This window comes from Lycium ferocissimum, chromosome 5, assembly GCF_029784015.1.
Source record: "Lycium ferocissimum isolate CSIRO_LF1 chromosome 5, AGI_CSIRO_Lferr_CH_V1, whole genome shotgun sequence".
Classification (NCBI taxonomy): Eukaryota; Viridiplantae; Streptophyta; class Magnoliopsida; order Solanales; family Solanaceae; genus Lycium; species Lycium ferocissimum.
Window position 1 is genome coordinate 18,359,330 of NC_081346.1, and position 50,965 is coordinate 18,410,294.

Here is a 50,965-nt window from a genome sequence, read left to right on the forward strand (position 1 = left end):
CCCCCCGGTCCGAAAGGTTTTTCAGCCGTGCTTTTTTTCTTTCTTCCTCTATCTCCCGTCTAGCATAAATTCGATTTTTACCTTATACAAACTTAACATGCTTATGTAATTTAATAGTGTGAGAATCTATATTGATTAATCATGATTAAATCAAAGAAGTCATGCGCAACTACATCACATCTATTGAATTGGTATAAACACCTTAGTACGGTGAGTTTTTACTATTGCAGTATATGAGTGCAAGTTTCTAAGCATACTAGATGGCGTATACCCGTGCTGCGCACGGACCCAACATTTTGGATTATATAGTGTATCTATGTGCATGTAGTTATGTACAATTGTAAAGATTTATGTATTGGGTAGTATAGTCTATATATTTTATATTGTAATAAACATACCTAAATTTGCAACAATAACGCATATATATAGATGAACATTAATACATATACACAAATGTTATTTGTTTATTAAGTGGAATTATGTGAGGATGATAAAATGGTGAAAAGTAAAAGGAGTGTAAAAGTGACACATGGCCAAAAACATAATTAATACCTTGCACTTGAAATGACATCATCTGTTCGATGCAATTTTTACATAAAGGTAGGCAAAATAAAGGAAAGTACGAATATATTTAATACTAAGCTACAAGAAGATTCTATTTTTAATTAACAGATTATTCAATGGCAAGTGCTTTGACCAATTGTTCACATGATGACGATCCACTTCTTCAACTCATGCTTTTATATAGTTTAGTTTCAAAAAAAGGGAATTTGTTTATTACAAATTAAAAACTAAAAAAATGAAAGAAATTGCACGAATTGTCCTTTAAATGGGCTGGTATTTAATTTTTGCCTTTAGCAATTAATTTTAGGAATAATTTCAATAATATACAATCCAAAGATAAAATATTATATCACGTAGTTATATTTTTTACTTACATCCGTATAGCCAACTTTTTTTATAATAGTGTTTATGTAATAATAATATAAAACATTATACACTTATTATAAATAATGTAAAGTGTATAATAATTTATAAAAAGTTATTTTGGGTATATTAAAAATATGAGTCATTTTAATGTAAATATTTTTTCCAAATAGACATAGGCTGTTATTTTTCCTAAATTTTATGCCTAGTGGCCATAAGTTTTTAATGGTGCGGAACATAACTTGTGAGATATTATGATGCAGAAATATAAATTTATATCTCACAATTTTTTTTTTGAGGGACAAAAATTAAACAATAACACAAAATAAGGGCATAAGTGACAATGAGCCAAAAAAATGCGGAGAAAGGTTTTGTAGGACCCACAAAGACACATGTTGATCCCCACCTTTTTTTTTTTTTAATTCTTTACATGAGTAGGAGTTGGACCCACCTTTTTTTTTTTTACATGAGTTGGAGATGGACGATGAAATCACCTCGATCAATTTTTATTTGGGGAAGAAAAGAGTTTTGTATTAAGCTGACATCAGAAGATGTAACACATGTTATCCATAAATTTCTAAAAATAAAAGATAGAATATCTAATAAAACCGTTAGAAAAACAACGCAATAAGAGAAAGTGAATACTTTGATCTACCAACAAAGGGGGCCACTTTTTTTTTTTGGACAGTCATTCATCAAAAATGTCGAAATGCACAAGGTATGTAAATCCAACCGAATGAATCCATCATTATTAACTTAAATGGGGGATACTTTAATTACATGATATCGCTTGATTTTTTAATATGGGTCCATATTTTATTTTTTTGATATTGCTTTTTTTTTTTACATGAGTTAAGGTAAAAAATAGTGCCACATTTTTTTTTAAACTGTTTAAAAAAAGAATGATATATTTTTATGTTTAGAAATCATTTAACTTGATTTAAATGAAATGATTTAAATTCACACAAATATCTATAATTTGTTTTAGACCACAAGTTTCATAGGTCTTTCCTTTCTTTTTTAAATTTGGTGTCTAGTCAAATTATGTCACATAAATTAGGACAGAGAGAGTACCTTTTAATAATATAATTATGAAATTTTTATTACAGAAAGTATTATAATTCAATTAATTGAAATTATCAATAAATTATTTTACTTAGTTCGCTTCTCCCATATATGACTTTCCGAGTTTGGTTCTCTAATTAAAAGATTTGAAATACACCTTCTCCTACCGAGTTTCATGCCATTATCTTTTTCTACAACAACACTGAAAAACACTTTTATGTGTCAGCATCGGTTGCAGTCTTAAATTTTTAAGTATAAACCAACTTCATCATTTTAAGAAAATACGTATATACGTTTCTTGACCGTTTATATTTCGTCTTCCCGATGTTATTCTTCATTATTTGTGTGAGACGTATGTGTCTAAACTTATACCCAAAGGTATAAGTTTTAAATTTTTTTGGTTTTATGACTTCTTTAGCGATTTTTGTGTTCAATTTAAATCGTTATTTTTTTTTTTTTGAATTTCTTTCCTTTAAATTTTCTCTAAGCGTACCTTTACCGTTTTCTGAACTTATTATCATTATTTAAATGTCCGATTTTCTTCTTCTTCACGTGGACCCCACCTTAATTTTTTTTTTTGCAATTATCTCCTAATTGTTCACGTGGATCCCCCCTTAATTTTTTTTATCTCTACTATTATGGAAGAGTGGGCCACACCTTAAATTTGATTTTTTTATTGTACTATTAAAAAAAAGTGGGCTCAACTTAATTTTTTTCAAAATTTTCTACAATTACAGAAGAGTGGACCCCAATTTTTTTTTTTTTTTTTTTTTTTTTTTTTTTTACTATTATAAGGAGCACCATTTATATTTCGTTTTCTTGACCTTATTCCTCATTATTGGTGTGAGATTTATGTGTCTAAACTTATACCCTTTGTGGTCGTTTGGTAGTTAGCCAAAATTATCCCGGGATTATAATTTCGAGACTAATTTATCCCACTTCTTGGGATTATTTTATCCCATCTGGCAGGATAAGTGGGATATCCCACCCTTAGGATAAGGCTTCGTTTTATACCGTGTTTGGTAGGAAATATAAATTTATCCCAGGATAAATTTATACCTCCTATCAAACACTAAGATAAAAAATTAGTGCTGGGATATCCCACCCTATACCATGCACCAACTGACCCCTTTGGGTATAAGTTTTAAATCTTTTGGTTTTATGATTTCTTTAGCAGTTTTTGTGTTCAATTTAAATCGTTATTTCTTTTTTCCCGAACTTCTCTTCTTTATATTTTCTCTAAGCGTATCTTCACCATTTTCTGAACTTATTATCATTATTTAAATATCCTATTTTTTTCTGTTGCAATTGTCTCCTACTTCTTCACGTGGACCCCACTTTTTTTTTTTTTTTTTGTAATTATCTCCTAATTCTCCACGCGAACCCCATCTTAACTGTTTAATATCTACTATTATAGAAAAGTGGGCCCTAACTTAATTTTTTTTTAATTTCTACTATTATATAAGATTGGGTCCCATCTTATTATTTTTTTTTTTTTATAATTTTTCTACTATTAAAGAAGATTGGGGCCCACCTTTTTTTTTTTTTTATAGGGACTGACGATGATCCATATATAGAAGCCTATGTTTCTATATAGTACTAGATGATGAAAGCCCGTGCTAGCACGAGCCCAACACAAAAAATAGTATCACATTTTTTTTAGTTTATCTAAAAAAGAATGATATATTTTTATGTTTAGAAATCATTTAACTTGAAACTTCCCTTTTTACCTTTAATGAAATTATTTAAATCCACACAAATATCTATAACTTATTTTAGACCACAAATTTCAAAGATCTTTTTTTTCTTTTTTAAACTCCGTGTCTACCAAACTATGCCATATAAATTAGGACAGAGAGAGTACCTTTTAGTAATATAATTATGAAATTTTTATTATAAAAAGTATTATAATTCAATTAACTGAAAATATCAATAAATTATTTTATTTAGTCCGCTTCTCCCATATATGACTTTTCTGGTTTGGTTCTCCAATTGAAAGATTTGAAATACACCTTCTCCTACCGAGTTTCATGCCATCATCTCTTACTACTCAATAAACCGAAAAGTGCTCTCATGTTTCAAAGATCTCATAGCCTTAAATTTTTAAGTATAGACTAACTTCATCATTTTAAGAAAATATGTGTATATGTTTCTTAGTTTATATTTCGCCTTCTTGATGTTATTCCTCATTATTTGTGTGAGACGTATGTCTCTAAACTTATACCTTTGGGTATAAGTTATAAATCTTTTGATTTTATGACTTCTTTAGCGATTTATGTGGTCAATTTAAATCGTTATTTTTTTTTTCTTGAATTTCTCTTATTTAAATTTTCTCTAAGTGTACCTTTATCATTTTTTGAACTTTTATTATTATTTAAATGCCCTTTTTTTTGTTGCAATTTTCTCCTAATTCTTCACGTGGGCCCCACTTTTTTTTTTTTTTTTTTGTCTTCTAATTCTTCACGTTGACCCCACTTTAATTTTCTCCTAATTCTTCACGTGGATCCCACCTTAATTTTCTCCTACTTCTTCATGGGGACCCACCTTAATTTCTTTTTTTGGAAATTGTTTTCTACATCTTCGCGTGGGCTCCACTTTTTTTTTTTTTTTTTTTTTTTTGCAATTGTTTCCTAATACTTCACGTGGACCCCACCTTAATTTTTTTTTATCTCTACTACTATAGAAGAGTGGGCTCCACCTTAAGTTTTTTTTTTTTTTTAATTTCTACTATCATGAAGAGTTTTGGCCTCATCTTAATTTTTTTTTAAAATTTTCTACTATTATAGTATAGAAGAGTAGGCTCCCCATCTTAATTTTTTTTATTTATAATTTACTATTATAGAAGACCGTTTATATTTCGTCTTCGTGATGTTATTCCTCATTATTTGTGTGAGGCGTATGTGTCTAAACTTATACCCAAACTTCACGTGGACCACATCTTAATTTTTTTATCTCTACTACTATCGAAGAGTGGGCCCAACCTTAATTTTTTTTTTAATTTCTACTATAATAGTAGAATGGGCCCCACCTTAATTTTTTTTAATTTTCTATTATTTTAGAAGAGTGGGCGCAAAATTTTTTTAGAATTTTCTCTTTATAGAAGAGTATTTAATTTAATTTAATTTTATAATTTACTATTACAGAAGACCGCTTATATTTCGTCTTCTTAGCTTGATGTTATTCCTCATTATTTGTGTGAGACGCATGCGTCTAAACTTATACCCAAAGGTATAAGTTTTAAATGTTTTTGTTTTATGACTTCTTTAGCGATTTTTGTGTTCAATTTAAATCGTTATTTATTTTTTCCTGAATTTCTCTTCTTTAAATTTTCTCTAAGCGTACCTTTTACCATTTTCTGAACTTATTATCATTATTTAAATGTCCTATTTTTTTTTTTTGTTGCAATTGTCTCGGACTTCTTCACATGGAGCCCACCGTATTTTTTTTTTGTTGTAATTGTCCCCTAATTCTTCACGTGGGCTTCACCTTAATTTTTTTTTTATTTCTATTATTATAGAAGAGTGGACCCTTAATTTTATTTTTTTCAAATTATAGAAGGGTGAGCCCTTAATTTTTTTTTAAAAAAATTCTACTATATAATAACATGAGTTTCTATATAGGTGGGTCCCTGGGGTGGACGACGATCCTATATAGAAACTCATGTTTCTATATAGTAGAAAAAAAATAAATTCCATCAGTTCGTGAGACCCTATTATACTTTAAAATTAATCCTAACTCAAAAGTGATCCCACCAAACTTTAAAATTATGCTACTGCAAATAAGCTATCAAAACAGGAATGTTACTACAAATGTCGCAACAAGGATGTTCTATCTCTCTAAAACTAAGGCCGTTTGGACATGATTTGAAATCATGAGATGAAATTATGATGATTTGAAGTTGAAGTTTTATTTGGACGTGCAATTTAAATTTCTTAAGTTGTATCTTTTCCTATATACATAAAAATCCCACAAGTTGTGAAAACCTTCAAAACTTTCCAATCCCCATATAATTTTACCAAATGAGCAAGTCATCACAAAATTATATGCTATTAGAAGACCTTTCTAAAAAATACAACATTAATTGATCAAACATTATTTTAATAAAATGAAAAATTGAACATGGGTTATAATGTAACTACTCTTTAATATAATCATTTCACATGATTGGTAAGAGTAAATTAGTTATAAATATACTATCAACTTGTAGATCTTTTAATATTTGATATAAATGGTTGGTAAGCATGATTGATAAATATATCTACCAACTTATGAATCTATTTTTACAAAATATAAACTTATATGTCAACTTTTACATTTAAAAAATTCGAAATCCCAAATCATGCCTTTTTGGATGATTTGAGATTTCATCTCATGAGATGAAATTATAAGATGAAATCGCATGTCCCAAGTCCAAATGCCTACTAATAATCATGCATCTGCTCCCCACGTTACTATTTCTATTGCAAACTAAGGCCCCGTTTGTCCATAGATACCAATTTTTTTTTTTTTTTTTTTTTTTTTTACTTTTTTTGGAATTTTGGAGTTGGAGTTGGAGTTGTGTTTGGCCATAGTTTTTAAAATTGTAGTTTTTGGTGAAATGTAATTGTGAAAAAGTGAAAAAAATGAAAAATTTTGAAAAATAAGTTTTTGATATTTCGGAATACAACTTCAAGTTGTATTCGGAATTCTTATGGCCAAACGCTGAAAAGTGAAAAAAAAATTCGAAATAAAGTAAATAATTCTTATGGCCAAACGCCTACTAAGGTTAGCTTCACGCTTCACTATTTTTATTTTGCCACATCAATCAACACAAGAAGAATTTCATACACCACTTTGTATTGAAAACAGAGACAGTTGTTCCCTCCAAATTAGAAAAGCAAATAACCAGATGAACTAGAAAAGGTAAAGGCGCTTGGACAGCCTTTTGTTGAAGAGATCTTGAATAAATTTTTTTATTAGAAAGTTGCATGAAGAGATATTTTTTTCAAAAAAGTTGTGACTTTTAGTTTGTAACGAGTTTTTTTAATCATTCTCAAAAAAGTATCTCCTCGAAAACACTTTAAAAAAGAACTGTTTCTGAAAAGGTTTTCGAAAAAGTTTATCCCAATAGATCAACCATACATACCCCATCATGTGACTTTTCCTGCAAATGTTTTCAGCTTTCTTTTGTAAACTTTGCATAACAAGAAACTAAAATAGTGCCTCTTATGCCTCCTTATTTATGCCTCTTACTTTTCATCTTGTACTTCCACGGAAGTTTGGTTTATATCCCCTTCTATAGCTTTTTTGTGATCTATAAACAGGTTGGGGTCTATGCCTAACTTCCCCACCAAGCTATGGTGGACTATTTTAAAGAAAATCAGGAAAGGTCTCTCATTTTGAGCAAATGAAACCATTGCCTTTCGTCGACTTGATCTAGCCAAAGATGTGAATTATAATTGTACCTTCCATTACATAGTCTACTGAATCAGCGGAGACCATTGAGAAATGTAAAAGACAGTAAGAAAAACTCATACTTACCAGCTACAGAACCTACAAAAGAACAAGAGCAGGCAGCCTCAGACAGAGTATCAACCAAGAGACTATTTATGGCTAATACAGCGGTAACCGGCTTTTAGTCACCAATCATCCACCTTTTGGTCCTCAAGTAAATTCAAATGCAATAGACGCACAAAGACCTTCCATGTATGAAAACACAATATATTGCATACTCTTTATTTAGCTAACCATGTGAACTACAGTCCCGTTCAGAATTATACAAACCAAAAGAAGTATCCCTAGTAGTGTAATAAAGCAAAAGAAAACTAATACCAAGATTATTGACTTGATAACCAACATCCCAATTCAATGCAGAATAGAATACTGCAACAATGTAGATAAAAACACAACAGATATCTCTTACAAGTAAATTGATATACACACTAATGAACAAACAACTAGGCAATGATTTCAAAAATGTTAGAACCTTCTCCGAGATTGAGTATTATCAACTTTGCCTCTTCAAATGTATCTGCATAGTGCTGAAGATGATACTCATAATTCAAATTCGTCTTCAAGTTTGAGTGCCTCGGAAGCAGCCTCTTCCTCCTCGTCATCAATCGCAAAATATGGATTGTGCGTCTTAGGCCTGAAGTTATAACCCGTAAAGACATAGAAGGCAAGTGTTGCTGCTTCAGCAGCCACCACACTAGTCCACTGATACCGATATGAGGTAATAGTCTCCAACGCATAAACCACAACTCTTGTAAAGTATATGTAACATATCACAATAACGTAGTACTGCCTGAATAATGTCAACTTCATCAAATTCACTGCAGCCTTGCCATCAGTCTTAGCTGCCTCACGCAAGTTCTTAATCGACCACACAATAGGAAACAATACAGCACAACAACACACAATATCAACAAGCAAGAAAACCTGCTTCCATGTGTATGAATTTTCACCAAAAGGGCCAGTTTCATCAATCACAACCTGAGCAAGATTGGCCACAACTTGCAAAGGTATAACAATCATCAAAACCTTCTTCTCTTTATCTTGCAAGTAAGGCTTCAAAAATGACCAACCAGTTCCAATCAAAACTATCAAAGTGAACAAAGTAATACCCTTCAAGAAGCTAAATATATAAAACAAAACATCCCAACCATGAGCAGTACCAGTCTTCTTAATATACGATTTATCCTCAGCCTCACACAGCAAATTCAATGCTTTCAAGATCACAACAGCAAGCATAAAGAAATGAATCCCATAAACAGATAACCTTTTCTTGTAAAGTGCAAAAACCCATAAACCCCCCATTAACACATACACAACAAAAAACAAATAATAAATCACTGGAAGAGCAGTCTTGCCTGCAGACAGAAAATCAAGATTCCCACTTTTCGGGTTATAATTATACATAACCGAATGAACATTCATTGAAACTTCCAAATTAGGCATGCAATTAGCAAAAACAAGAGTGAATTGATTCGCTTCACCGACATTAAAAGAAGTATTGAATTGTTTCACAGATGGTTGCAACTGATCAAAAGTTAAAACCCTTTTAACAAGATCAGAGTGAAGAGTACATCTGATATCACCATCTTGGAGTTGTTCAAGAACATGTTGCCAAGCTTCACGTGTTACAAGAAAGAAACCCAATTCAGATGGAACGGGTTCGGGTCCGGATTTCGGGTGGGATAAGGTGATGTCGGTTACAGTGAGGTTAAGACGGCCAAAATGGGTGTACCCGAATTCATCAAAGGGGATTGTAGAACGTGAATCGGATCGGATCTGTGTGGATCGGATCTCTGCTAATGCGGTGGTAATTAAGACAGCCAAGACTATAGAGAAAAGGGAACAATTGTACAGAACAGCCATGTTTATGTTTTGGAGTTTGAGTTTGGGGTTTTGGGGTTTCAAAGGATTGATGGAAAGAAATGTGAGGGGAAGTGTAAGGCTTGCTTGTTGGTTAAGATGGTTGACTGAGAGGTGAGAACGACCATGGACTTGTAGTATTTGAGGTGTACTACATCAATTCTAGATCCATCTTTGGACTTTCGTAACGTGTACTGTTCTCTTTTAAAATTATAACTTCTAAAAGCTTAGTTAGGTGGAAGTGGATACCATTAGTTGTCCGCTCTATTTAAGACTTAATCACCATTTTGAAGTGTTTAAATCTTAGCCAAAACTTTAAAAAGTGGCAGAGACTCGCTTTTTTTCTTCGATTTTTCAAACTTCAAGATACAAAGTTCTGTAATTCAGTTTTCTTACTTTAAACTTCACGAAACGGCGTCCTAAAATTTAATTTTTTCAGTTCAAACATCAGGACAATGTGTCATGAAGCTCAGATTTTTCAGTTCAAATTTTAGGAAACTGTATCCCTCATATATTAGGACTCCGTATCATAAAGCTCAATGCTCTCACTTCAAACTTTTGGAAACTATATCCTGAATTCAATTCATATATCATGACACTGTGTCATGAAGTTCAATTTTCTCAATTCAAACTTCAGGATACTGCTTCCTGGACTTTAGCTTTTCTGTCCTAAAGTTTAGTTTTGTTAGTTCAATTATTCTAAAGTTTAGTGTTTGAGTTCAAACTTCAAGACATTATATTTTGAAGAATTTTTTCAATTATCTACTCCTATTAACTTCTTTATGGGACAAAATATGAAAGCAACCCAAAGAAGGGTGGGTGAATAAGATGAAGAACAAGATGTAAACTCGAAAATAATTTTTGTTGTTAAGACTTGGAGCAGGTGACAAAAATTCTGGAATGAAAGAGAGAGAAGAATGGATACGATCGAGGTTTTGCCATGTTAATATGCACCACCACGGATTATGAAGATTGGAGTCTGAGAGGAAGTAGAAAAACAGAGTGGCTACACTTCAAATACTTTCTAATGTTGATTAAGTTTTAAATAACGGCCCTAAAAGTGGGTTTTGGTGCACTTCAGACCTTAATTAGACTTCACAAGTCACAACCACAGTGTTAGTCCAACGAGTTGGGCCAACATCTTCTTGGGTTAAAGTTGAAGGACTGGGCTAGAATCAATGACTCTTCGTTTCCCCTAGCCTTCTCAGTCCTCATATCCTAGCATCATAATTCATAAGTATATTTTAGATTACTAAAGTACAATATATTGAGATTTTATTAAGAAGAAAAAAAGTTGAAAAGAACAAGCTGAGTTGTTGTTGAATTTTTATCGAATTAGCACGTCCTCAGTCCTTTTTTCTCTTCATAAGCTTGTTATCATTGGCTTAGAAACCCTTATACAGACAAGCTACAATAAGAAATTGATAATTGATTACTGCTTTCCTTTTTGAAATCATTTTATACCGTACATAGACTAGGTGGAGATTCGAACTCTCACCAACAAAGTGAAAGTTCAGGTAGTCAACTAACTGAGCTACTAAGATCCCCAATATTTGACAGGTTCTTGCATGATGGGAGAATTATTACTTTAGCACACAATTAAAGGCCTTGAGGGATGTCTCCGGTAAATTTACTGCGTGGTTGATAGACATAATTTCTTCCAAATTAGTGCTAAACAAGTACAAAGGAATTAAAACATATTTATACAAAGTGCCTCCGGTAAAAATATAAATTGAAAACACCAAAAATGAAGTAAGTTATTGCAACAAGTCCAACTGTATTGATTGTTTGAACAATTTTGTACCGTTTATATATACTTATAAATATACTTATAAGTATTTGGTACAATATAAATATAGTTAGCAAAAACCAAGAAAAGGGGTAAAAGTATTCATAGGTAGTTTTATAAGAAAGATGACGATTTACCCATACGAATGATACTCTAACTTGTACCATTTTGAAAATCCTACCACCTTATTTAGACGTATAGAAAATAGCCAAAAGCCCCCAACGTTTAACTGGATTTCTAACTACACACCGTTACTACACGAAAGACCCTGAACATTTTAAAATTGGAATATATACTTCCTTGAAAAATCACACCCAGATATGTGTTGGATAGTGTAAAGCATGCGCCTGACAAATGTACATTTGAAAAAAAAAAAACTTATCCATTTATTTTCTTATTCTTTTCTTTATTTTTCTATTTTTTTTTCTTTTTTCTCTTTCCTCTGTTCTTCCTCACTTCCTTGAATCCCCACCACATAGCCGCATAGGGCTTCACAGTTCACACCACCTTCATCCCCACCTTATGCTCCATACAGCCACCGCTGCTTCTAGTACTCCATTGCCCCACTATTTTCTTTTTTATTCTTTCTTCTCTTTCTCTTTTTATTTTCTTCTTCGTATTTCCGCCAGAGCTCCACCCATGACCGCCACAATTTCAGACCCAACCCACCACTCACCTGAGTTTTCTACTTCACACGGTCGACCTTCCATCCTTATCCACTAATTTTGCTGAATTTAACAAATTAGAAATTTGAAAATTTTGCTTTTGCTCAATCAATTTAAAGAATTATTTTTCATGGGTAATGGCATGTGAAAACTCAATGGCAGCGGCGACGACACTTTGTGGCCTGTCACCTTAGTCATTTTATAATGATAATTGTAAAGTTGCTGCTACTGATGATGGACTGAAAGTAGCTAATTTCGTTGTGGGTTGAGGTGGTTATTAAAATAATTAGACATTTTTGGGGAAATTGATTTTAGATTTGTTCTTGTTGAGGGTTTTGTGGTTGCTTCGGCTGTATCAAATTTGCCTAAACTCTTGTTGCTTTGTATCACCAAAATTTTCTCTTCATAATTTTTTATTTCTCCTTCAAATTCGTTAATGTGCAGTGGTGTATGTTTTCCAATTGAAATGAAGTGATTAGGAGCCCGTTTGGATTGACTTATAAGCTGTTTTCAGCTTTTTTGAGTGTTTGTTTGCAAAATTAAAATTTTTATCTTAAAATAAGGCACAAAAAATAATTTACCCATTTAACTTAGTTTATACGATCTAAAAATTTGCGAAAATGCCTAAAAAAAAATAAATTTTACTACCCCAACTTTTTTTTCAAATTATAAGTCAATCCAAACGGGCTCTAGTTCTAATTACTAATAATTAAACTTGTCTTCTCTCTATTACTCCCTTGGCTGAAAGGGAGTAAGAAGAGGTCGCGTAGCACCATTATTTCCGACTTCAAGCTCGCTGGAAAATCAAATCGTCTCAATTCCGTCCGATAATGGTGGGTGGTCGGTGACCCAACAACAAGCAAAAATGAAAAAGAAGAGAGAAAAATAATACACACACTATTTAAATATAACGAAAATATAATGAATACACTTTCTTTGCCACCTCAGTATTTAGGGAGTAATATATTCCACTTTTAAAATGTTCAGGGGGTAATAGGACCCTCGCAAAGGTATGGTGTGTAGTTGAGATTTTGGTCAAACGTTGAGGGCTCATTTGGCCATTTTCTACGGAGAGACTCTACTGTGCTATCATTTTCGTTGCTATATATAGGATAAGAATAATTTTTCGAGACAAGATACGATATTATTTTATCCCATGTTTGATAGTAGATGGAGTAATTAATTAGTCCCATATAAAAGACGGGATAAAATTATCCTATGAAATATTCTTGCTTATCCCATCCACATACCAAACGACTTATAACTTCCGGCTACCAGAGTGAAAGTCGAACGTGCTGGGCCAAAATCAGGTCCGTTAGTTGGCTAAATATACTCCGTCAGTTGGCTAAATATACTATGTGATCATGCTATACTTGAATGGTGAACTTTTATTTAGAATAAGAAAATTAAAAAAGAATAAGCTGAGTTTTTGTTGATTTTCGCCAAAATTTCCATGTTCTTGGTACCCTTCTTTTCGCAAATCAATGTAACTTACGGCATGGGAACTCCTTTAGAAATATAATCTTCTTGACAAGGAACAATTTAAGAAACTCATAATGTCCCACTGCTTTCTCCTTGAAATCAGTTCATATCATAGGATTGCGAAAAAAGCATACGGTATTTCAAGTTTGATATTCAATAATTCGAAGGTTATGCTAATGGATGAGAAAATAGAGGTGGTGAAGGAAGTCATAATGGGAATTAGTTAAGGATTTAGGTTATATATATATATATATACGATGAACGTGTAGAGATGTTTTACATTATTTTAATAATATTAACTATATAGTAAGTTATTAATTACTCTATTTTTATGAAACAATATCAGAATGGCTATGACGAATTACCTTTAATTGTGCAAAAACTTAAGCTGATGATATAAAAAAATTATGTGTTGCCATTGCACGGAACTTAAACTCAATAGTTAAATTGATGAATGATATTTTGGATTATTTGGTTGTATATTATCACCGTGCTTTTTTACTAACGTGATGCTTATATATGGTATTCCGTTATATTTCGGAAACGTGCAAAAGAGAAAACGTTTCTGTGAAGTTGTTCAACATGCACATGGCCCGACAGACATGTAAAAATAATGGCGTGCCTGGATTTCAAGAACGTGCTGTATTAATATAAAAAAACTGAGTGAAAAGCATGGCGGGCTGGCTCATGGCCATTTTTTAAAAGCATTATCAGCCACCTTAATGCTGTCGGAATGGAATCTCCAACGCCCCGAAGTGCCACGTGTATAAATAACTTAAAATCTCACTTTCAATGGAAGCTTCATTCTACCCCTGGGCCCTCATTCATAATTCAATGTCTTTGAAATCTAATCTAAAGTTTTCACGAACCTAGCTAAGCACAACATCAAATATTCTCCTACTTTCGTCGTTTCCTCAGTCATTCATTACCTACTACCCCACTAATTAAGCATCATTAGCTGCGCACACGTTAGTTCAAAGGTCCCAGCCCAAAAATTAGTTCTTGAACTAGCTCCATACTCTTATCACAAGTAAGAGGTCAGAAATGTTCTTGTTTCTGATTAATTTCGTTCTCTTCTTTGCTAACGTGGTAGCGGTCTTTTCGGCCTCATTGCCTCAAGATGCTGTTCATCTACTCGGGTTTCGGAGCAGTCTTCCAGAGCCCTCACAACAATTACTCCCTTGGTATCAGTCTGTTTCACACTGCCAATGGAAGGGTGTTTCCTGCTATTCAGACAGAAATTCTCATGTCGAATCATTGAATGTCAGTGACTTCCTTCTATCTGGAACCTTGGAGAAGGCCTTTCCCAATTTTTGCCGTCTTCCTCACTTGGTCTTCCTTGATCTCAGTGGCAACCATTTCACTGGTGGCATCCCCGTTATGCTTGCTAACTGCAGCCAACTTGAGACAATTCTCCTCAACGACAACAGATTTTCAGGATTCATCCCACCAGAGATTTTCAAATCAAGCAAGCTTTTAAAACTTGATTTGGGTTACAATCAGCTCAATGGCACCATTCCTTCTGAGGTAGGCCTTTCTACAAACCTTCAATTTCTCGGATTGTGGGACAACTCCCTTAGTGGAAACATTCCAAAAGAGCTATTCGATTTGCCAAACTTGACACATCTCGAACTCCACACGAACGATCTGACAGGACCTCTGCCCGACTTCCCATCCTCGTGTTCAATTTCCAGGCTTTCTATTTTTGAGAACCATTTCTCAGGTTCTTTGCCAGTTACCCTCGGCAATTGTCACAACCTTACTACATTCTATGCATCATCTGCTCATCTCGGAGGAGTTATTTCCCCAGAGGTCTTTAGGGGCCTTTCAAATCTCCAATCTCTATATTTAGATGATAACCACTTTGAAGGGGAAATTCCCGAGACCTTATGGAATGAGAGATTAGAAAAGTTAGTTCTTTCCTTGAATAAGTTTAATGGAAGCATATCCGAAAAGATTGGTGGTTGTCCTCAGATAAATTACATTGATTTGTCAGTTAACAAATTAACTGGTCAGATTCCCAGGTCGGTTGGGCGTCTGAAGAATTTGAACAAGCTTCTTTTGTATGCTAACATGCTTAGTGGTTCATTACCAGCAGAATTTGGAAACTGCACTTCTCTTGATGAAATCAATCTGTTCAATAACTTCATCGGTGGGGAAATTCCTCAAGAGCTCTGCAATCTTCATGCCTTGATAAAATTTAATGTGTACGAAAATCAAATTCAGGGCCCTATTTCAGAATGCATAGGGAGAATGAGTGGAGTGGAGGAGCTAGGCCTTTATCGGAACCGATTGACTGGCAGGATACCACCTGGAATTACAAATATGACGAAACTTGCATATCTTGGTTTGGCTCAGAATAACCTTACCGGGGAGGTACCACCTGATCTCGGAAAAAATAATTTCCCTGGCTTAGTTAGGGTTGATTTAGGTTACAATAACTTCAGCGGACAGATTCCTTCCGAACTATGCAATGGCAACAGGCTTGCAGTCCTGGTTCTTGAAAACAACAGTTTCAGTGGCAGCTTCCCAGCATATCTAGCAAAATGCAAATCTGTATATAGGGTAAAACTTCTCAACAACAATCTGCAGGGGAGTATTCCTGACGACATTGAAAAGAATGAGAACATTTCTTACTTGAATGTTCGAGGAAATATGCTTGCAGGAAGGATTCCAGCAGCATTTGGTTATTGGACCAATCTTTCAACAGTTGATCTTTCAGAAAATATGTTTTCTGGCTCCATACCTGCCGAATTTGGGAAGCTGCAAAATCTTGAAAGACTGAGCATTTCTTCAAACAGACTGACAGGACAAATTCCTCTTCAGTTGAGTTACTCTGCAAAACTGGAAGAGTTGGATCTCAGCAACAACAGTCTTTCCGGAAGAATTCCAAAAGAAATTGCATCATCTTCAGTATTGACAAAACTTCTACTCCAGGACAACAAACTTTCTGGTACTCTTCCAGACACTTTCTCCTCCTCACAAAAGCTTGTAAAGCTGCAGCTTGGGGACAACTTGCTCGAAGGCCCAATTCCATGCAGTCTGAGTAAACTTAGGCAACCTAATTTTGCACTCAATGTGAGCATGAATAAGCTCAGTGGTCAAATTCCTAGGTGTCTGAGCAATCTAGACAACTTAGAAATCCTTGATATATCAAGCAACAACTTGTCTGGTGCAATACCATCAGAAATGGACAAGATGAGGTCCCTTTCGACTCTCAACATATCATTTAATAGCTTGTCAGGGAAGATACCCAATACATGGGAAAAACTATTACGTTCACATCCAGGATCAGCCCTGGGAAATCCAGGACTCTGCTTACCAGGAATGGAAGGTAGTAACTGCAAGCATGTGACAAAATCACATTTGAAATGGAAGATTTTAGCTGGTATAATCAGTGGATGTGTGCTTTCCATGGCAATTATAGTTACTGCAATTTACTTAGTAGTGACTCGGTCCCTGCTGAATAAGCATCGGCTCGTCAAGTGTCTGTCTGGAATTGAAGATCTGCCTGATCGTATAAATTTTGAGGACATTGTACATGCAACAGAAGGCTGGAGCGAAAAATATGTTATTGGAAGAGGCAAGCATGGAACTGTTTATAAGATGGTATCTGCAAAATCCAACAAGCTTTGGGCTGTCAAGAAGGTTGACTTAGCTCAGAGAGCATTCAACGATGAAATGAGAAGCCTAAATTCTGTCAGACATCGCAATTTGGTGAGATTGGGAGGATACTGCACCAGACATGGATATGGATTCATTCTAACAGAATTTATCCCTGGAGGGACTCTTCATGATGTCCTTCACCAGAGAAAACCATCTGTAGTCCTGGACTGGGAGTCCCGCCATCGAATTGCTCTTGGAATCGCTCAAGGTCTGTCATACCTTCATCATGATTCGGTCCCTCAAATCATTCACAGAGATCTCAAATCAGATAATGTAATGCTGGATTCCGAGATGGAGCCAAAGATTGGAGACTTCGGGATTGCTAAAATACTATCAGATTCTGATGAAAACTCGACAAACTCTAAAATTGTTGGGACCCTCGGATACATTGCTCCAGGTTAGACACCCGTTACTATGCTAGTTTTCAGTATAATGCAGTTGACAGACTACTTTGTTTAACTAATAAGTTCTAATACTTTCTCCCCTGGCCCCTCTCCCTCTCCTCGTCCCTCCATCAATTCAGAGAATGCATACTCAGTTCGATTGACAGAGAAAAGTGATGTCTATAGCTATGGAGTTCTTCTATTGGAGCTCTTCTGCAGAAAAATGCCAGTAGACCCCAGCTTTGAAGAAGGATTAGACATTGTTTTCTGGGTGAGGAAGAACTTGCAGAGAAGCAACAATTTCCTTTGTTTTCTTGATGAAGAAATTAGTCTCTGGGATGTAGAAGAACAATGGAAGGCCCTGAAAATAGTGGATTTGGCGCTTCAATGTGCTCAACTCGAGGCAAGCACCAGGCCAGCAATGAGGGATGTAGTAAGGTCTCTTGTCGAGTTAAATCATAGATGTAAAGTGAAGAAATGAAGCTTTTAGCTGTGAAAACCGTGTTCATAGTTTCGAAATTCCAATATAATCATGTTCCTGGTTGATTCAGTTTAACTTTCTGAAATCTAATGCAACAACATAGACTAAAAATGCATGATGTTTCGTATATGGATGTAGATTTTTTGGCAAAAGCAGTTTTTGCCTTCTAGCGATAGCCCTTTTCATCACGGGTCACTGTCCCAAATCAATTTTTGTCCAATTACTTTCTCCAGCTGCTCCAAAATTTGAACAGCTTCCAGGTTTTCAAAATTAATAAGAGTGAGAAGGAACAATGCTCTGCTACTAGCTAATCCTGATCTTATGTATTATGAGATTACAGATTATAAAAGAAACTCAAAGTATACCAAGCCGCAACCACCCCCGCCCCCCCAACACCCCCACCCAAAAAGAAAAAGCAACACAATCAGCAGAAAAAGATAAGCTTCCGTTGGACTTGGTCATACTAATGAGTAATGATGGCTCCTGCTGAATGCAAGAATAGATGACTCCGGCTTAACGGTCTTCTTGTGTTCCAAACTTCCAGTGACTGAATTATCTTCATAAAAGAAAATCATAGAAGATATGATGAATAGAAAATGCTTGTAACAGTCATTGCAGTTCATGCGAATACAGATGTTAGATAAGGTAGTGATACCTCAGGTATGAGTACCACAAGATATCTAACAAGACTTGACATAGGAATGGCAAATCATATAGGAAAATCAGATCAGGAAAGTACAATAATAGTCCTTGGAGAATTAAAAAATCGGTAGAAAGGAAATATGCAAGAGGTGCAAGAATAAACTGGCAGGTAGCAAGTGACAAATAGATGAAAGACATACCTCAGTTACGAAAACTACAAGACCAAAGCATAATACAAGGGCCACCTAATCAATTATCAGAGCCTAAAAACCCAACTAAAATATTCCCGATTCCTGTTCTGATATTTTTTATTTAGTTGATTTGGATGTGCATTATAAGTCAATCCCCATAAGATTTTGACTACTATTCACGTTAAAATATTCACCAGAATTTTGCATTGGCCATATTCACAAAGGCAACACCACATATGCTGACAAGTATCAGACTTCTAGTAATAGAGCTTCCATTCTGAGTCAGATCCACAAAATTCCCAAGCTTCTTCTCTTAGCAGGTCCACTTTTGTGCCTACGAATTTGCGACGAACTCCAGGCATTTGGTGCTTGCTCTAATACCTAAGCTAGTGCAAGCAGCTCAAAAAAAGAAAAAAAAGAAAAAAACAACAGTAACCACGTTACAGAATAGCTAGGATAAGCGAAAACCAAAGTTGAAGAAGAAAAATTTCTGCCTAATTTCTCTCAACAGACAAGGTGCTGATTTCTCAAAAAGAGCTGATCATATTCTACATCCAATCACATTGCTGAAGTTAGAGTACAGATAAATGCTTGAAAACCCTAGTGTCCAAAGATAAGGTCCCTAGAAACAAGAAGTTATAGAAAGGCTCCAAGAAAAAAGTACAACATACTGAAAAGCTTCTCGAAATAGCCTCAAGGTCAAATATTAAAACAAGGTTACACTTGTCTGCTTCCTACAGCCAATAAAAGCAGGGCTCAGGAGTTTGTCTACCATGAATAGAGCTTAAGAATTCAAAGAACTACTCCATTACGGGCTATGTTACCTACCGCTAACTTGATTAGATTGATAGCTCAATGCACATAGACATGGTGTTCTTGGGTATTGAATACTTAAGACCTGCTAAATTGAAGAATAATTCATTAATATACATGGTATATGGACTGAGGCGCACTAGCACGGAGCACCAGGAATTCATCTTCAATGAAAGTAAAGATTACCATTAGGAGCCTCAATCACATTATAAAGAACTTTATTTTAAAACATTATAAAGAATTAGATCTCTAACGGATGCCAATCTTTTTTATTAGCACTAAATAAAGCAAACTTTTGCAAAAAGCTCGAGTTATATAACTTGTTTACATTTCCTTCAAAAGAATTATTCCAACCAATCATGATAATGATAAATATCTCTCTACATAGATATCTCAATGCAACATATCTTTTGTCATTTAATTGTACTCACGTTAATGAATTACAGACAATCTATAATATGTTCCTTACCACTTCTTTTTCCTCACTCTTTTTGTCAGTCAATTGTGTTATACATGACAAGGCAACAACATTAAAGGACAATATGATACACGAGCTTTTGCATATGACGAAGGACCAATGCCTAGTTGGTGAGATAAAAAAACCAACTAAACCTATTCTCCGCAGCTTATTGAACTCCATTGCCCCCATAATGGACACTCAATAAAAGTCAGGAAATGTGTCCTCTCAGCAATCTCAGTTCTTCTTTCAAAAGTAAAAATGAAATTTGAGAAAAACAATTAACTAGACTAACAAGTACACATAGATAACAGCATAATCATTTACTCACAAACATGATTGAGGAGTAGACATCTTAGGAAAAGCAATAGTCCGTTCCCCACTGGACGTGGCATCTTTTATAATCCTAATTCAGTATACTGAGTATTAAGTTACCAAGTCTACCAGATGAGTCCAAACTTGGAGATGTCCAGAGGTTTCTTAATTGTTTAACCAGCTGATTAGTGAAAGAACAAGCAATGAATAAAGAGACGTATGTTATGAACCTTTAGCACGCAAGAGATTGCAGCAATATTAAACTTCAGTCAGAGTCATAAAAAGCCATATATTTTGGTTGTTTTTCCACTTGCTTTGCTGCTTCAAAATTCTTTTAAATATTCAAGAGCTAATATAGATATATATAAATCCCTTTCACCTAAACATTCAACATCAAGCCATCTCAGAATCATCATATGCAGAGAAAAATAAAAGTAAGATCAACAGAGAGATAAAGCCCTTCTCATTGAAATTGCAGAAAACTCAAATAAATATACTCCGGCAACATCAAATTTTGAAATTCTAAGATAATAAAGGGGCTGTCCGCTCATTAAAAAACTAACATTGCCCTTGAACAGATAGTGAAATTAGGAACAGCGTCGTACCTGTTGATTGATGGGAGCAATAGCAACTACAACTCATTTGAGACAAATCATTTCTGAACATGATAAAATAGATTGGATGTCATATAATTTTGTAAACTTCTTTTAACTTTTGTTTTCCAATTTAATTGTGGATGACTGATGAATTCAGGGGCGGAGGGAGGAAGTGCCGAGGGGTTCGAACCTTCGGCGGAAAATTACACCATTTATATATGTTTAAAATTATTTTACATATATATATATATATTGGTGTGTCTTTTTTATATTTTGAACCCCTGACTGAAATTCTGGCTCCGCCGCTGGCGCTGATGAGGGGAAAATCAAACATGCCGGTAAATTGGAGGAAAGAGGGGCAACAACCCTACAGGCTACAACTAGAATCCTAAGATGGAACTTGGGTGCAGCCATGCACAAGGGGCAAATATATCGTGTAAATTCCTAGTTTCTTTTATTACTCATAAAACCTCGATTTTGAACCTCGACCTTACCGCTTTTGACGAAAGTTTCTCTTTGGACGTAATAGAAAAAATGTTGCCTCTAACATTTTCTGTACTGGTTATCCAAAATTGTTGGTGATTAATAAAGTAGGTATAGAATTTGTAGATCAGGTTTAAATTCAAATTCCAACGTAAAAGACACAAAAGTAATTTTGTTTTAACGGAACAGGGTCAGATCTCTTATTCGACTATGCGATATTACGCGCCGTTTATATGATGTTCCAGACATGTTCTTACCGTTATGTTTTGAACCTACTCGTGTCCTTGGTTTCACGAAAATATACTCGTATCCTTGGTTTCACGAAAATATACTGGAGGGCAGATTTGTTCTGTTTTGCATAGTATAGGGCCATGTTAAATATATTAAAATTCATGAATATTATGGCACAAAAAATAATAATATGGCACAAAATATCATTGCATTCCAAAACGTGAAAAACATTTGCAATTACAATCTATCTACCATCACATTGCATCTAAATTTACAATAAAAAGATCAAAGGCAATTACATTCATCTTTTAAAGTCTCTCCCTCATAACATGTAACTAAACACAAATCAAACAAGACAACCCAATAACACCCCCCCCCCCTCATATTCTCAAGTCTTTCATTAATAGAAGAAGAAGCCTCGACTTCAGCAACAATTTGGTTAAAATCCTCATTATCAGTAGTAGAAGAATTTGCCTCAAACTCAATCACTGCTTCCTTTAAAGTTTCAAGCTTTATTTTTTCCTTCAAAAGATTGTTTTCACTAATAAGAGCACCATTTTCCCTTTTCAAAAGATTGTTTTCACTAACGAGAACATCCTTTTTATTTTTCAATTTGTTTATCACCTGAATGGTTCTTTCTAGACATTTTTCGTCTACCCAGTCCCGATATCTACAAGATCATACATGCAACAAAAATCACAAGGAAATAGATTTGTTGCAACAAAACATAAACATTTAAAAAAATATATATATATAGATCTGCCGCAAAAAAAAAATCACAAGGAAAAAAAGATAACTTACATCAGACTTATGATACTTGAAAAACGTCTCCCAGAACTATTTGGAGTCCATAATGTGAGATGGAGCGCATCAACTCCACATCCACAAACCCTTCCACGGCTATTTGAAGAACTCGAAGCTTCTGACATTTCATAAGCAACTGAAAGAATAAGAGCACAAAGTGCGGAGTTGCACGATAAGTGTGGAGTTTCAAAATGCAGTATCAAAAAAACATTGGCTAGCATAAAGTGCAATATAAAAAATAAAAATAAAATAAAAAAAATCTGAGAATTGTTGGTACAATATTTAGTTCAAGGAACTTCAATGGATCAAATATGCCCCTATACTATGCGAAACTGAACAAATATGCTCTTCAATACATTTTTTCGGGTTTCCGTTAAATGAAGGGCACGAGTAGATCCAAAACATAATGGTAAGAGCACATCTGGGACAACGTTTAACCAACGGGTAAAAGCGCGTAATATTGTATGGTCCACGGCATATCTGGCCCTTTTCCGTTTTTTTTTATTTGTCTAAATTTCGGTGGACAAGAGTCACCTTGTGGTTTAGTAGAGATAGCTTGATAGAATAGTCGGGTGTGACAAACTAGTTCAAACAATGTAAGCTTTTTTCGGTTAATTCATATTGTAGTTTTACTTATGGGACATCTACGTTTTGCGCTCATGTAACCCAAAATTAGTTGAAAAAAGCTAGATTTATCCAAGTACATGAGAATTTACCTAGTTCATGCATGTATTAGAAAATTAATGCCAATTGATGCACACATGCTTTTATTCATGAAGTAGAGAATAGAAAATCTAGAATTAAATTATGATACATATATATATATGTACTAGAACAAGTACATGTTGGAAGAGTTTTTATAAATACCTAGGCACTATAATATTTTATGTAAGCCAAGTTGATCAAAAAATATTTCCTCCGCTATCTGTAAGAAAGAATTTGAGTGACACAGCGTGCAAGAATTTGAGTGACACAGCGTGCTTCTCCTCCCTAATATTCCAACAAAACTTACCCGAAAAATACTCATTTTAAAAATAAATATTGAGTATCTAGATTCTGTAAATAATTTTATAACTCAACTCTGTAAGTATATAAGCATTACATATATAGCAAAAACAAAGAAGAGGTTAAAGGTTTAGTGGGAACTTGCCATAAAGAAGCAGATTTTATATGCAAACTGACACTCTTTTAACTTAGTAGTAGTAGTACGATTTTGCAAAAGCCAACCATCTTATTTAGATATTCTCCCACGAAACATCTTTAATCCCTGGGAATATTATAGCACATATTTGTCAGGTAAAAAGACTTACTAGGGTTAAGTAATTAAATGAATAAAAATACATGTTAATTAATCATGGTTAAGTAAAAGAACTCTGTCTTCAAATATATGACATACATGTATTGACTTGGTGCAAACACCATGTACTGATAAGTTTTAACCTATTTGTCAATTATGTTTGATGTGATAACGTATCATATATAACGTAATATGACAAAAATAACACATCACATTATCAACAAAGTGGCAACTGAGGTCTACTACCAAAAAGAAATCCACACCTCAATGATAATGGGAAGGACAATCTGAAAGCGAGGCCTCTTTGGACAACCAGATCAAAAAGAGGTTTTTTTTTAGTCATTCAACTTGTTAATTGCGTAAAATTATCAAATTTACTTTGTTTAATCACTCACTTTCACTTTATTTTATATAATATTATTCTTGTAATTTTCCGGTCAATTTCATTGGGAATACAACCATTTGGTTAAAAAAAATTATCTTAAAGTTAAAGAGCTTCATTACCCAAATAAATTACTCATGTAGTCATTCCCACAATCCAACCCATGAGATTAAAACCCAAAGTCCCCAACCCCCTGCAATAAGCTACAAATTCCCCTAGACAGTTTACGGGTGAAAAGATCTAAGTTATATAAGCTGACAATATAAATTCACAATACCGGTAATTTAATCGATAATATATTATTTTATTTTTCATGTACCGATATCATGCCTACCATGAAAAGTTACCTTTATTTGTACGTCAACTTAAGTAGTAAATCTCTATATACTATCATTGTACAAAATTGAACTCATTTGTTAATTGGATGAATGGTTTTTAGTTGACCGTGCTTTTCACTCAAGTGGTGTATGATACTATTTCGGAAATGAGAAGTTGGTCCAGACGCAATAGCGGCCACTTGGTAGTGGGTAGTCCTAGTCTTAAGTGGCGTCTCTCTTGAGTGGGTTGGAGACCTGAAATATAGACTCAACATGCTTATCCCCGACAGCCATATAAAAATGATCCCCTACATGGATCTCAAGAACCTGCTATATTATATAAAAATGAGTGAAAAGCATGGGGCTGCCCCTCATGGTCATGGCCATTTTTCAAGCCCCTTTTATGGAAGGGAATCTCCAACGCCCCATGTATTGAAATAACTACAACTAAATACTTCGCTTTCAATTGAAGCTTCATTCCACCTTTCGTTCATAATTATTGACCTTTGAAATCTAATCTAAAATAATTCTCAAAAACCAACCAAAGCACTACTTAAAATATTCTCCTATTTTCGTCGTTTGCTCAGACATTCATTACCTACTACCGGAATAAGCATCATTAACTGCCGTGTCTTGAAATAACAGGCTCTTAACTTAGACGTAAACAACAGTCTCAGGTCCCAGCCCAAAATTAGTTCTTAAACTAGCTCCTTACTCTACCGCATTAGGTGCTAACTGGATGCAGCTTCTTTAAGGAAGTGTTTAAGAGGTCAGAATGTTCTTGTTTCTTGTTCATTTTTTCACCTTCTTTGCCAGCATTTTAGCAGTCTTTTCGGCCTCATTGCCTCAAGATGCTGTTCATCTATTTGGTTTTCGAAGCAGTCTTCCAGAGCCCTCTCAACAACTGCTTCCTTGGAATCAGTCTGTCTTACACTGCCAATGGAAAGGTGTTTCCTGCTATTCAGACAGAACTACTCATATCGAATCATTGAATTTCAGAGACTTCCTTCTATCTGGAACCTTGGACAAGGCCTTTCCCAATCTTTGCCGGCTTTCTCACTTGGTCTACCTTGATCTCAGTGGCAACCACTTCACTGGTGGTATCCCCGCTATGCTCGCAAACTGCAGCCAACTTGACACGATTCTCCTCAACGACAATAAATTTTCAGGAACCATCCCACCAGAGATTTTCAAATCAAGCAAGCTTATAAAACTTGATTTGGGTTTCAATCAGCTCAATGGCACCATTCCATCTGAGGTAGGCCTCTCTGCAAGCCTTCAATATCTTGGGCTGTGGAATAATTTCCTTAGGGGAAATATTCCAAAGGAACTCTTTGATTTGCCAAATTTGACAGAGCTCTACATCCACACAAATAATCTAACGGGACCTCTCCCGGACTTCCCATCCTCGTGCTCACTTTCCCTGCTTCTTATTCATCAGAATCGCTTCTCAGGTTCTTTGCCAATTTCCCTAGGTAATTGTCACAACCTTACTGCATTCTATGCAACATCTGCTCATCTTGGAGGATTTATTTCCCCAGAGATTTTTAGGGGCCTTTCAAATCTCGAATATCTCTATTTAGATGATAACAACTTTGAAGGGGAAATTCCTGAGACCTTATGGAATGGGAGCTTACAAGAGTTAGCTCTTTCCTGGAATATGTTTAATGGAAGCATATCCGAAAAGATTGGTGGTTGTCATCAGATAACTTACATTGATTTGTCAGTCAACAAATTAACTGGTTCCATTCCTAGGTCTGTCGGACGTCTGAAGAATTTGAGCAATCTTCTTCTGTATGATAACATGCTTAGTGGTTCCTTACCAGCAGAGTTTGGAAACTGCACTTCTCTTGTTGAAATCAGTCTCGTCGGCAACTTCATCAGTGGGGAAATTCCTGCAGAGCTTTGCAACCTTCAAACCCTAGTAACATTCAATGCATTCAAAAATAAAATTCAGGGCCAAATTCCAGATTGCATAGGCAGAATAAGCGGGCTGCAGGAGCTAGCTCTTTATGAGAACCGATTGACCGGCAAGATACCACCTGGAATTACAAATATGACGAAACTTGCATTTCTTTCTTTGGCTCATAATAACCTTACGGGGGAGGTGCCACCTGAACTTGGCAAAAATAATTTTCCTGGCTTAATTAAGGTTGATTTAGGTTATAATAACTTAAGTGGACAGATTCCTTCTGAACTGTGTAATGGCAACAGGCTTGGAGTCCTGACTCTTGAATACAACCGTTTCAACGGAAGCTTCCCAACAAATATAGCAAAATGCAAATCTGTATATAGGGTGAACCTTCTCAATAACCGTCTGCAGGGGAATATTCCTGATGATATCGAAAAGAATGAGAATATTTCTTACTTGGATGTTCGACAGAATATGCTTCGTGGAAGGATTCCAGCAGCATTTGGTTACTGGACCAATCTTTCAACGATTGATCTTTCAGAAAATATGTTTTATGGCTCCATACCTGCAGAACTTGGAAAGCTTCAAAATCTTGTAAGACTCAGCATTTCTTCAAACAGACTGACCGGACAAATTCCCTTTCAGTTGAGTAACTCTGCAAAACTGGCAGAGTTGGATCTCAGCAACAACAATCTTTCAGGAAGAATTCCTAAAGAAATTGCATCATCTTCAGTATTGACAAATCTTCTACTCCAGGACAACAAACTTTCTGGTGCTCTTCCAGACACTTTCTCCTCCTCACAAAAGCTTGTAAAGCTGCAGCTGGGGAACAACTTGCTCAAAGGCCCAATTCCATGCAGTCTGAGTAAGTTTATGGAACCTGGTTTTTCACTAAATCTGAGCATGAATAAGTTTACGGGTGAAATTCCTAGGTGCCTAGGCAATCTAGACAAATTAGAAATCCTTGACATATCAAGCAACAACTTGTCTGGTGCGATACCATCAGAAATGGACAACATGAGGTCCCTTTCATTTCTCAACATATCATTTAATAACTTGTCGGGGAAGATACCCAATACATGGGAAAAACTATTAAGTTCACATCCAGGATTTGCCCTGGGAAATCCAGGACTCTGCGTATCAGGCACTGAAGGTAGCAACTGCAATCATGTGACAGAATCACATGTAAAATGGAAGACTTTAGCTGGTATAATTAGTGGATCTGTGCTTTCCATGGCAATCATAGTTGCTGCAATTTACTTAGTAGTGACTCGGTCCCTGCTGAATAAGCATCGGCTCATCAAGTGTCAATCAGGAATTGAAGATCTACCTGATGGTATAAATTTTGAGGACATTGTACGTGCAACAGAAGGATGGAGCGAAAAATATGTTATTGGAAGAGGCAAGCATGGAACTGTTTATAAGATGGAAACTGAGAAATCCAAAAAGCTTTGGGCTGTCAAGAAGGTTGACTTAGCTCAGGGAGCATTCAACGATGAAATGAGAAGCCTAAATTCTGTCAGACACCGGAATTTGGTAAGATTGGGAGGATACTGCATGAAACATGGATATGGCTTCATTCTAACAGAATTTATCCCTGGAGGGACTCTTCATGACGTCCTTCACCAGAAAAAACCACCTGTTGTCCTGGACTGGGAGTCCCGCCATAGCATTGCTCTTGGTATTGCTCAAGGTCTGTCATATCTTCACCATGATTCTGTCCCTCAAATCATTCACAGAGATCTGAAATCAGATAATGTAATGTTGGATTCTGAGATGGTGCCAAAGATTGGAGACTTCGGGATTGCTAAAATAGTATCAGATGATGAAAACTCGACAAACTCCAAAATTGTTGGGACCCTAGGATACATTGCTCCAGGTTAGCCACACATTACTATGCTAATTTTCAGTATAATTCAGTTGGCAAATAACTTTGATGAATTACTAACTTTTACTACTTTCTTCCCCGGCCCCGTTCCTCTTCTTGTCCCTCCATCTATTCAGAGAACGCATACTCAGTTCAATTGACAGAGAAAAGTGATGTCTATAGCTACGGAGTTCTTCTATTGGAGCTCTTCTGCAGAAAAATGCCAGTAGACCCCAGCTTTGAAGAAGGATTAGACATTGTTTTCTGGGTGAGAAAGAACTTGCAGAGAAGCAACAATTTCCATTGTTTTCTTGATGAAGAAATTAGTCTCTGGGATGTAGAAGAACAATGGAAGGCCCTGAAAATAGTGGATTTGGCGCTTCAATGTGCTCAACTCGAGGCAAGCACCAGGCCTGCAATGAGCGATGTAGTAAGGTCTCTTGACGAGTTAAATAATAGATGTAAAGGGAAGAAATGAAACTTTTAGTGGTGAAACCCATGATCAACTTTCCCAAATACCAACATTTTTTTTTTTTTTTTTGCTTACATATAAAATTGGACTAAGAAAATGCATGATGTTTCAGTTTAACTTTGTGACATCCAATGCAACAACATAGACAAAGAAAATGCATGATGTTTCAAATCAATTTTTGGTAAAAGCGGTTTTCACCTTCTAGCCATAGCTTCCTTTAATCATGGATCAATGTCCGCAATCAATTTTTGCTTATTACTTTCTCCAGCTGCTCCAAAATCTGACCAGTTTTCATGTATCAATATTGAAAAGAGAGTGCGAAGTAACAATGCTTTGCTACAAGCTAGTCCTTATCTCAAGGGCTATGACATTCCGGATTATTTTCAGAAAAGAAAATAAAAAAAAATAGAAATGCCTTGTGGGCAATCATTGTATTTCATCCAAATACAGATATTTAAATAAGGTAGATATACCTCAGAGATGGGTTACCAACAGGACTTCTAACAAGACTTGACAGAGGAATGGCAAATACATAGGAATATCAGATAAGAAGAGTACAATAATAGTCTTTGGAGAATTAACCAGAATTCAGTAGAACGGAAATATGAGGTGCAAGAATAAACTGCCAGGGCTATTCTGTCAATCTGTAGTAAGTGACAAATAGATGAAAGACATATCTCAGTCATGGAAACTGCCACACCAGAGCACAATACAATGCACACCTAAATAATCATCAGAATAGAAGAAAGCCAACTTAAAGGTTCCAGATTCCTTTTTCGTATTTTTTATCTAGTGGACTTGGATGTGCAATACAAGCCAATCCTGACAAGATTTTGAGAACTTTTCATGTTAAAATATTCACCAGAATTTGCGGTGGACATATTCACAGTGCAACGCCACATATGCTGACAAGTCTCATACTTCTAGTAATAGAGCTTTCATTCTGAGTCAGATCCACTGAATCCCAAGCTACTGCTCTTAGCAAGTGCACATTTGTCCCTAAAGATTTGAGAGGAACTCCAGGAAATTTGTTGCTTGCTCTATTACAAAGTTACAAGCAGCTCAAAAGAGAAATATAAAACACTACACCAAGTTAAAGAATAGCTCGGATAAGCGAAAACCAAAACTGAACAGGATTCGCATAGTTTCTTTTAGCAGAACAGGTGAGATTTCTCAAAAAGAGCCGATCATATTCTACATCTAATCACATTGCTGAAGTTAGAGTATGGATAAATGTTTGAAAACCCTATTGTCCAAAGATAGGGTCAATAGAAACATGAAGCTACAAAAGCACACCAAGAAAAAATTCAAATTACTGAATAGCTTTCGAAATAGCCTCGAGGAGAAATATTCCTCAGTTAAATAAAGCAGGGTTCAGGAGTTTGTCTACTTTGAAGAGACCGTACAAATTTAGAGAACTACTCCATTACTGGCTATGTTACCTACGACTAACTAGATTAAATTAACAGCTCAATGTGCATAGACTTGGTATTCTTGGGTTATACTTAACACCAGCTAACTCGAAGAATAATTCATTAATATACATGGTCTATCGACTGAGGCACGGAGCAAAAGGATGTCCTCAATCACGTCATAAATAAAGCCTATGTAAGATACAGAACCAAATAAACCTCTAGTCCTCTCCCCGCCACCATATTGAAGTCCATTGCCCCCATTATGAAATGTGTCTTCTTACAAAGTAAAACTGAAATTTGAGAAAACAATTAACTAGACTAATCAAGAAACATAAATAACAGCACAACCATCGACTCTCTTGCATGATTGAGGAGTAGAAATCTTAGGAAAAGCAATAGTCCCCACCCCAGTAGACTTGGAATCTTCTAAATTCCTATTTCAGTATACTGAGAGTTTAACTACTGGAGATTTCAAAATGTTTTGTTTAATTGTTTAACCAGCTAACTTAACGAAACAAATGAGCTAGGAATGAATAGAAAAGGAAGATCTTATAAACATTGTTTCAGCAATAAAATCGACACACGCAATAGATTGTAGCAACACTAAAACTCGGTCACAATCATAATAAGCCATCTACTTGGTTGTTTTCCACGTCCTTTGCAACTCCAATTTCTTTTAATCAAGAGGCAATAGCCTGATATGCATTCATTTTTGCAGACAATGGATCCTTTTCACCTAGATATTCAACATCAAGCCATCTGAGAATCATGTTCATTTAGAGAAAAATAAATGAGAGAGAGATAAAGATCTTCTAATTGAAATTGAAGAGCACTCATAATCAATTTACTCCTGGCAACTTTCTAATTTAGAAATCCCTAACTACCATTAGAAAACGAACATTGCACTAGAAGGTCAAATTATCCAATTAATCACAAGATTCAATAGTACATAGGACTTTTACAAAACGGATGTAACAGAAATAAAGTACAATTGGGAACAACATTGTACCTGTTGATTGATGGAGTTATGGAAGCAACTCAAATTTTCCAAGACAATGCATAGCAATAACAATTTACTACTAACTACTCCCTCCGTCCCATAAAAACACGCATATTAAGAAATCAATAATGCAATGTGAAGTTTATCAAATTATCCCTATCCCTATATAATAAAAGTAAATTACTTTTACTTTTTGACAGGCACAACTTTTACCTTTTGAGTAGAGCATGAACGAGAAGTAAACATTTTGATATTGGAATCCAACAATACTAAGTTACTATGTGACTATTTCAATCATCATTTAGATGTTACTTTATTTTTCCAGTCATTGTTTAGATATTACTTTATTGTCTAAGAGTAAAATTGAAAAAAACTAATCAATTTATATCATGATTTTCCAAGGTGACACTTATTATGGGAAAAAAAAATTTGGCTAAGGTGACACTTATTATGGGACGGAGGGAGAAATAAATAAATTTTCATTTCTAAACATAAAATAGATTGGATTGACACAATTTTGTGAAGTTCTTTTCAATTTAATTTGTGGGTAAGTGATGATGAGGGAAACTCAAGCATGGGAAGTAAATTGGAGGAAGGGATAATAATCCCAGTGTGGGAGTCGGGTGCAGCCATGCAGAAAGGGGCAGAATATACAGTCTAGAATTTTTAGTTTCAATTTCTTTTCTCTTATAAACTTCAATTTCGATATCCATACCTTACCACTTTGATGAAAGTTTCAGTATTTTTATACAATGATATTACACCCAATTATCTTTAAAATGGTGGTCTTGAATTTTTATCTTGCTTAAGTTCAAGATCAAACATTTCCAAGATTATTCTTGTAAATCACCTCATTTCTTTGTTTTAATGGACCTTATGAATGCGAATATATAAAATCAATAGGGATTGGGGACCGCAAATCTGATGGTGAAGTGCACAAATATTCAATTTTGAAGTCGAAGTCTAACAGTGATAATTAAATGGTGGCATTAAACATGATTGTGATTAACGAATATAATGGTGGCTGGTTATGCTGAATGCCTCGTGGTTGTAATGGTGTTAGGTAGTATGTTAGTAAGTGATGGCTAATGATGGTGATGGTTGACTTACGTGATTGGCGATGGTGGTGATTTGTGGCCGATGATGGTGGCCGCAGGTGGTGACAGATGATAACGGGGCAGTGACGATTAGCAATGAAAATGGATGGAGTAGTGATGAAATGCATCTTTGTAAAAATATTTGAATAAATATCTTAATGATATTAGACCTTTTTTATACATTTTAATTATTTAGATCCATTAAGTGATTGTAAAATACAAAAAAAAAAAATGCACTTAATGATTAAAATTTATACCTCAAAAATAAATGATTGAAATCTGAATAATTAAAATCAATACCTTCATTCAGTCCTGACAAATGAGGCATTAACCCACTTGATGAGTTTAGTTGAAAAATTATAAGTCAAAAGGTCGACTTCATAAAACGGTGTGCAAGAAAAGTGTTACTTTGAGCAACAAACAATAAATGAAAAAATGTCTGATGGGTAATGTTAAGCAATTATTTTTAATTCTGAAAATTCTTAACCAACATATATTTAAAACAAAGTAATTATCTAAAATAGATAATGTTAAAAAGCACACACAACTATTAGTGATCCGCTTTTTCTATCTATATCAAATAGTTGCCGATTATTTAAACAGGAAGCTCGCACACCTTTTAATTTAGATAGGAAACTCACGAAAAAGTAATAATTGAAATGTGTTTCTGACCGTTAACTTTACCTAAAAAGGCAATAATTGCATCTTAGATGATACTGTAAAAATATATTACAAGGTGGGTAAATGTACTCTTGTCTTTTACTATTTCGGGTCACGCGGAACAATTCTCGTGACTAAATTTGCATTTTGGCGTTTTCGTCCGTAACTATCGCCTTGGACCTTGGTCTTGCAAATTTGTCCCAAATAATTGAGCTGTTTATTCCATAAATAATATTCAAAAATCAAATTGCCGACCATAGGGTATATTTTGATGTTTTTGCCGAAAACCCACTCAACCCAAAGAAATTAACTCGTCTCTCTCTTCTGTCTCTGTCCCTTTTAATTCATCTATCTCTTCCTTCATTATTTCTTCTGTCAGAAAAAATCACAAAGTACAGGGTTTAAGTTTCTACTTCTAGGGTTTATTTTTCTTTAGCAAAAATGCAACAACAGCAACAGCAACAGCAACAGCAACCACAACCACCAGTCTTGAACTCTGCTCCTTCTTTGCCTCTAAATGCCATTACCACTGAGCAGATTCAAAAGGTACAATCTTTTTTTAATTTTTTTTTTTTTTTTGTTAATATCTGAAAAATGTGTCCAAATGCTCTTCATTTTCTAGCCCTAGTGAAGTCAAATATGGTTAGTTGAAAATAAAAAAAAGATTCTTTCTTGAAAGGGTTTTTGGCCCATATTTGTTTTTATTTGTTCTCTGATTGCCCCAAGAGCTATTAATGTCAACATTTTCCTCTTTGTTTGTGTTTTGACATTTTATTAATACAAATCTTTAAAGTAATTTATTGGAGTGCCAAAACTAAGGGTCTACTATTTACAATTGTGAAGAACATGATGTTTTGACTACCCAATGTACTTCAGCTGGAATACACACAGAGACATGTATATTATGTTTGGACTGTAAATATGTTGTCTCTAATAATTTGGATTTTTTCTTGATACAGTTCTTGGATGAGAACAAAAATTTGATTCTTGCCATACTGGAAAACCAGAATCTTGGAAAACTCTCAGAATGTGCTCAGTAAGTTAAAACTTAATACTTCTACTATAAAGTTGATATATCTATTTGTGTTATAGAATGGTGTGATTAGTTTTGTGTATCTACATATTGTTTTCCTGTTGTAACACATCATTGCCTCTGCATATAGAAATGTGTTTCTTCGAAAATACTGAATGGTAGAGAAATGGCTGGTCAGACCGAAAAAAATAATGGTAATATCTTGTTGTTCGATGATCAGGGATGTTTGGGCGCGCACACTTTGCTAGATAATCTCTTTTAACAGTTTACATATGGTACTTCATTTGATTTCTTTTTCTTAATCACAAGTTTTGCAGCTTGATTTTGACGGTCTGTACATTATTGCCATAAAGATAATTTGGTTTTCCGGTTGTAAAACCCTAACTGCATTAAACGGCCTAGAGGCAAAGGAATTGGATCTGTAAGTTCATTTTGGAAGCTCACGCCGCCGTCATGAAACATTTGAAGTATTATTGCAGCACTGAAGTGTGATCAGTGTGTTTAAGTAAATTGACTCTTAGATTGTTTTTGTAATTTTCCAATTCCTGTGTTTCTTTTGGACATTTAATATCAGAATCTGTCCATATTTCTTTATATAAAAAACACTATCCCTATTTGAATTCGAAGACTTAAATGTTTTGCTAAATGAGGAGCTCTACAATTAAGATTAAGCGGAGTAGCATTGCTCTGGGTTCAGAAACTGTAATATTCACACAGTAAAAGGTGTGGCCTTAGAAATCTCAAAATAGAAAGTGAGCAAATCCATGTTTGAGCTTGCGACATAATTTGTAAGATCACAAAAAGTACTCAGCAATTGGCAGAGAAAGAGAATAGTTTAGAACTGATGAATGAGATTGGAAAGCAAGAATAACTGGTGATTTCAGACATGTCCCATGTCTGAAACTTTAGCAGGTCAGAAATGGTTTAGGCATCTTGTTGGGGGTCAGATGAGGAAGAGGCGAAGGAACTGATGAAGCAAATATAATGGAGAAGGCAACACACAGTGAACCAAGTAATAAGTATAGCAAAAACAGAAGCAACAAACAAGAGTGAACATTAAAGTTTTCAATGCAGTTTCCACACAGAAATGAAGCTACTACAATGTCAAATGCAGGGAACAAATTGTACTTTGGACATATGCATAGCTTGGTATGCAGGACATAGTTGTGATGATGCTATAAAATAGATAGGGGTGGATGGTTCAGGTAAATGTAGTATGCAGCATGCTTGCTATGTATACTAGTTTCTGCACTCGTTGCATCTCTGGAAGCTTTTCTAACAAAATATTGACTTTCAAAATGAGAAAATTGATAAAGGAAAAATAAATATTGCCCTAGGTTAGTTACTTCGGGGGTACAATTGTAAAAGCTCCTGGAGGAAAATTGTTCAGACATCCAGAGTTGAACCAGAAGTTTAATGTAGAAGAAACAACAGTAAGTGAACAGATAGCTACAGTACCAAAAGCATAGGGGAAATATCTTCTGCACAGACTATAGTTGATTATCTGTTCTGCACAATTTGCTGCATGAGGAAATTAATTAATATTGCCCAAGTTTGATTAGACCACTAAGCTTATTGGGTTATCCATCTTCGCCTCTCGGGACGTGTTCCTGGTGAAAGTGTCCATAAATTCCAAAAAGGCTTGATATGAATGAAATTGAGAATAGACAATTTAGTGATCCTGACGTGATGTTGGGATTTGCAATCATGTTCTCTACTTTTCGTTTAGTTCTACGCGTTAGAAAATGCATTTCCTAATCTTGTGCAATAATGTCTTTTCATGAGACATGTATTTAGAAGTTGATTTTGCTTGGCCCTTCCTTAAAGTTGGATTAAGAAAAACTTGTAGTGTGGCTAACAGAAATATGATTGCATATTCACTTAATATTCCAGATACTCTGTTTGCTTTGCATTGTCAAAACTCATGTCCGAGTATTATTTTACACTATTAAAGTTGTTTTTATGTCATAGGTATCAAGCCATGCTTCAGAAGAATTTGATGTATTTAGCTGCTATTGCTGATGCCCAACCACAACAATCAGCAGCAACCTCACAGGTGGATTAGATGTTCGATTTAGTGTTTCTTATGAATTTACTTGTCTTCCCCTAATAGATAAATAGCTGCAGGCTCCATCTGCTCCCCAACTTGGAAACCAGATGCAGCAAGGTCAGGCTGCTGCTATGCAACAGCAACAGGGCGTCTCTGTTTCCAAATTGCCTTTCCAGCTCAACTCCCTTCCGTCCCAGGAGCAGCAACAGCAAATGCTCCAGTATCAGCAGCAGCAACAGCAACAATTCCAAGGCCAATATAGCTTTGGACCTACTGCCAACAATGCCATGCGTCAACTTATGCAACCTGGATTAAGCAACACAGGAACTCTGGATGTACGAGGAAATAAGCAAGGCAGCTTAGAAGGTAATCCTAGTGATGGCCTTGGAAAATCAGCTGCGAGGCATGTTAATGGTGAGAGGGAATAGGCATTTAACTTTTTATTTGTTGTTAAATGATTATGCACCGTATTTATCTATGTAGGTATGTTTGATAAGGATGTTTTTTAAACTGCGGAGCCTAACATTATGTCCGTTAAAGCCAATTGATGGCAAAGCTTTGTTCTAGTTTCTTAAATCTTGACCTATTGGCATCAAGTTTACCTTCCCTTCCACAGGAAGGGTGTTCCTCGAAATACAAGATAATATCTCTTTCCTTTGAACACTGGCCACCCACCCCCCAATCTCCACCCCTCCCTAGGGCCAAGCTGGTCTTTTCGCACGGCCAAGTGCTTGTGGAATAATAGTGAGAAGAAAGAGATCAGGTCTTGCTATTTATTGATGATAGCATGGATCTTTTGACATCTGAATTCATGTTTCAAATTTCATCTCTGCATCATGACTAGTAGCTATATTTTTTATTTTTTTCCCCATAAATATCAAAAGGAACCAACAAGGTTTCAGAGCTAATAGCTACTACTTGCCTCTGTGTAGTCTACGTAGTAGACCATTCTCTTAACCATCACCTTTATCATTTTTTTATATGGGGCTGTCTGATTGAGCGTAAGGACTAAGAATTAAAGTTGACTTGCATGAAAATGTGACTACTCAAGCAAGTTCTTAAATGGTTGTACAAAAATTATTTTGTTAACAAAATAGTGAAATGGATAGGCATGCAATGATTCAAGGTGACGTGTATTCTTGTTATCAAAACCATAAGGATGATTACATTTATTAATTAAAAATTCAGACGAACAAACTATCTCCTTAAAGTTTCTTAGAGAATCAGAACAATGAAATATAAAGATTTGGTCATATTTATAGTCTGAAATCATTATTTCTTCGATCAACTGAACTAATGGCATGCGTTCAAAGCATGACGTGTGGATTATGTGCGCATTACGAGTTCAAATTTCTAGGGGACTGAAAAAATTGTTATCTAAACGGAGACGGGTAGATGAGCGAGTTCAGTCGAATTTTAAACTGTGCTTCAGTTGGTCCTCGAAGGTTTATCGGTTATCAAAAAAAAAAAAAAAATTATACTTGATGTCATTTGATTCAGCATTAAAATTAAGCTACTTTTTGTATTATTTGGCAATGGTGAAAGTAAAACTTTAATATTTGTAGTGTTTGGCAAAATAAAAAAAATTGTTTTTAAGCACTTATTTTTAAGTCAAAACAACAAAATAAGCCAAAAGCCATAACTTCAGAATTGAAAAAATTACGTGTTATAGCTACTTTTAGTACATAATTAGTAATATTAATTACCTTTTGCTTTAATTACTAATAATAACTAAATACTTTTTGAATTTAACTAATATAGCTACACAGTAACTTTCAGTTACTGGTGCACAAATACACCTAAAATTTAGCACCCCCAATCCCATGTCCCCCTTTTGATGGTAACAATATTAATCACTTAATATACATTACCATTCTCTCTCATTTTTCATAAATTTTTGACTTTCTCTATTCTCACTCACTACCCATTTCAGATTTTTCATTTCTCAAATCCCTAAAAAATTCTCTCCCTCCTTCTATCAACCACCGCCACCACGAGTGGCGGCCGCCCCTCTCTCAAAAAAAATTTTGTTTCCATGATTTCAAGCTTTGTGGACAAATTAAACTTAAGAAGGCAATTAACCTTTCCATTTTTTTTTATGTGAATGATGTTCCAACTAGAATGATCATTCATTATGGCTGTGGGCTTATCTCCCATTGTGGGCAAGTTGTAGCTGTAAATGGCAAGACTTTTAGACTGTGGACCAGTGCCCATAAATTTGGACCGAGTTGCATTTGATTTGTGGCTAGGGTTTTATTGGTGGTATAGAGTTTTTTAGGGTTTTGAAAAGATGAAAAATATATGTATTTGTGTATGTTCTATGATATAGCTACCAATTGTTGTGGTTGACGATGTATTTATGTAAGTTTTTTTATATTTTTGTGTATTTTGTTCAAATTAATTCCATCAGTTCATCTAGTTTCAAATACATGAGTGACGAAAATACATTGTAAGTTTTCTACATATTTGTGTATTTTGTCAAATTAATCCATCAAATACATGTGTGATGCAAATTGTTATTCACACAAATACATGAGATTTAATATAAAAATACACGGGGTTTGATTGGTAACTTCAAATACATTGATTATGCTATCAAATACATGTGCAAATCAAAACGAAATCAATACTGAAAACTTCAAATATATTACCGCTAAAATACATGGGTGATGCAAATTATTACTCATACAAATACGTGAGATTTAATATAAAATACATGCGGTTTGATTGGAAACTTCAAATACATTGATTATGCTATCAAATACATAGATAAATCAAGAACGAAATCAATATTGAAAACTTCAAATATATTGGCTGTTGAATGTTTTCAAATTTTGAATTTTTGATTTTTTATGTTTGAGTGTTGAAGATTGGATGGAGGAATAGAAAATGGTTATGGAAAGGTAATCTGAAATCTGATTTGTGAAAGAGTATGGTAAAAAATACCAATTAATAGCTAATTAATTGATCCCACCATTATGGCCTTAAATCAAGGGATATGTTTTATTTTTTACTTGTGTTACTATGTATTTATAAGCATCAAATACATCCGAAAAAATACTTTAATTTGGGAAAATATAGGCGAAATGGTAATTTTTAAAAGGTATTATAAATGATAGGAAACTACCAAAAATAGTCATTTTGTTAATTTTACCTTTAATTTAACTTATGAGCACGACTTATAAGTCATAAGCCCATCCAAACGGGCTCTATTTGATGATTAGACAAAAAGATGATTAGAGTTAATATTTGAATAAATTAGAAGCGTCGAAACTCTTCAAGTCTTAGATAAGGTTATTAAATAAAGAAAGAAAAGAAAGGATGTAAAGTGATAAATGGAACTTCTTGTCCAGTTTATCTTTTTGTTTCCTTTTGGAGTAGAAAAAAAAAAAAAAACGGTTAAGTCAAAATGCCTTCAGATGTGTGACCTGAAGTTCACGGTCATAACTAGGAAGTAGGAATGCCTAGTAAATGCATCGTACTACTCTTCTATTGCCTGGCCGGCTGGACCAAAAGATATAAATACTAGTACCACGTTTGCATTGAAGGAATAGTAGAGCTACCCTTGTTGATAATTGCTCCACCCATATCACAAGGGTATCGAATTAACCAATGAATATATGATTCACCAAGTCCACCCAGACTTAGCACGTTGGGATTAAATATATATCATTGATAGGTTCAACGAGAATTGTGCTTCAATTTCAAACAAGTTAAGATTAACTATATAAATTATCATTTTTTTGCGCGGATTGCCCTTCTTTTGGAGTGGTCTTTAAATTTTGTCCCTCATATTTGTGGTCTTTAAATTATGCCCCTCATATTGCTGGTCTTTGATTTTTGCCCTTTGCGTTGCAACCCTAAGCGTTCACACAGAAATCATGAGGTTCTGGGTTCGAACCCCCGCTCAAGCATAAATTAAAAAACAAAATTGCAAGGCAAGATTTGGGTCGCGTGTATCTTGGGACCGGCATACACTTGTTAAGGAATTACCAAAGTTATGCGGACCCGGCATACTCGCTTTATGGGCGGACTTGGCATAAGTATGCCGAGTCCAACATAACTTTGATAATTCCTCAACAAGTTTGGTCCGGCATAACTTTGATAATTCCTTAACAAGTTTATGCCGGGTCAGCCATATTTATGGACAAACTTTTAATGGGACCAGACCAGTAAATCATAACAAACCAATAAAGAATGTGGATGTTCTGTTCTAACTAAATGTATCTTAATGCATATTCAGGTCTTAAAATGTTGCAAATGTACCTCAGTCTGTTAGTATTTGCACTTACCAAGTTGTGAAAATTGACACATCCTACGATGCACCAGTAGATAAAATATAAAAACAATATCAGCCTTTTATGAGCATGCTTTGTTAATACTTGCATGTATGATCTGTTTCTTTCCCAGCGTTCTTGCTTTGCTGATGTTAAGTTCAATTTGGTTGCCAATATGCGGAGTTTGAACTACCAAATTTGGCTTATAAAACAAAGTCTATGTCTTATGAGGCATACTTTTAGTTATGCCTTAACTAAAAGTCTGCCCCATAAGGCATAACTAGGAAAAGACTTTTAGTTAAGGCTTAACTAAAAGTTTGCCCATTAAAGGTTTGACCATAAGTATGCCGAATTCGGCATAAACTTGTGAAGCAATTACCAAGGTTATGCCGGATCCGGCATACTTATGCCAAGTCTGCCCATAAGGCATAAGTATCTTCTTGATCCGCATAACTTTGGTAATTCCTTAACAAGTGTATCTGCGATGGGGGCATAAATTTAAACTCTGCCTTAGCGAATTTTTTAAAATTTTTGACCGAGTGGAGATTGAACCCAACGTGAATTTTAGCGGGGCAAAAATTTAAAAATTTCAAATATGAAAAAAAATTTGAAAGACCACCCCATAAATTATCAGTACAATATTTTGTCCCCGTTAAGGCTCAACTCATGTCACATCATACCAAATAAGAATAAAAATAACTATAATAATGATATTTCTTTATATTTTTACAAACATAATATGGACCACTCTGGGCAATGGGCATAACCCAATTAACCATTTAAAAGCTTGGACCAATTTGGACAGCAAATATAACCCAAATTGACCGATAAATTTTTTAACAAAACGTTACAACTAATTGGCTTGAATTAGTTTTATTTGATATATCGATGATAAATATAAGAAAAAGTTTCTATTAGTTTGATTCGATAAAAAGTTTCTATTAGTTTGATTCGATAATTAAACAAAGTATTAAAAAATGAATAAATGGAATAAGATTCTGAAATGACCCACTCATGAAGCAAACATTAGGTGGGAAATGGAACAACCCATTTTTTGACACCCCTAGCCGAGTCCAGCAATTAATCAGAATGCAGATATCTCATTGTTCTAATCGTTAATGTTCCACAAGATGCAATTTGCACATCAAAGCCATTGTGGACAATTGAATTGAACACTCCTAATAGATGATCAGTGGCTATGAAGCAGCAAGATCTCCAACAAAACGGAGGATGTATACTTAGATGAACAGCTGTTTCCACTTGATATATGAAAGGGAACATTACGGTACATTCCAATTTGAAATTTAATAGAATTTATCCCTCTGAATAATTTCAAATGTAAATGATCAGCATCCAATATATGTCCAGCAACACCCATCAGCATCCAAAATCTGCCCAGCCATACTCATCAGCATCCAATATCTGCCCTGCCAGGCCAAAGATGACTTGTTAATCACTAAATAAACTGAAGGAACCGACACAAGCAGCTAGCTTTGGGCAACCATAAATAAAGAAATTTATTTTATGGAATAACAGTAACAAATTTATCTTATGGAATAACAGTAACTAAGAGAGAGATTTGTGTTTCAGCAGCACAGAACTTCAGCTGCCAAAACTTTACTTGAAAACACAATTCAGACAATATATAGTAGGAAACTTCACTCGAGAGTAACATCCACATCAGAACTTGAAGATTGTAAGCTTGGATCGTTCTATTAAACCTTTAAGCGCTTACCATCATTCCAAGTCAAATGTGCAGAAAAATTTCCATGGTGTAGGACGAAAATTCAAAAGCAAAAGTTCTGCTGATACAGAAGAACTGCCATTCAACATCTACTACCATTTCATTTATTTTTTATTATTATTATTTTTATTTTTTTGGAACTGGCAACTTCAACCTGTATAATCATCATGATTTTTTTAGTATAATAGCTCTCTCTTGCATTCTCTAATGATCAATCCTTCAGCTTTCCTTTTCAATCTAAAAGGAAAGTGAAGTACTCAAAAAGGATTGAAGGTTTGTCAATTAAAATATAAACTTGCAACAATTGAGCAGGCAACAGCTCATAGATTTATAAAGAACACAAAATAAAACACTGTCCAAATTGTTTATGAACACTTACTATCTTCTGGAGCCTGATGAAATCCCAGCATTCCTGAAAACACAAAAAATAAATAAACACTTGGTATTAGATTCTCTTAATGGTGGCACTGGAAACAAAACAACAGCTCTTCAAAGTTCAAAACTTCTTGATAATAGGTACCTGCCCTGTTTACTGACTAAATTTGCGCCAGGTCTCCCATGAGATGAAACCTTGTTTTGTGAACTACCCACGTCATTTTTGCCAGCATTAATTCCATTTCCAAGGGTCAATTGTACAGATGAGGCAGCTCTAGGTTCAGCTGCATTTAGCTCCATCTGATCTCTTGGCTTTGTCAAAATTTTTACATTTGAGATGCCCCCAGTAACGTTAAAAGAGGCCCCATTAGAAATCTGACTTTGAAGGTTGTCACTAGAATTTGCAGGTCTGACAACAGCATAGTCTTTGAAAACTGCCTTCTCAGATGTTGGTTCAACTGACGGTACCCTCTTCAAACGGTGATTTTGTGGCATAGGGGTGACTGCAATAGGAGGCAAAAGAGAGGAGTATGACGAAGGTGCTGCAGCTGCAGCAGCCACTTTAGCAGCTGCAGCTGTGGCTGCTATAATTTCTTGAGCACCTTCTCGAAGTTGAATGAAGTCTCCATCAATTACAAATAACTAAAAACGTAGAAAGAGCAAATTAGTTACTGACAAAGCACCAGCTCACTACAGATCCGCTAAACAAAACATAAAGATAACACATAGATACACATACTTCAGGATGGTTTGCCACAAATTCATCAAGCTTCCCATACTTTTTTTTGTAGTCGTGCCAGTGCAAGGGGGCAAGCATTTTACCAAGTCTATTAGGAAGCTGCACATCAGGTCATGCATTAGGAATTGGAACCATAAATAGACACAAAAAGAACGACTATAGGCAAGAAGTCGCAGAAGCCAAGAACAGCTTCCACACCATTTAAGTATTACTAACCGTAGAACTAATCCTGATTCTACCAGCAGAACCAGGAGGAATTGTGCGCACTATGCAAGCTAGCAATGCCTTTTCGTCCAGGAGATTAACATCTACTGATTTACCAACTGCATATGCATTCTTCTGCCCTCCAGCAACATATGTTTCTGTCAACACAGTGCCTGAGAGGGTATCTGTCACTGACTCAGCTGAATTATGCACATTATTTGGAACTTCGGCCGATGATTTATCAACATTCGAACTAAATTCTCCCATTCTTAACCCTTGAGACTCTAGCATGTAATTAGCTGAAGAGTTGACATTGTTCACCTGCAGCATTGGCAATGAGTGCAAGATGATTCTGCTTGTTCGCATAGTCTAATCATCACCCCACCCACACCCCCCCAAAAAAAACGAAAAAAAGAAAACCTTCCACCAAACATAAACAACTTAAACACAAGTAGCACGCAATACTAATCTGGATGTGTGCCCCTTTCAGAGAAAGTTAGGAGTACCTCTGTCTCATTGTTATGTTCATGCGTATGCAATCTTAAAGCACCATTAAATTGAGAAGAGATTTGATGCAAAGTCTGCTGAGTCTGAACACCCGAGAGGTAATTCTTATCCACAGATTGAAGTTCCTAAAAATTATGGTAGATAAGAAATTAGACAAAACAGGAGAAAAATGCAGGTAACTGCAAGCAATAGATGTCTGTTGCTCAACCTGTCCCTCTTCACTTGAAGCTGGAACCACTGGATCCTGAGTTTCAATTCCTTGGTTCACATTGAGATCACCATAATCTGAACGAAGAGTTTGCCCATTGACAGTTGTTTCATGATCATACTGAGAATCTGATACTGGCAAGGTTGACTGAGGTTGCAGGTACTGAGAATCTGATACTGGCAAGGTTGACTGAGGTTGCAGGTACTGATTGTGACTAGAGATCTGTGAATCCTCTGGTACAGCCTTGAACATCAAAGGAATAACAATTTATCTTTCCAGTGTAAGCAAAAGTAACAGTGAGATCAAGACCAAGTTCTCCAATTTACCTGTTGGTTTGGCCAATGCTGAAGAGACGATACTGCCGGTACTGAGTGAAAATGCCCAACATGAGATTGAGGGACATGTGATGGTAAAGGAGGAGGAATACCCTGTTGATGCATTACATATGGATGCAGAGCGGCCATTTGTCCGGGTGGAAGGTAGGTTGTCATCCCAAGCAAGGACGAAGGAGCAACTGGCATACCATGTACATGATCCGACTGGTGGAACACCAGAAAAGAGAATATAAAATGTTGTGAGCACAGAAGCAAGGAAAATCAAAAGAGACTTAGAACATTGTATTTTCCTTCTCTTTTTTATTTTCCTTATGAGGGTGTGGAGGTGGGGTTAGGTTAATTATTAGGCATTTAGTGTCGCAACATCCATAGTCAGCAGCAGCTCCAGATAACATCCAAATATAGTGCGTTATTGTTTTTCTTTAAACCAAACTCTTGGCAAGATTCGAGGAAAAAAGTTATATTGAGACCACAAGAAACATTGTTAAAGTTTTGCTCTCTTTTCTCAAGCTAATTAAGTAAGCCTTGATACACAAGACTACATCTCTCATGAGTATCCGTTGACCAAGTTAGAAGCTCAGGTACCTACAGCCTAGGCATAATTCATGGTTTTCTTTGCAAAGCATAATTCAAGGTTCAATTATCAAAAAAGCAATTGAACTTAGTTATTAATAAAACTACAAATTTTATGGGCAATAAGGAGTTAGAAATTCTGTTCATCAAATTAAATTTTCTAGTTCTTTGGCAGTCCTAGCTGGATTTTTACACAGACTATACAAAAATCCAATGTGCTCATAGGAAAAGACATAATGAAATTAAATGCCATAGAACAAAAGCAGCAATAACTAATAAGTTATAGTAGTTATTGCATCATAGACATAGTGAACTCATAACAACTACAGCATATGATTTGAACACGCTCAGTGTTAATTCAAATACAATATAATAAGACCAAAATGAGAATAAGCACCCATTTTCCAATTTCAGACCATTATCTCCAACTAAACTCTTCAGAAAACAAAATAACCTTAAGTATTGTTAAGCCATGAATGACCAAGAAAAACAGACACATGAGGCACCTGCATAATACTTCTACAGCAAATCATCAAATCCTTACCATATCTCTTATTTTACAGTGCCTATAACATTGATAAACCAACAGAGTCTAGAAAATTTAGTTCTGGTCAAAAGAATAATGTGAACAGAACGGTGATTTGTACCTGAGTTGACACATTCCCAGTTGAAGCAAAAGATGGAGCATTTTCAACATTTCCATTTTGTAAGCCTATGGAACTTTCACCAGGTGTACTGCTTCCACTAGCATTTAGTTGGCTTCCATTGCTCTGCCCAAGGTGACTAGCATCTTTAGAATTCAGATTGGAGACTTGTGAACCATCAGAGTAAGTTCCACCTCTTGCCTCAGCCAATTCAAGTTGCAGCTGTTGCATGTGTATGTGCATTCGCTCCATCTCACCAAACTAATGGAAAAAAAAAAAATGTCAGTAGAAGCAGCTGCAATATACTCAGCACTTAAATCATTCCAATTAGGAGCATAATAAGTCAAACTAGGACCATATAATCAAGGATATTCCTAGTTAGAGAAAGTAAATCAACTAAAGTTGATGAATCATTCATCACTGAAGCACCTGTCTTTGACAAGCAAGCCAAAGCTGGTTATATTGTTCTGTGCGCTCCCGTATTTCAGCTTGCTGCATGGCATCAACTTCCTGAACACGAGTCATCCAAGCCTGGGCATCCCTTATTTGTTCCTCTTTGAACAGGATCGTTTCCTGAGCTATCCTATTCTGAAAAATAGCAGTGGCGACCATCAGTCAGAAAATGAAAATGACATACCACTTAAAGAGTCCAGAAATGGCAATATAACCATAGCCTTCTTACGCTACAACAAATGAAGAAGCTCCAACTCAAAATAAGATTTTAAAAATTAAAAACAGAATACCACGGCTCCCGTACTTTTTGAGTAAACATTTCACAAATTGAACAAAAAAAAAATGTTTGCAAAGCATTAACCAAGGTCTACATATCATATCGTCTACCCTAGAAAGTGGACTAGACATTCACGTAATATCGAGGTGAACAAACGTTGTTGATCCTCCCCAAGCCTAGCACAATTTTAAGAAGCTGCAATTTTGAACTTATGTTACTTGAGAATCATAAAGTTGAAATTGGTTGGTACTTGATAAATTTAAGAAAACAAATTAAGAACTCCATGAAGAGAACTTAAACTACAAGAGAGTACGCTTTAGGAAAACCAATAAGATAAGTATAAAGGGTCGACTGAACTTTATGTTTGTTGATGATGGTTTTAAAATGACAGGAACTTTAGGTTGCCCGTTCTTTCAAAGTTAAAATCATTCTTTCAGGTGTATATCTTTCACTTTTCTAACATTTAACAAAGAGTTAAAATCAACTCTTTGTTTTTTGAAAATGAAAATATGTTAGAGAAATACAGAACATGAATAAAGAATTTCAATCAAAGTTGCAGAAGAACTTGAAAAAACAGTATTTCAAAGTTGAAACTTTTCTTCATCTTTTGCAGGAACACAATTTTTTTTTTATGACAGGGGAACCCTGCAGCCACTAACCTTCGGGTGCACATAGGGTAAACCCAGCTCCTGTGCAATATCTCGCAAACCACACAGGAGAGATAACCCGCACTAGGCAAGCCCCGTGCGACGAGCTCAACCCAGAAGGCAAATCCCCTATTGTCGTAGGCAGGGGCTCTCAAACCTGAGACCTCCATTATGAAAGCCCCGTGCTCAACCAACTGAGCCACCCTTATTTCGTTAGCTAGTTCTTGAACCAAACACAAGTTTGCAAAAAAAACAAGTCGCAAAAATTTTAATTTAAAAAAAAAAAAAAAAAAAAAAAAGTGCAACCATTAATGTCTATGGGACTGGATTTCTCACCACACAAATCTCCTGAAGACCTTGGCTAGTTTTGTTGAGTTCATGTCATATTCTATGACATATTTGTTTTGTTACAAGTGAGGCTTGCATTGATAAGTGGCACCAAGCTGATGCATATTCAATGATTTATTGTGTTAACTTCAACTTAATACTACTACACTCATCCGAACCTAGTTTGATTACATTCAATCACAATCAAACCACCATGTTTGGTTAACTGAACATAACTACACCAGAGTTTATGTTAAATTTCACAACCCATGGATAACATTCACAAACAACAGAGAACTGCACTCAATGAAGCACAAAGAAGAAACTCAATTAATAACATCAAAAGATTAACACAAGTCTTCATTACTAATAACATCAAAAGATGAACACAAGTCTTCATTACTAATAACATCAAAAGATGAACACAAGTCTTCATTACAACTTTAAAAAGTAAAGGATCAGAAAGAAAAAAAGATCATTTTCATCATCCATCAGTCTAATAGGAAAAAAAGCACCTGTTCCTGCAATTCCATGAACTGACGCTCCTTCTCTTGAATATGCTCTTGGAGTTCATGAATTTGTTTAATATGCTGAGCTCTTTCTGCTTCAGAGTTGTCCCTCTCTCTCCTAAAAATTGGCAAGTCTTAAAAGATGTTTTGATGAAGATAACTCGAGTGATAAAAATGTAAGACAACCACAATCCAAAAAAGTAGGTCTTCCTCATTTGTACAAAAACAAGCAACCTGTAAGTTTGTAGTTCTTTACTTTGTTCTCTAAGGAGATCCTCTTTTGCCCATGCCTGGAAAAGCAACGAAAAGGATTAGAATAAATAGAACATCAACTACACACCAAAAGAAACAAGAAATATAAAAGAGTTAGAATTATCAAACAACCGCTTCATTGTCCAGTCTAATTGCATGGAGTTCCCTTTCTTTCTCTTCCATCCTCCTCTCCAACTCATAGAAATTCTGGTCCCTTTCATGTATTTGCTCCTTGAGAAACATTAAACCAACAACTCAATCAGTAAACACATTAATGTCCTAAGCAATGTTCAAAATATTTGTCAAAGACTATAGACTATAGTACCTGAAGCTTAACATTGGCATTAGCATGCTCTTTCATCTGAGCATCAAAACTATTCCGTATTTCCATAATCTCTGATCTTGCAATGAGCTGAGCCCGTAGTTCAGTCTCCATTTGCTGCAACTCATCTTTTTGTTTAACCACGCTAAGCAATCTCTGTTGCAGAATATCATTCTTTGAAGTTCCATCAATAGTAATCGAACAGAAATCCACATCAACCGGCTCTCTCCCTTGCTGCACCTTTGACAAAATCAAATCACCTTCATTACACTCTCATTCAGGTTACAAACCGCAATACACTACTTCTAGTTTTTGTAAGTTCATCGATAATGTTTTCTGTTAATTTAAAATCGTTAAAATACTAAGGCAAAAACTACTCCTAGTTTTCGTAAGTTCATCGATAATGTTTTCTGTTAATTTAAAATCGTTAAAATACTGAGGCAAATACTACTTCTAGTTTTTGCAAGTTCGTAGATGATGTTTTCTGTTAAATTTAAATCGTTACGTCGTACGCAAAATAGCAAATACTACTTCTAATGTTTTCTCTTGATTTTAAAATCGTTACGTTGAAGTACGCAAAATACTAAAGCAAATACTACTTCTAGTTTTTGCAAGTTCATCGATAGTGTTTCCTCTTAATTTCAAATCATTACATCTTACTAAGGCAAATACTCAGATCGATTCATCGACAATGTTTTCTCTTAATTTAAAATCATTACGTTGTACGCAAAATACTTAAGGCAAATACTACTTCAAGATTTTGTAAGTTCATCGATAATGTTTCCTCTTAATTTTCTGCTGCTAGTTTTCGTAAGTTCATCGACAACATTTTCTCTTAATTTAAAATCATTACCTCGTATATGAGTCTCTCATCCGATTGACCTAATCTGGACCGTTCAGTTTCCTACATTTTGATACAATCCACAAACAGTGTAATAAAATGAGATTTAATAACAAAAAAAAAAAAAAAACGTAACGTCTAGAGATCAGAAACAAATGCAATGTGAGTAAGTAAGGATTTAAAGTTACTTCGGTACTGGAATTTCGAACAGATTGCTCAGACACAGCACGCCACTCTTTACGAGCAGCCGCTTGAGACGACGACGACGACGACACCGGTAGAGCAACACCGCGTGCTGCGGCGGCGACACCTGTCGCTGCCGTGGCCTCCATTCACGATTCGACTTCACTTGCAAAACCCTAAAAAGAAAAAAAATGGACCAAAATAGAAAGGGGAAAATAGCGCTAGAGTGAGAAATAGTAGTAAAAGTAAGTTTGAATGGGAAAGGATTGGATGATAGGAATGGGGAATGAGAATAAAATGTTGAGCAGCGTTTTCGTCTAGGATTTGGGGGTTTTTTTGGAGAGTAGTAGAGGGGGTTTTTGGGAAGGAAAGGGGTTTTGAAGAGGACTGAAAAGTAAAAAGAGCAAGTCCTTGAGGACTGAGCAGCTACTGTGCTAGTTAGTGAGTGGGAGAGACCATTTTTTGTCTTTGTTTATATCTGGGATATCAGTCTTCCAAATATCAGTGCAAATTTAACCATAGCCTTTTTTTTTCTTTGACAAATATTGGAGGTGAAGTTTTTGGGGAAAAAAGTATTTGATGTGAAGTTGAATTATTTTGTGAAAGTTTAGTTATATTTGAACGTAAAGTTTACTTGTGAAAAAAAAAAAAAAAAAAGGGAAACTATTCCTAGAGGTGTAAAGTTATTCCAAAAAATAGAGAGGTTTTCTAACAAAAACATATATATATATATATATATATATATATATATATATATATATATATAATCACGGTAATAATATACACATGATATGGTAATAATATACACATGATATGTAATTATGTTGTTATATCATGGTAAAAATGTACACATACATACACTAAATATACAATTGTGTTGATGAATTTTTTTTGTTGTTTATATATATTTTGTATGTCGTGTGTGAGTCATTTTATGACCTGTAATACATAAAAATACAAATAGCATACATTCAACATGCAACTATTCCACAACCAGACCACCGCCACAAAGGCTACCATATCGATCACCAAAAATTATCATAACCATTATTTCTTCAAGACCTTGCTCTAGCAAAAAAAAAAAAAGGTCCATTGAAAATTTAGTAGGAGTGCTAATAAGTAATAAGTGGTCCAAAGAAATTTACAATAAAAAAAGTGAGTTGCTCGTTTCTTTGTTTTGTGGGGCGGAGATTTGTCGCCTATTTGGCCAAAATTTTAGGAGGACAAATGTGGTTATTTTTCTCAAGAAAAGGGCTTATTTAAAAATAAAAAGTGAGGCATTTGGCCAAATTTTTAGTGAAAATAAGTGGTTATTGGGAGTAGCAGAAGTTGTCTTTCATAAGCTAAAAAAGTAGTTTTTCCCCAAATTTACTTTTTTGAAAAACACTTTTGAGAAAATACACTTGAATACACTTTTTAAAAGCTTGGGCAATTATTTATTGCTGCTCAAAGTACTTTTTAATCTGGTTAGTTAATTAAGACCACTTCTTACCAAAAATATAAAGAGCACTTTTGAAAAAAGCTGATATTATGAGTTTGGTCAAACATGCTACTGAACCAAGTTACGGAGAAATGTGAGTGTGTGTGAGCGATAGAGAGAGAGGGAGTTAGCTCAAGTCGGCAAAGCCAGAATTGGGGGAGTTGCTAGAGATTCTAATGGTGATATTATTATGGCTTTTGCCAAATCTTTGCAATATTGCTCC

At 35.1% G+C, this 50,965-nt stretch overlaps 6 protein-coding genes and 1 long non-coding RNA gene across 13 annotated transcripts; 4 read left to right on the forward strand and 3 right to left on the reverse strand.

Annotated features, from left to right (window-relative positions):
• Positions 1–7,791: 7,791 nt before the first annotated feature.
• LOC132056337 (protein CANDIDATE G-PROTEIN COUPLED RECEPTOR 7-like) lies at positions 7,792–9,534 on the reverse strand. The gene has a single exon (XM_059448482.1). The coding sequence runs from the start codon at positions 9,346–9,348 to the stop codon at positions 8,026–8,028; it is 1,323 nt and encodes a 440-aa protein (XP_059304465.1). The 5' UTR covers positions 9,349–9,534; the 3' UTR covers positions 7,792–8,025.
• Positions 9,535–14,274: 4,740 nt separating this feature from the next.
• On the forward strand, positions 14,275–17,922 carry LOC132056336 (leucine-rich repeat receptor-like protein kinase PEPR1). The gene is made up of 2 exons (XM_059448481.1): positions 14,275–17,344; positions 17,471–17,922. The coding sequence occupies exons 1-2, from the start codon at positions 14,326–14,328 to the stop codon at positions 17,809–17,811; spliced, it is 3,360 nt and encodes a 1,119-aa protein (XP_059304464.1). The 5' UTR covers positions 14,275–14,325; the 3' UTR covers positions 17,812–17,922.
• A 7,192-nt stretch (positions 17,923–25,114) lies between these two features.
• Positions 25,115–26,574, forward strand: LOC132057619 (LRR receptor-like serine/threonine-protein kinase RGI5). The gene is made up of 2 exons (XM_059450246.1): positions 25,115–26,491; positions 26,554–26,574. The coding sequence occupies exons 1-2, from the start codon at positions 25,115–25,117 to the stop codon at positions 26,572–26,574; spliced, it is 1,398 nt and encodes a 465-aa protein (XP_059306229.1).
• Positions 26,575–26,722: 148 nt separating this feature from the next.
• Positions 26,723–28,777, forward strand: LOC132056338 (LRR receptor-like serine/threonine-protein kinase GSO1). The gene is made up of 2 exons (XM_059448483.1): positions 26,723–28,130; positions 28,256–28,777. The coding sequence occupies exons 1-2, from the start codon at positions 26,726–26,728 to the stop codon at positions 28,594–28,596; spliced, it is 1,746 nt and encodes a 581-aa protein (XP_059304466.1). The 5' UTR covers positions 26,723–26,725; the 3' UTR covers positions 28,597–28,777.
• LOC132056339 (uncharacterized) lies at positions 28,393–31,079 on the reverse strand. 2 transcript variants are annotated; one of them, XR_009414753.1, is made up of 3 exons: positions 31,015–31,079; positions 28,789–29,630; positions 28,393–28,531 (listed from the first exon to the last, which is right to left on the reverse strand). It is a non-coding gene; the product is annotated as an uncharacterized LOC132056339 (long non-coding RNA). The 2 variants fall into 2 exon arrangements; XR_009414752.1 differs by lacking the exon at positions 31,015–31,079 and having other exon boundaries at positions 28,789–28,870; positions 29,453–31,008.
• Positions 31,080–32,999: 1,920 nt separating this feature from the next.
• Positions 33,000–36,421, forward strand: LOC132056341 (GRF1-interacting factor 2-like). 2 transcript variants are annotated; one of them, XM_059448484.1, is made up of 4 exons: positions 33,000–33,308; positions 33,722–33,798; positions 35,767–35,851; positions 35,917–36,421. In XM_059448484.1, exons 1-4 carry the CDS (start codon positions 33,204–33,206, stop codon positions 36,271–36,273), a joined length of 624 nt encoding a protein of 207 aa, XP_059304467.1. In that variant the 5' UTR covers positions 33,000–33,203; the 3' UTR covers positions 36,274–36,421. The 2 variants fall into 2 exon arrangements, with proteins under 2 accessions (XP_059304467.1, XP_059304468.1); XM_059448485.1 differs by having other exon boundaries at positions 33,006–33,308; positions 35,923–36,421.
• Positions 36,422–41,202: 4,781 nt separating this feature from the next.
• Positions 41,203–49,663, reverse strand: LOC132056342 (uncharacterized). Of its 5 annotated transcripts, XM_059448489.1 has the most exons (17): positions 49,268–49,663; positions 49,092–49,142; positions 48,242–48,478; positions 48,049–48,147; positions 47,899–47,954; positions 47,671–47,782; positions 45,881–46,039; positions 45,455–45,712; positions 44,226–44,438; positions 44,084–44,142; positions 43,900–44,041; positions 43,691–43,816; positions 43,197–43,505; positions 42,981–43,079; positions 42,387–42,883; positions 42,246–42,278; positions 41,203–41,549 (listed from the first exon to the last, which is right to left on the reverse strand). In XM_059448489.1, coding segments are annotated over exons 1-17 (2,595 nt in total). In that variant the 5' UTR covers positions 49,412–49,663; the 3' UTR covers positions 41,203–41,548. The 5 variants fall into 5 exon arrangements, with proteins under 5 accessions (XP_059304472.1, XP_059304470.1, XP_059304469.1 ...); XM_059448487.1 differs by having other exon boundaries at positions 41,203–41,544; positions 43,900–44,142; XM_059448486.1 differs by having other exon boundaries at positions 43,900–44,142; positions 49,268–49,662.
• Between the last annotated feature and the right edge of the window lie 1,302 nt (positions 49,664–50,965).

Coding starts and splice junctions, on each gene's coding strand:
- LOC132056337 (XM_059448482.1), bottom strand. CDS start 9,348: ATGGCTGTTCTGTACAATTGTTCCCTTTTCTCTATAGTCTTGGCTGTC.
- LOC132056336 (XM_059448481.1), top strand. CDS start 14,326: ATGTTCTTGTTTCTGATTAATTTCGTTCTCTTCTTTGCTAACGTGGTA. Junction 17,345..17,470: donor CCTCGGATACATTGCTCCAG/GTTAGACACCCG, acceptor CCATCAATTCAG/AGAATGCATACTCAGTTCGA.
- LOC132057619 (XM_059450246.1), top strand. CDS start 25,115: ATGTTCTTGTTTCTTGTTCATTTTTTCACCTTCTTTGCCAGCATTTTA. Junction 26,492..26,553: donor ATTTTCCTGGCTTAATTAAG/GTTGATTTAGGT, acceptor TAATGGCAACAG/GCTTGGAGTCCTGACTCTTG.
- LOC132056338 (XM_059448483.1), top strand. CDS start 26,726: ATGCTTCGTGGAAGGATTCCAGCAGCATTTGGTTACTGGACCAATCTT. Junction 28,131..28,255: donor CCTAGGATACATTGCTCCAG/GTTAGCCACACA, acceptor CCATCTATTCAG/AGAACGCATACTCAGTTCAA.
- LOC132056341 (XM_059448484.1), top strand. CDS start 33,204: ATGCAACAACAGCAACAGCAACAGCAACAGCAACCACAACCACCAGTC. Junction 33,799..35,766: donor AAACTCTCAGAATGTGCTCA/GTAAGTTAAAAC, acceptor TTTATGTCATAG/GTATCAAGCCATGCTTCAGA. Junction 35,852..35,916: donor AATCAGCAGCAACCTCACAG/GTGGATTAGATG, acceptor ATAGATAAATAG/CTGCAGGCTCCATCTGCTCC.
- LOC132056342 (XM_059448487.1), bottom strand. CDS start 49,411: ATGGAGGCCACGGCAGCGACAGGTGTCGCCGCCGCAGCACGCGGTGTT. Junction 46,040..47,670: donor TCATGGAATTGCAGGAACAG/GTGCTTTTTTTC, acceptor GCTATTTTTCAG/AATAGGATAGCTCAGGAAAC. Junction 43,080..43,196: donor GAATCAGGATTAGTTCTACG/GTTAGTAATACT, acceptor CCTGATGTGCAG/CTTCCTAATAGACTTGGTAA.